The 60,948-nt window shown below is 37.7% G+C and overlaps 1 protein-coding gene across 1 annotated transcript; it reads right to left on the bottom strand.

Annotated features, from left to right (window-relative positions):
• Positions 1-3,260: 3,260 nt before the first annotated feature.
• Positions 3,261-26,611, bottom strand: LOC145775781 (carbohydrate sulfotransferase 13-like). The gene is made up of 9 exons (XM_082587149.1): positions 26,443-26,611; positions 22,798-22,908; positions 22,479-22,589; positions 20,983-21,093; positions 19,276-19,386; positions 18,437-18,547; positions 8,716-8,928; positions 6,390-6,587; positions 3,261-4,320 (listed from the first exon to the last, which is right to left on the bottom strand). The coding sequence occupies exons 1-9, from the start codon at positions 26,563-26,565 to the stop codon at positions 3,799-3,801; spliced, it is 1,611 nt and encodes a 536-aa protein (XP_082443275.1). The 5' UTR covers positions 26,566-26,611; the 3' UTR covers positions 3,261-3,798.
• Between the last annotated feature and the right edge of the window lie 34,337 nt (positions 26,612-60,948).

Genomic DNA, 60,948 nt, shown 5'->3' with positions numbered 1-60,948 from the left:
TACAGCATGGATACTTTACTCTTTCCTCGTTGAACTGGAATCTATCAGGATGAGGAGGACCTTGCAAAAGATGAGTTCATTGAACTAAGGGCAATGGAATCATTAAGAATGTCCTTCAATTCGAAAAGTATTGGCGATTTTTGGAGTGCGTTGACGCAAGCATATCTTCTTTTGGTAAAGAGTGTCATGGCTGCTATGTATAATCCCTTTGGGACTACATAGGCTATTTATGTGAGTCAGAATTTTCATCCTTGGTAACTATCAAAACAAGGAATCGAAACCGGTTGGATGCAAAGGATGACATGCGTGTTGCCCTATCAAAGACGAAGTCACAATTTCATGTTCTTGTTGAAAACTAACAGCAGCATCCTTCACATTGCTGAAATTAAATCGAAGATATTGAAAAACAATCTGCATTCGCTATTTCAAGCATAAATTTTGTTGCCAATTCACTGTAATTTTATTGCGTTATGTCCAATTCATGCTGATCAAAAAAAGTTTCTCGGACTAGGCCACAAAGAGGGTCCACGCAAACCCAATTTTTTTTAAGGGGTCCGCGTTAAAAAAAGTTTAAGAACCCCTGTTGTAGAAGAATATTTAGAAGGAAGTTGCTTTTCTGGCTCAATCAAAGCTAGAAGAAGGTGTTGTAAAATATGTTGTGAAATAAAACCTAAATTTTACAAGCCGCCTAATGCGGAACTAGTAAAAGCGACCCAGCCATTCGAAAGGTTTAGTTTGGACTTCAAAGGTCCGTTGCCGTCATCCAGTAAATATCATTATATAGCCTACTAATGATAGTAGACGAATTTTCACGTTTTCCCTTTGCGTTCCCCTGTCCGAATATTGACTCAAAAACTGTGATAACTTGTTTGAATCAATTGTTTTCGTTATTTGGTATGTCAAGTTATATTCATGTTGATAGAGGTACTGCATTTATGTCTCATGAACTGTCTTCTTATCTTAAGCGGCGTGGTATTGCAAGTAGCCGCACGTTTGTGTATAACGCCCACGGTAATGGTCAGTGCGAGCGTTATAATGGAATTGTTTGGTCTGCAATCAAGTTAGCTTTAAAGTCTCGAAAAGTGGATACTCGTCAGTGGGAATTAGTGCTTCCTGATGCTCTTCGTTCAATCCGATCACTTCTTTGTAGCCTACTGCGAGCAATCAAACCCCCCACGAACGTTTATTCAATTACAAACGTAAATCTTCATTTGGAACGTCTGTGCCTACATGGTTGAGTAGTCCAGGATCTGCTTATCTAAAACGTCATGTCCGCAACAGCAAATACGACCCGTTAGAAGACGAGGTTGATGTGGTACACAATACACCGAATTATGCCGTGGTCCGGTTGCCAAGTGGGCGGGAAACAACTGTTTCTTTACGTGACATCGCTCCGAGAATGAAAGAAGAACCTGCTCTGAATGAAACAACTTACCCCAGCGGCACGAGTGTTGGTCAAAGTATGAGTGTTGACAACGGCCCTACAGAAGAGCACCCAAATGCTTTAAACGAACCAGCAGATCAACCCTCCAATAATCCTCAGCCGCATGCTCCAAAGGAATCATTCAAGAACCACGTCGATCTACTATAGGGTTCGAAAAGGAGTAGATCGATATGGAGTTGTAGCCTACCTTATATGTAAATGCCTAGTTATATTTCTGTAATTCTGCATATGCTCTCATTTTGTTGTAGGAAAGAATGTCGTAAAATTGGGTTATTATTGCGTTACTATATTGCAAGCGTGTTTCCTTTACTGTGCTGTGGCTAGTTGATTGCTACGTGACTCTGCTTTCTCGATGAGTCTGCCACTCACACTGTAGTGCAATGGCTAGGAAGCGTTGCATGCTGTTTAGTATGAGCGCATCTTTTATTACACTGGCCAACAAAAAAAACTTTTTTCCGAGTGCCGAAGATATTTAAACGGTTTCTAGGCAATTTTAGGCCACTGAATCCGCAAATAACATCCGTTTGTTTGAATTGGCTCCAGTTTTTGAAACCAATATTGTTAAATTTTGGCTAGATGACCAAGATAAGCCATGGGCACCTCGTACTGTCTGTAAGGCATGTGTAGAAGGCCTGAGAAAGTGGACTACACGAAAGGTTCACTTAAAAATCTTAATTTTGGTTTACCAATGGTTTGGAGAGAACCAAAAAGCCATTTCAATGACTGCTACTTCTGTTTGATAGACCTACAGAAGTTCAATCGTCACAAGAAAAGCACGTGGAATTACCCAGATTTAGAATCTGCTCGACGACCTGTACCTCACTGTATGCAAGTGCCTGTGCCTAAATTTAGTGATTTATTTGACATAGCCATGGGATATAAAGAGTTTCAAGAAGAGGTAGAAAGCTTTGCAAGTGACAGCGGTGGAAATGTGTTTGAAAGTATTTCAGCTATTCCAGAGACATTCAAACAGGAGGAGCTGAGTGATCTCATCAGGGATCTCAACTTATCCAAATAAGCAGCATAAATTTTGGCATCCCGACTCAAAGACAAAAACTGTCGTGGAACCAAAGCTTCCATAATATTTTACTGTGCGAGAGAAAAAGAATTGCTTCCACATTTTGGAAATCACATCCCATCCCTATGTAAAAATAAGGTATGGACAATGGACATGCTTGTAAAAGACATACAAGGTCTCATCAAAGTTATAACATAAAGGAAATACCAATGTCAAAATTGGCATATTTTTAGCACTTTTTTGGAGTGCAACCATGGAATATCTCAAAAATTAGAGCCAATTCGTAAAAACCAAGGTCATTTTTGGATTCAGCGGCATCAAAATACCCCAAAACCATTAAAACGTTCTTGGCACCAAAATGTGTGTTGACCAGTGTTATCATTCTACTTTATGTGAAGAAAGGCGTTCTTCCCGGCTATCAGCACAAGGCTGATTACTCACTAGCACAGCGAGCTGCAGTGACGCTTCGCTAACCAGAACGGTGTAGCTTCCACGCCAGCCATTGAGACCTCCAATTAAACGTTTAAGTTATTTTGGCAGCCGATTGTAGCATCGAATATCAGCGGCGGTCGATTACTCAAGTGGCAAGAATACGGTGCGATACTGATGAGCCCAGCCTCATGGGCGAAACACGTGTCTATCGCTGTCTATTCGATGCTACAATCGGCTGCCAAAATAACTTAAACGTTTAATTGGAGGTCTCAATGGCTGGCGTGGAAGCTACACCGTTCTGGTTAGCGAAGCGTCACTGCAGCTCGCTGTGCTAGTGAGTAATCAGCCTTGTGCTGATAGCCGGGAAGAACGCCTTTCTTCACATTGACCTACCTCTGGCACCTGCTGGTTTTGTTGGCTCTTTCTTTCCACAAAGATAAGAGTTAAACTGACTGGTAAAGCGGCGGTCGATTACTCAAGTGGCAAGAATACGGTGCGATACTGATGAGCCCAGCCTCAGGGGCGAAACACGTGTCTATCGCTGTCTATTCGATGCTACAATCGGCTGCCAAAATAACTTAAACATTCTACTTTATGTTAAATCTTTAACAGTTCAAACATTAAATAATTTATGTAAATAATTTATGTTACTTTATGTTAAGCTTGTTGCAAACTTATAGAGTTAAGTTTGCAACAAGCTTATTAAAGCCTTACAAAGGTTAACTTAAACTAAACGTGTTTTAGTAGGCTACACTGAGCCTCAAAGAAAATACAATTTTGTAGCAACAAAGGTTCATGGGCGGACGTTTGACGAATCTAGAAATGATTGATGAGTTCAGTTGGATATTAATTTCAAAGCCAAAATTGACAGAATCTTTGTTGGTTAGGAAAATAAGCTTTGCTGTTATAAACATAACCATGGCGGTGCTTCATATCCAAATAAGTCAAAATCTTTTCTATAAAGTTCATACAATTGCCTTGTTTTGTCTTTTGGAATTTGTTTAAAATATTCTTCAACCATATCACTGTTTGTGACAAAGTTAGCATGCGGAAAAAAACCCTTTGCGTGTTCAGCCGATATGTTCAGTTTTCTTTTCAAATAATCCATGTCTTGATGCAAAGTATCAAACTTGACAATAAAGTCGTAATTAGCACTACAGGGCTCACAAAGATGGTAATAAAAATCCCAATGACCATCTAAACCATTGCCCTTTTTCGACAGTAGATAGTTGACAAAATCTTCAAACGAAGCAGTTGTATCATTTGCTTTGTTCCTTTCATTTATATCATGCCGTTGAGATTTGAACCTCCGATTAATTTTTCTGGACATTGGACCATAATAATACGTAAATCCTTCACTTGTGGGAATCATTTTGTCGTTGTAAGCAGATACGAGGCGGCTGAATGGGCTACGAACGGTCATTATCTGAAAAGAAAATTTGTTTTAAACGCTTAAAGTGCCTCTGACAGGAAAATAAATTTGCTAAATTTACCTAAGATACCAAAGAGATACTTTCCTGACCAGCAAATCGTAAAAAAATATCAACAGGCTGCTAAGTTACACGCTTGCAAAATTTCGTTCACTTTCGGCGAATCTGGCACTCATTTAATTGCGAAAATAAAAACGGCAACACCGCTGTGACGTCACCATGGGTGGGAAGGATACATTCTGTCTCTGATGGTGAGTTGGTAAGGTATGGCACGACTGCTTCAAAACGTCAATGTGTTGGGCTCTATTGGTGTAACTCTAAAGCATGTGCAAAATGAGAATTACCGAAATGAAAAAGTCAACTTATTATTACTATCAGGTTTAGATCAAATAGATTGAGTTTATTTTTATCAAACAGCATCTCAATTCAATTGAAATAGCAGTTTTTCTAAACTCTTGTAGGGCTAAAATTTGGATAATTTTTTATTTGTCCTAATCTGGCTATAGCCATTTGCAGTGTAACAGTAGTATCTCACAAACAGTACCCTTAATTTATGGTTGAGGTAATGCCTGGAAATTTCTGTTTATGTGACAGAGTCAGTGACAAAGACGTATGCTATCTTGCTTTCAAACAAAACAATGCACTGAGAAGAAAATAGTCAAAGTTTACTTCAAGCTTTTGAAAGTGGGATGGGCCATACAAAACTAGTCGTATATGTTCTCTTCACTTCACTGGAGATGATTTTGTTAACACCACAAACCCGATTTGGATCTTCTCAGCAATGAGTGGCGTGCTGGGAACTGTAAGAGTGTAGGTGGTGCGTTTGCCATTAGTGCGAGTCTATGTCCCAGCCCAATGAATGTGTATGTTGCCATGAAGTGCCACAGACGAAAGAACTTTTGAAGAAAGACGCATCTAGCTGTTATTAATTTGATCGATTTTGAGGCACGCTTACATCCTGCAGTTCTGAGGACTTTTTTTATGAGGAGCAGGAAGAACTGGAGAAAAAGCAATAAACCGAAAGGAGAAAACGGAGACCTATCAAAAGAGTAAGGATGCTACATTAGGCTAAAAATACCCTAAACGCTAAAGAATGCACACTAAACGAAATGATTATATTTCCTGGCAGGCAGAAGCGGTAATTAGTCGCTTACAGGCATGTATTGGAGTGGATACTACAAGGTGGTGTTCTCGGAAGCAACCATCGGATTGTGCTGCCGTCATGCATTGTTTGGCGAATCCGAAACAATTTTCAAATCCAGATGGCCGTTACACCGGATTTCAATAGCCAACTGAAGGCACATTATGGGAGAGAAAGAGAACTTTTATTTATTTATAAATACAGTAGTGGTGAATGATGATGAATTAAATATGACTGATGATTCGTACGATTTCTTCATTTTTCACTTCAAGTATATTTTAGGTTTTGTAAGAACGTATCCAGTACAGTTTTATTAAACTGCAAAAAACAATAAATCTTTGAAAAAAGCAACCGCTTGTACCAACTCAGACCAAACTGTGACCCACCAATTACATCTAGAAAGCATTTGTTTCATCCGTCGCTAATGACGCCCACCCAGGATGACGTAACACCACCAAAGTCGTCCCAGAGCAGTGAAATATGGAGTTTCGCCTGTGGTGGCGCTGCGGAACTGTCGTTTTGTATAAATTTTGCCCTAACCAGTCGAGCTACGAGGTTAAGATTAAAAAGTTCGCTAAGCATAATTCTGCGCTAGGAAATGCTTAGAAAAGTTACTATACTTGGGTCCAACCTGTCAGGGGCACTTTAAAGATAACGTATCAGACAAATAGAATATAAGGCAAGCCAAGACCAAAATGATGATATGATTAAAGAAATCAATTTTTGTTAAAGATTTATGAAAGATGTGTGTTTATTTTTGTTTTAAGAAAACCGTAGGCTATGGCCTCTGCTAAATGTTTAATGTCAATTTTGTGCTAACCATTTTGAAAGCATTCTTTACCATCTTTTATTTTACAATTGCGTGTCAGTTTAAAAAATGCTGTTAATGACTAACGCGATATTAATTGTAGGCCTATAGTTTACCTTGAAAGATTGTTTCCAATTTTCATTTCTTTCATTTTTCATTGATCTGAAAATGAGTTTGTCCATCAAAATGTCAAGCCACTTGGCTTTCGAAGTCTTCATGTCGTAAACTTTCTCCGCGGTGTAATAACCTTCCGTCACGAGAAGTGCGCGAAGCCAATTGGAGAATCCGATTTTCATAATGTAGCAAGAGGAAAACTAAAAATATCAGCAAATTAAATTGAATGAAAGAATGACTAAACATTTGCAAAACAGCCACCCCGATAGCTCAGTTGATTACTGATTAGCGCGTGACTTTGTGAACGAAGAAGCTTTGAGAACAAGCGGCGATGGCTCGTCTCTCAGGATATGCGCTTAAGCAACACATTCTAAGGACTGCTCTTCATTCAGCATCACCTAATGGATGGAATAATTTTGCAGCAGCAACACTTCAACAATCGTAAAAAAAACTTCACTCTGTCAATCAAGGTAACCGGCTCCGCGTCAAGAGCCTCCACAAGTATGCGAAACTACCAGGAATCATAGATCAAGGCTTTGTCAGTCCGAGGATAAAGATTCAAAACCAAACCGATCAACCAGTATTCGTAAAAGAAATGACACGTATTGGAAACAGCTGTGAGAACACTCCCGTGATAATTTTCTGGCTGGCTAATGAAAGTGCGCAGCCTTAGACCAGGGGTTCTTAAACTGGGGTCCGTGGACCCCAAGGGGTACGCGGACTAGTTTTAGGGGGTCCATGAAGGCCCAATGAAAATTTTAGTGTATAATTTCAAAAATGGAATACATTTTTCAAACGAAAAAAGATTAAGTTCAAACAACTATCCTATCAGCCCTATCAAACACGAAGCCACAATTACATGTTCTTGTTGAAGACAAACAGCAGCATTCCTCACATTAATTAAATAAGGGGTTCCCAACTTTTTTTAGACCGTGGCCCCCTTTGAAAATTTAATGACCCCCTTATTTTTTCAACCTTTTGAAAAAATGAAGAAATGTCATTTTAATTAAAAAACTTGTTTATACAGTAACCGGTAGTTAGAATGGTAAAATGATATCAATACAACACACAATAAACATGATAGGCCTAGTACATTAATTAGTAATTATACATATGCAGTTAATGTGATGGTTGAGCTTGTTTTTGCTCTGACAATGTCTTAATTGCTGGTTTGGTGGTGGAAAGAGCAAGCCGCATGTCATATTGAATATCCAAGACACTGCGCTGCTTTGTCTTCAGAAGTAACATTGTTGAATACTCACATTCACAACGATTTAAAAATGATAAATTAAAAAAATCATTATTTTTCAAATTTTTCCATGAACCCCTTGAAAAAGGCTCATGGCCCACAGGTGAAATAAATCAAAGATATTGAAAAACAATCTGCATTCGCTATTTCTTAAATTTAACCCCACCCCTGAAATAAATCAAAGATATTGAAAAACAATCTGCATTCGCTATTTCTTAAATTTAATAAAACATAAATTTTGTTACCAATTCATTTTAATTTTATTGCGTTATGTCCAATACATGCTGATCAAAAAAGTTTCTCGGACTAGGCCACAAAGGGGGTCTACGCAAACCAAACTTTTTTTCAAGAGGTCCTCGTTAAAAAAGTTTAAGAACCCCTGACTTAGACTGACTGAGAAAATAGTCCGCCACAAGAACACTACAGTATTAATTCTTGTAAGTCATTTTTTATCATAGGGTTTTCTATCCAGGCTATCATAGAAACTTGAAAGGCTCAACCAGGGATATATCAAGGGAGGATGGGAAGCAATCCACAAATAATCGGCTCATGTTTTCATCCTAACGTTTTCGAATGCGTCCTTTTTTGTTCTGAAAGCGAATCACCCAAACTTGACTGTTCTAGGCCTACTCCAGAATTTAAACCTTCTATGCAAGTCGATGGTCCAAGCAAATGGAAGCAAAGTGCGCCGCAAATGACAGCATTACAAAAGCAAGTTTATCAAAATTTTAAATTGCAGCAGGTAGCAGCGGTTGAGGTCAGGTCTCCTGGAATCCGTAAATTTATTGGAGTTTTCAGAATTGAATGCTTTTTTTTTCTAGTACCCCTTCCGGTCGAAGGCGGTTCCGCGGCTCTGCAAAAGATGGATCCGAAAGCGTTCTTAGAATTCAGGGGATTAATAGAAAAAATGTTTTGTTTTAATTAAATACAATTATGCTTATGATATGTGGATACTTCGCAGCCAAATGAAATCTTGTTAAGATAATTAACTTTTCAACATTTGAGTTGTTTGTGCGATAAAACAAGAATTAACAATCGAAAGTAGCCATGGATTGAGTGCAGTTTGACTAGTTATGTACCTTATATTTTTGTGAATACATGCTCCGTAAGTTCACATAAGTGTTTTGAACATCGCATCTACTTTCACTGCGCTTCTTGTGTTGTTGGCAAACAAACTTCAAGTGATTTTTCCTCTCATACTGAATAGACTCTACCAACATGTCCACGTCTTGTGTGGTAAAGGTCTTGTTATTTTCTTTGACACATTTTTGCAATTGGCTTGTTGTTGTAGGCTGCAAAGATCATAAACATTTACAATGCCTTAGCCTAGTTTGAGTGTATAGCTGAGGCTTAACATCTTTTAATAGCCGTTAAAATTTAAACATACGGGTTATCGGAGGGTTAATTTTAGGATCACTCCTCATAAAGTTTTTAAACTCAAGCAACAATTAGATTGTAGAAACTATGGTATTTATGTAGCAAATTGTAACATATGTAAGGAACAATACCTCGGCCAAACTGTGAATAAATTTTCTGTTCGTTGGCCAAGCCATCGTAGTATCTGGAATAAATTTGACCTCTCTAAAAATAATGACAGTGCAGCTTTACTTAAGCATTTTGCCAATTTCCATGACCTGAGCAGTAAACCGCCTCTGTCCAACTGTTTCAATGTTACTTTTCTTGAACAACCTATAGTTTAGACCGGCTTGACGCTTGTGAGGACAAGTGGCTTCACAAGATCAAAGCCACCATCAATATTCAACCCATGATTTTACCTGCAGTGAAATAATTTGTCTATTTTCTACCAATTAATTATTTATTTACTTTTGACCTAGTGTTGACTCCACTACTATTCATTCCCGTGGCATTCACGCCTTTATTATATTCTTCGTCATAGTGTGTACATTTCAATTTCTTCGCACGAACCGTAACTTGTTTCATTCATACGAGACTGAAGATGTGAGGGCTACGGCCTCTCATGAAATCGATTTCCAATAAAATATTGAGACTGTTGACCGATCCTTTGGCATAGGCGTAGCCAGGGGGGCGAAAAGGGCCATGCCCCCCCAAAATTTTCAAACTTTGGATTCCGAAGTTGAGCCCTTTGTTGAAAATATAATAAAATTTGTAGAAATTTATAACGTTTTCCAAGACATCTGGCTATTAACACCCCCAAGGACTTGTTGTAGACAAACAGAAAGACACCAATAAATTTTGCAAATCGTAAATCGCGCCAAATTTACGCGATTTACTTTCTTTTAACGAATTTGTGGAAGCAATTTCAGAATGGCTTACTCTGTTGGGTTTTTGTGTAGTTATTGAGTTTTCGTGTAGCTGAGTTTTTAGTGTTCTCTAATTTTAGCCGCAGTTTTTGTCCGTTTGTGTGTAAGAGCTACCTTTAATAAGTTAATCACTGTTTATCTGCTAACAAATTTCATACAAATATTACCCTAAAAGTGTTTCCAGAAAGCGCTATAATCCATTATTTGAGTGTAATTTTGCAAAATTTTTCCGGGGGAGCATGCCCCCGGATCCCCCTAGTATACGCGTGCCTTCGGCACGCTCTAACCCCCACCACTTTCATTGCTTCCCTTACTCAACCCACCAGGATACGTCACTGCACATCAGGTGGTGATGGCTTAAATCAAACACCTTGTCGTCCTCTTCAATTCGTCAAATATTTGGCCCCCCCCCAAACATTTTTTCTGGCTACGCCACTGTCCTTTGGTACTTATAGACAGTGCAAACAGACCAACTAGGGGTAATTTTTATTTCAACTTTAGCTATCATTTTAGGATACAACAGTATATTCTAAGACCTCCGGCATGATTTTTTATATTTTTGTTCAAAACCTCCCCTCTTCTCTGAAAACTACCTTTCGCGTAAAATTGCCTTGTATTACATAGACACCATTTTTGTTTATGGTATTTAAAGTTGAAATATTGTTTGCTACTGTACTTCTTCTTCTTCAATTGCCTTGCCTGAACCAGGCATCGACGACCTCAGATAAATAATATAATTAGGCTAAATATTCCTATAATATGTTGCATAGATGATTGTTTCTGTCTTGTCGATTGTTTCAGATGAGTTTGTCTGCCAGATGCCCGCTTTCCAAAACTTTTACCAGTTAAAGAGAGATGCTCCAGTACTTGCTTTCTTATTACATGGCCGAGAAATTTATATTGTCTGGCTTTCACACTTGTTAACAGAGATCTGGTTTGGTTCAGTTGGTGTAAAACTTTTTTATTTGTCTTCTTTGCAAGCCATGAATTAGCCTACGTTGCATTCTACGGAAGCACCACATTTCAAAAGCATTAATTTTTTCAACCATTTTTGTTGAGACATTCCAGGTTTCAGAGTAGTAATGAAAAACAGCATAAATTTAGCGTTTTAGAACTCTAGACCTTGTCTTAAAGGAGATGTTTTATTGCAAAGGATTGGTTTCATTTGTTGGAAGCTTGCTTTTGCTTGGGCTGTTCTTATGTTGAGCTCTGTTTCGTGTCTTGCATCCCATTCAGCATAGTACCGAGGTATTTGAATTACAAATTAAAAATGTTGCAAGACAACCGTAAACAGTTTTTAGTTTTGTTTTTCTCGTGAAACACTGTATAAAGATCATTTTGATGTGTGCGCATGACTACGCGCATGCCTAAAGCTTATACAGAAAAAAAAACAAAAACAAAAAATAAAACAACAGGTATTCTGTATTGAGTAAATAGAAAGTAGCCTACCATACTAAATTAATCCAAGGGCATTGCACAGCTTTTGCCACACAACAATGACTCCGTCAGGTACAAACGCATAACTTTAAACCTTAAACCTTTTTATTTGATAAGAAAGATATATAGCCTAGGCCTAGTTAATAACGAAAAAGTTAAAATGCGTGCAGATGTATTCATATCCACTTAAAATCTATTTTGAAGCTTTTTGCTATTTTGTGCAATGAAGTGCATGGATATTTCTGTATTATGTGCGTGCAAACAGCCGACATGGAAAATCTACTCCAAGTCAAAGAACATGTTCTTGTTTATAGCGGTCGGAATTTTTATAGATATATTTACCTGGAAGTTTTTTTAAAAAGATGTTGTAGGCCTATGTTGTAACATAAAATTACTTTTTAGACACTGTGAAAAGTTTAATGACAAGGTCTGATGTAGGTCATACCCATAGGAGTAGGCCTAATGCAGTGGTTCTCAATCTTGTTTTTCTTTCGTGGCCCATTTTTCTCTGCATAAAAATTCTATGGCCCATTAAGTTTTTATGTAAGTAAAAACTACAAAATAGGTTTATAAACAAAAAGCAGCACAAGCACAACATACTTCAAAAAAGATTACCGTTATATATTTATGCTTGCTCCTGAACATTATTAGCCAACATGTCCATTTTTGGAAGGGTTGAAGATAGCGCACAACGCATACCACCTTCCACTTCAAGTTGGAATGTTGTTGGAATCTCCCTGTTGAATCCAAGCGCTGATGCTTCACACTATCTTCTTTTGGTCATCATTATCGCACATCTTTATCCTTGTAATTTGGATGAAAAATTTCCAGGTAAAATTACAATTTTGATGGCTTCTTCTTCTTTCGTATGAGAGGTTGTTTTTGGACTACATTTCATTGGGGTCAAATGTCCGGGCATTCTTTGATCAGCCACTTGATTGTAGAGTCCTCCAGCGTTGACAGGCCAACTGCCCTTGGAGGAGTAAACGTCGGGCAGTGGTATAGGATGTGATCTGCTGTCTGTTCCTCTGCACCACAGTTGCATGCCGCAGATGTTGATAGGCCCCATTTGTGCATCAAGTAAGCGAAGCGCCCAACACCCGTGCGGAGGCGATTCAACCGTACCCAGGCAGGTCGGCTAAGCTCCTTTCCTGGTGGCATGGGTCCCGCGTCGGGAACAAAGTTGTGGAGTCTGGAGGTGTTGTCTGGCCACTCCTCTTGCCAGGTATTGGCAATCCAGGATGAGGCACTGGTGTTGTGCTCCAGCAAAGATTGTGCTTGAGCGACAAAGGGGCTTCTCGATTTGAGGCGTTTCTTTATTACCGATCTGGTGATGTAGCTGTGGAGCGCGTGGTGTGGCTCCAGTGACCGGCGAGCCAGGGAGAGTGTGGCAGCTTTGCGGCGAAGCTCAGCAGGGGCGATGCCTGAAAGAACTGGTAAAAATTCAGTAGGTGTAGGTTTCAGGCATCCCGATACAATACGTAAGGTGTCGTTGATGGGTTTGTCGAGCAAGTGAGTATGAGCACTACGACACCATACAGGGGCGCAGTACTCCGCGGTGGAATGGACAAGAGCCAGGGTAGTGGTGCGCAGAGTTGTTGCTGTCGCACCCCAGCTCGTACCTGCCAGTCGACGAATAAGGGCAACGTGTGATGTTACTTTCTTGCGAAGTGATTCCAAGTGGTGTCGGTACGTGAGAGTCCTGTCCAAACTAACACCAAGATAGACTGGAGTGTGGTTAAAGGGCAGAATGTTTCCATCGATGTTGATGGTCAGCTCACGCTTTGCTTCCTTATTGTTTAGATGGAAAGCAGTCGACACCAGTCAATGGAAAGCATTTGTTTGATGACCTCAACGAATGATGACTAGGAACTTTATAATATAATACACATTGTCCTTATTCTTCTCTGTTATCAAAAATTGATGTAAATCCATACTGAATGTAATTTTCATCAACTTAAAGCCTCAAGGATTGTCAATTCCTTCCCAAAATAATCTACAAAATAAAATGTTGCACGTACTAAAAAGCGAATCTGCAAAAATTCAAGTAGGCTACCGTTTTTAAAGATAGCTTAATTGTAACCACAAACTAGTCTCTTACATCAAAAAGTGTTGTAAAAACTGAGTTGATAACTTTGCGTTGCAATAATAAGAATGATGATTGCCACTTTGTAGCTGAAAACAGCAGCATCATTAATTGTTACTAAACAAACACACAAGTGGAAAATTAATTATAGGCTACTATCAAAAATGAAAAAAAATGTTTCAATAAATCTCTCAATTTTTTTAAATAAGTCTGTGGAAAACCTCACCTGTGGCCCACCAGTGAGCCATGGCCTACTGGTTGAGAACCGCTGGCCTAATGCATGTAAATTAGTGATGGTTGCAACTGTTGCTAGAAAAGTTAGTGATGGCAAACGCCTACTTGTAATTATAAAACAAGTCAAATGTGCATCTATATACATAAAGGGTCAAGCTATAGTCAATACTTAATATCCATAGCTGGCTGAGCTTTGGATATTGTGAGGGAATTTGAAAAAAATACTTTATGAAAGTTTAATTGTGTAATGTCCTTTTGATAGAGCTTTCTCTCCAATTATCTCTTGCTGACTACCATTCATTAGATCTACAACAATTTTACACTCAGTCTCAATATTGCAGTTGAAGCATCTTGAACAGCAGTTGTCAGCCTGAGGTTTTCAATTGGCAGCATAGACAGTTACCAAGAGCACGTCGATCTCCGTGATTAAATTGAAACCAGCAGATAAAATTGACTGTGTAAGATGAAAAGAGTTGAGCCGAGAATCTCGGAGTGTGAGCTTAAATCGTAAATGCAAAGTAACTCTTTGCAGATAGAAAATAAAGACATTTTATCAGTAAAATCACTTATCATTATAAAACAAACTAAATGCAACTGACTTTTGAAAAATAATTTTAGGAGATAAGTTTTGGTCAATTTAAAGCGGCTTAAATATAATGAGATTCACACAAACTGTTTGTACTTATGCTGAAAATTGAATAAGGCTGTTCACCAGGCATTAAATTAAATGATACGAGATGTTCTACTGGTGCAAATTAAGCTAAACTATCACAAGATGTATACAGTGACAATCTGCTTTTATTCCGACGTTTCGTCAATCAGACACGACTGACTTCTTCAGGGGGCTAGACCAGGTAGTGACTACCTGTCTAGCATGGCAAAACACAGGACATATTGCTGAAAACAACTAAACATGCAAAATGAAAATTCAACTTCTGGACAAAAACTTATCGCGCGCAAAGTTTGAAATAAGTTAGAAAAAAGGGGGACTTAATTGCGATCAACAAGAAACTTAAATAACAACAAGATAGGAGAGTGAACGGCATGAGTCATGAATCGAGTTTTGTACGCACTACTGCACAGTTTTACAATCAGCATGAAACCAATTTAAAAAAACGTCAAATCAGCACTTACAATAGTTTTTTGTAGATAGCGGGAAAAGAGATGCCATCATTGCGATTCATTACATGAGGCTTTTGATTGATGAACCAACTTTCAGAAAACATTCGCTTTTTATAATCACTTTCAACTTGTAAATTTTTGCCATCTTTAAAAGACCCCTTGAATCAAAGCGAAATCTCAGGTTTAGTGTACCAAGTTTCTTGTGATGATTGCAATTTAATTTATGTTGGCCAAACAAAACGAGATCTCAAATCTCGCATTAATGAACACAAAAGAGCTTTCAAATATCAACGCCCTGAACATTCCGCTCCTTGCATGCATGCCATAACTTCAGATCATAAAATAACTTGGAGCAATTCTAAAATTCTAAAAGTTGAAAGTGATTATAAAAAGCGAATGTTTTCTGAAAGTTGGTTCATCAATCAAAAGCCTCATGTAATGAATCGCAATGATGGCATCTCTTTTCCCGCTATCTACAAAAAACTATTGTAAGTGCTGATTTGACGTTTTTTTAAATTGGTTTCATGCTGATTGTAAAACTGTGCAGTAGTGCGTACAAAACTCGATTCATGACTCATGCCGTTCACTCTCCTATCTTGTTGTTATTTAAGTTTCTTGTTGATCGCAATTAAGTCCCCCTTTTTTCTAACTTATTTCAAACTTTGCGCGCGATAAGTTTTTGTCCAGAAGTTGAATTTTCATTTTGCATGTTTAGTTGTTTTCAGCAATATGTCCTGTGTTTTGCCATGCTAGACAGGTAGTCACTACCTGGTCTAGCCCCCTGAAGAAGTCAGTCGTGTCTGATTGACGAAACGTCGGAATAAAAGCAGATTGTCACTGTATACATCTTGTGATAGTTTAGCTTAATTTGCACCAGTAGAACATGTTTGTACTTATGTCACGCTTTTGCACATGCGGGTAGTCATGCACATAAAGTGAAATGATCACTTTACCGTGTTTTAGGATGAAGCCAACGATGTAGTCAAGATCAGAAAAAAAACTGTTTGCGGCTGTCTTGCAAAATTTTAAAAGTGTTTTGGTATAGTAGCAAACAATATTTGCACTTTAAATGCCACAAACAAAAATTGACGCCTATACAATAAGGCAATTTTAAGCAAAATTTGGCTTTCAGGGTAAAGGAAGGGGGTTTGGACCAAAATTTCAATTTTTTTACCAAGGGTCTGGAAGACTCTTAGGGTTGAATGTAGAAACTAAACTTAAGCTGTCCTTAGCCATAAGAACTACTTAAGTACTAATCATGTCTTAAAACTGTATGCAGAAACTAAACTTTTGACTAAGCAATAGGCCTACTTAAGTTCTTATCAAAATGTTCAAAAGTTAAGACTGCTACTGACCAGTCTTAAGTTGTGATTATTTCTGGCAATGCCTAAAGTTATGGTACACGTTAGGCTGATACGAGGTGATGGGGGGATTGCTTTTATACTGGTAGAGTTGCCCCGTTCGCTTTTGGTTGATTTTCTTTGGAATTTTTATGGTTTTGAGAAAACTACAGGAAATTTCCTAACTACCCACGGCGACCTCATGGGATTGCACCAAAGCACAGTTTGCAGAGCAGTCCACAGGATTTCAAAGTGTATTGCTAAACGAAAATCTAATTTTATGAAGTTTCCTACCAACTTGGCGAAAGTCAAGCAAGCTTTTTTTGCTATTGCTGGGTTTCCTTTAGTTGTGGGTACAATCGATTGCACGCACATACCCATAAAGTCACCAGGTGGAGACACCGCCGAAGTTTTCAGAAACCGCAAAGGTTACTTTTCTGTAAATGTGCAGGCAATCTGCACAGCAGATCGCATTTTTACGAATGTTGTTGCGCGATGGCCTGGGTCAACTCATGACTCCTGAATTTTTGAAAACAGCCTCATACGGGACAGACTCGAAACCAATGAAATAAACGGTCTCTTGTTAGGAGACAGTGGGTATGCATGTAAGCGTTACATAATGACGCCAGTGCTGAACCCAGCTAACGATAGGGAACGAAGATACAACAGGAGTCACATTAACACACGTGTTCGAATCGAACAGTCATTTGGTGTCCTGAAGCAACGCTTCAGGTGTCTTCGCATTCCACTGCGGACACAATTCAGCAACTCCTTGGTAATAATAATAGCAGTATTCTGTCTGCACAATTATGCAGTTAAACGTGGACAACCACTTCCAGAAGATGTTGTTGAACAAGATGACCACAATCAAGGACCAGAAGTAGATGATGCTGCTCCTTTATCTTCCTCAGCAACAAGCTTACAAGGACGTGCGGTTCGCTTGCAGTTAATAAACCAATACTTCCAATAAACCAATACTTTCAGTTAATAGACCCTTTGGCAAGAGTTTATGCGACTATGCATGCTTGAAAAAACTCAGATTCATGGTAATAAAAAACTGGTATCAGGGAATTGAAGTGGTTGATTATCATCGTTACCTTTAGAGGTTACAATGATGGTTCAGCAAAGTTGACCACATTTAATAATGAGGCATGTAAATTCACTGCAGGGGGTAACTACAATTTGCAAAAATGCACAAGTATTGTAGACTTCAGTTATGTAAATACAAGAGGAAAATACTTCACCGCAGTAAATTTTAGCGCGCTAATCAAATTGGGGGGGGGCCTTGAAAGCGCGCAAATCAAAGTGGGGGGGCCCCGAGCAACTGCCCAATTTGCCCATTCTTTTATCCACCTCTGCAAACGGCTGTCGCTCCCAGTGACCAGTATGTAATTTGCAGTAGGCCTACTATGTCAAGACTGGATCGCTTTATACATTATTTTTAATTCTTGTTATTAGAAAGGGTTATTACAGCATACAAATGACCAGAATTAGAAGTTTCGTATGCGCAGGTGCTGCTTTGCAAGTCTAGTGTCGGTGATGTATCAGCGACGACGTAAGAAATTCTTACGCCATGCGTCACGTACGTAGACTTAAGTCATTGACTGAAAACTTAAACAGAACTTAACTAAGAAGAGATTAAGAATACTTTCTGCAACAGGAAATCGACCAGGACTTAAACAATGCTTAGCTAAGTTCTTCTTAGCGTTAAGCAGTTCTTTAGTTAGGTTTAGTTTCTACATTCAACCCTTAGTCTTAGAATATACTGTTGTATCCTAAAATCAGGGCTAAAATTGAATTAAAAAAAGGCCGAATAACCCCATCCCCTAGTTCTTTTTATCACAACTGTCAACCTTATTCTTGTGTATAATTAGTTAGCTTTTTATTGCCGCTTGTAGCCTATCAAATTTTAAAAGATGCATTTGATTGAATATCTTCTTCTTTTATTGTCGCACTTAATTCCAAGCATTGACTACCTCTTGTATGAAAAGTTTCCAAGATTCTCTGTTGTTTGCTTTGTGTATTAGGTGTATGTTGGTGTTAGTTTTGTCGGTTTGTTGGTTTAAGTAGGTTAATCTTTGTCGGCCTTGGGCACGCTTCCCTTCAATTTTGCCTGTGAGAGAGAGATGATTGATTGAATATAATTGATGAAAAAGTTTTGAGAAGAAACAGATTGCAGGGTACTCCTATTAAAGTTCTTTCGAAAGTTTTTTTTTTTTCAAAATCACCATCCCTAAGCCCGCTAATCCTCAAAAAACCTAAACCTTTAATTTTAAGTTCCAATTCAACAAAATCTCACTTCAATGAAATCTCTTGTGTTGTTTGGAGTCTCCTTTCGCTGATGTTTCATGGCAGGTTCTGTCTTGATCAAGCCTGCAATCGACTCTTTAACTTTCAGCGTAGCAGCCGGCTAAAAATAAACTTGATGTAAGTATGTGAAAAATTGTAGTAGCCTATAGTATTAGTAGACCTAATGTAGACTGAGCTTCGAGGAAAATCCAAATTTTCAATAATATTCTTGTTACATTGAAACTTTTGAAGTTCGTAAACATTGTCACTGCTACACAGTTTTGAATTTGAAAGAGTAAACAAATTGTAAACTGAGCAGGCTACAATTACTATGTTCGATTCACATATCTTGGAGACGAAAAGTCATCACACGTGAGTTTAACTTTATCTTCTTGTCAATCTATTTATTTAAAAACAATACGATGGTGCCTGTACAAAAGACAGGGTGAAAATAATATCAGAAATTGAGGATAGCTTGGAAATAATCATCATTCATTAGTGAAAACATGTGCTTTGAAAATAACCTTTACCATGTTGTACAATGTACATTGTCACCTGACAATGAGTTGAGCAATAGTTCACCAAAACGACTGATTGTGGACAGTTGATCGAAAGGAAAGCCCATTTGCAATTTAGCAGAAAGGAGTGTTAGGAGAGAATAAGTAATTTGGAGTTTGGTAGACTAGAAAATTGGAATTTTTAGAAAATTACAAGCACGGTTTTAGGCAAAAGTAGATTGCAGGTTATTACTATCAATATTCTTTCAAAATTTTTTTTTCAAAATTACCATCCCTAATCCTCCAAAAGTGTATATTTCTAATTTAAAATTCCAATCCCACAAAATCTCACTTCAATAAAATCTCTGGTGTTGTTTGCCGTCTCATTTTTCACATTTTTTGTGGCAGGTGCTGTCTTCATCAAGCCTGCAATCGATTCTTTAACTTTCAGCTTTGCAGACGGCTGAAAATAAACTTGATGAAAGTATGTGAAACATTGTAGAATGTAGCTAGTAGGCCTATCCTATGGTAGACCTAATGTAGCTTAAGTTTTAAAGAAAATCCAAATTTCAGTAACATTCTTGTTAGATTGAGACTTTTGAAGTTGACAAACATTGCCACTGCTACACGATTTTGAAAGTGCAAACAAATTGTAAACTGAGCAGGCTACAGTTACTACGTTCGATTCAAATATCTTGGAGACAGAAAGTCATCACATATGTGGTAGCAGAATTGGTCAAACGCAATGATAATTTTATTTTCTGGTCAATCTATTGATTGAAAAACAACACTGCGATGGTGACTGTATAAAAAACAGGAGGAAAATAATGTCAGAAACTGAAGATAGCTGACATACGATCATCATTAATCATTGAGGCTAAATCTGCAGGGTTAATTTGTTTATCATGACTGAATATGCTCGTTGGTGAAACGTGGTAGCAGAATTGGTCAAACGTGATGCTATTTTTATCTTCTTGTCAATCTATCTATTGAAAAACAACAATACGATGGTGCCTGCACAAAAAACAGGATAGCTTGGAAATGATCAACATTCATCAGTGAGACTAAATCTGCAGGGTTAATTTGTTTATCATGTCTGAGTGCTCGATCACAAGGGTTAATGTGCATGTTTACCATGGTTGAAAGTGAGGTGCAAGTTGTCATGTACTGCTAATATAATATTAAAGCTTTGGTAGAGAGTTTGCTTTGTTGAACCATAGAGAAATAAAACATAGTAACATTAGCGGGTTTAGCATACTTTATTTCACACAAAATATAACATAATTAAAATAAAATAAACTCAAACGTTTTCGACACGTACGTGTGTCCTCATCAGGAATTAAATCTGCAATACATAAAATAAAAAATCGTAAGATAAATTTGACTATGCCTGTAGTCTACACCTCATGTGATCTGTTTCCCACCGCATAATTTACTCGCAATCATTCTCGTATCATTTGTTCAGTTTGTGCTTTCAGTCCAGAGTGTCGTTACAGTTACAGTGCATAGTCAAATTTATCTTACGATTTTTCATTTTATGTATTGCAGATTTAATTCCTGATGAGGACACACGTACGTGTCGAAAACGTTTGAGTTTATTTTATTTTAATTATGTTATATTTTGTGTGAAATAAAGTATGCTAAACCCGCTAAAGCTACTATGTTTTATTTCTCTAATGTAATATTGATTTCCAACTATCCGAAAAAAAAAAACATGTTCTTTGAAAAAACCTTTACCATGTTGTACATCGCCATTTGACACATCTGACAATTGGTCGAGCAATAGTTCACCAAAACGACTAATTATGGACAATTGATCGAAAGGAAAGCCCATTTGCAATTTAGCAGAAAGGGGGGTTACGAGAGAATAAATAATTTGGAGTTTGGTAGACTTGAAGATTGGAATTTTGAGGAAATTACCAATACGGTTTTAGGAAAAAGCAGATTGCAGGTTATTACAAGTAAAATTCTTTTGAAAGTTTTTATTTCAACATCTCCATCCCTAATCCTCAAAAATTCTAAACTTCTAGTTTCAAATTCCAATCCCACAAAATCTCACTTCAATAAAATCTCTGGTGTTGTTTGTGGTCTCCTTTCGCTGATGCTTCGCAGTAGGCTCTGTCTTAATTAAGCTTGCAATCGATTCTTTAACTTTCAGCGCAGCAGCCGGCTACAATAAAACTTGATGTATGTGAAACATTGCAGTAGCCTATGGTGGACCTAATGTAGCTCAAGTTTAACAAAAATTTCAAATTTCAATAACATTTATGTTCAATTGAGACTTTTGAAGTTCACAAACATTGCTACACGATTTTGAAAGTGCAAATAAATTGTAAACTGAGCAGGCTACAATTACCACGATCAATTCACATATCTTGGAGACAGTCATCACAGATGCAGAATTGGTCAAACGTAATGCTAATTTTATCTTCTTGTCAATCTATTTATTGAAAAACAACACTGCGATGGTGACTGTACAAAAGACAGAAAGAAAACAATGTCAGAAACTGAGGATAGCTGACATACGATCATCATTAATCAGTGAGGCTAAATCTGCAGGGTTACTTTGCTTATCATAACTGAAAATGCTCGTTTACGTAAGTTAATGTGCATGTTTACCATGGTTGAAGGTGAGATGCAAGTTGTCATGTAGCCTACTGCTAACAGAATATTGATTTTCAACTTTTCTAAATAAAGATGATCTTTGAAAGAAACCTTTACCATGTTGTACAATGTACATTGTCACCTGACAATTGGTCGAGCAATAATTCACCAAAACCACAGACTGTTGACAATTGATCGAAAGTAAAGGTCATTTGTAATTTAGCAGAAAAGAGGGTTACGAAAGAATAAGTAATTTGGAGTAGCCTACCACAATAAATATGCATAGTATTGAGGCAGGCTACATTTTAGTCCTAAGTTAGGTAGGCTAAACCATTTATTGTATATTTCTGTTTTGGTATTTCGTTGATCCTCTAATTACGCAATCTTTTATTGCGAAACATTCTACTACTATAGAAGTTTCTGCACACGTACGAGTTCTAGCCGATATTGAGACTGTGAAAGTGTAAATTATTGCCAGTGGTAAAGTACCTGATGCACGTTGTTGTGTATTTATTTTGAAATCGACGAAGCCGTTTGCTGTTTAGGAAGTTTATTTCGTGTTGAGAAGTGGTTAACAATTCGTCAGTTCAAGCATTTCATTTATCATATCACAAGTGGAACTATTCGACCATTTATCTGACTGGTTAACTTTTGATGTCCCAATAAACTACGTCATCAACCTTTCCAAAGTCTCTATACGTGTAAGAGATACAAACAATTATGACATTTTGGGAGTTCGTTCTGGAATAACTGAAGATAGATTGGATTTGCCACCTTTAATTTCAAATCCCACAAAATCTCATTTCAATAAAATCTCTTGAATTGTTTGCCGTCTCTTTACGTGTAAGAGATACAAACAATTATGACATTTTGGGGGTTCGTTCGGGAATAACTGAAGATAGGTTGGATTTACCACCTTTAATTTCAAATTCAAATCCCACAAAATCTCACTTCAATAAAATCTCTTGTATTGTTTGCCGTCTCATTTTGCTCATGTTTCGTGGCAGGTTCTGTCTTAATCAAGCCTGCAATCAATTCTTTAACTTTCAGCTTTACAGCCGGCTGAAAATAAACTTTATGTAAGTACGTGAAACATTGTAGCTAGTAGGCCTACTATCCTATGGTAGACCTAATGTAGCCTAAGTTTTAAAGAAAATCCAAATTTCAATAACATTCTTGTTAGATTAAGACTTTTGAAATTTTCTTCAAAATCGCCATCCCTAATCCTCATAAATTATAAATCTATTATTTCAATCCCACAAAATCTCACCTCAACAAAATCTCTCGTGTTGTCGGTCGTGTCGTCTCGGTGATGTTTCGTGGCAGGTTCTGTCTTGTTCAAGTTTGTAATCGATTCTTTAACACTCAGCTTTGCAGCCTGCTGCAAGTAAGCTAAATGTAAGTATGTAAAACAATGTATTGTAGCATGATAAAACAGATGTAGCCTAAGCTCTTTTGGAAATTTCAATAACATATCTGATAGATTTGAACTTTTGAAGTTCACAAACACAAAAGTTTCGCAAAATATTGAACAAGTTATTGAAAGTTTACTAAGTTGTTGTTGTCAATAAAACGATTACAAGAAACAAGCAGCACAATGTAGGGATACATAGGCCCAGTAGCGTGACGTCTAAGAGTGACGGGGGGCACATGACCCCTTTGATGTTACAATATTTTTTATAACTTTTTGGTGAAAATTTTTTGTTTTGTATAATATGGTTGGTTTGAAATTTTATTGAATTATGAAGTATCAGGAGTGTAGGGGCATGGGGGTGACCAGCCATTTGAATTGAACAATTTATGCACTTCAAACGTTTTTGTTGTGAAAAGTCGAATGCAAAATAAAAAGTAGTAATGGCAATCCAAAAATACCTCATAAAGTTGGTGATTTTTAGAACATTGTTACCAACCAAGTATCAGCAAACCCATTTACCACATCATTACCGTCTTTCGGTTACAATCAGAGTTCATCCTCGGTAGCACAAACGCGTCAACGGCATTCTTTGAGGATATCTGAGCTTTTCAATCGTTTTTTTTTTGCCATGATGGCTTTCTTTCATGAGTTATTATCTATTTTTCTTCATCATTCATCAGCGCAAATTATTGCACTTAATCACCTTGTTTACATCGAGGTTGAAAAAACATAAATTTTGTTCTGATTAACAGCAATTACCTATAGCCAAACAATTTTCTGTGACAGAATTCTTGTAAAAAAATGTCTAGCAAGCATCAAAGTTTCTTAATTTTGTGCCTACTTGCTTAGTTGGGCTGCATGAAGCAAAACTAGGCTAACATCGATACAAGCAAACGCCCGCTCGAATAGGGTAACTAGTCTATTTTTCGCTGGTGGCTAATCTGATTTTTAGTAGACTACAGTTTTCAATTTTCACATATATTGGGTACACTTACATTGCTTTAACTTAATTACAACTTGGCTTTTCAATAAGATTTTGGTGAGTTAGTTATTGCTTTTATGTTAAAAAATTTTTAACACAAAATTTCATTTCAGTTTGACGGAAAAATCTTTGTTTTCTATTTCGAAATCGTAGCAATTTGGTTTTGTTATGTGCTTGAAAAACATATGAAATATAGATGCAGAAGAACGTTACACCGCAGAAAGAGTCATGAAGCGTAAATTGAGCGAGCTTGCACACAAAGTGCATGATCGAGATAATATATGAGCTATCGCGTGAGAGTGCTTTAAGTAAAATATGATATAGCCTATTTAAAAATTTTGTTTCACTTTTCTTACATAATTCCTTTGCATTGATTTGTTTTCCCAGTTAAACTTTTCCAACAAAATAAAGTCCTTTGCCCTATTTATTTCAAACACCTCCAGTTTAATGCGATTTTATCATGTTTCAGCAAAAGCAATCAAATTTTGTTTTCTACAAACTTCACGTAGGCTATCGTAAAATTGTAGATCAGTGCCGTCCAAATTAGTTTTGTCCTTGGTTATCCGTTGATTTGTTTGTGAGCCAATGACGATGCTGGCTCAAATTACTGACGCTATATTTGTAATCGTTAAAAAATATATTTTATAGTGTAATGCTGATTAACATATGACATGAACGTTGAAAATATATTAAAAAGGATGTAAGACTGTAAGATATTTGCAAAAGTTAATAGACCTATCACCATTGAACTATTTTGTTCTGACGCAGAGCAAAGGTAGGTTGCATCATCAGAACAAGTATTGTGATGTAATCTTATTCTAACTCTCAGGAAAACTATTTTTGTAGGTTACTCAGGAAAGACCAACCAAACATCGCGTGTGATAGGTTATTTGTGGACAGTGAATTGCATTCTCAGCCCATACATTGCTCAACTAAACCAAAAAGTCGATTAGATTCACTGAACAGTTCAGCAGCTTTGATCATGAGTAGGGCAACCAAAAGTCAAAATTTTTCTGCCATGTTCAAAGTTTATAAAACGTCCATAAACTAAATTTTAGGCTGACACGAAGAGAGGTTTCAAAGTTATTAAGTAAAAAAAAGTCAAATTTCATGGTTAGGTCAAAAATTTCTTTTAACGTAGTTTTTCTTCTCTTTATTGATATTTTATTAAAACTACACAGATTTTGATTTTTTGTTGCAATTTCTGTTGCTATTCTGACGTAATGATCCATTTGTTGCAAATTCTGAGGTAATAATCTTGTTTCACCAACGTGGTCTTTGTTCTTGGTTAAGTGAATGCTCAAACCATTATACATATAGTATTGATTTTTAGCTTCCTGATGTTCTCAAATTTGTCTTTAGCTAGCCTATGATTATGCCTAAGGTTAAACAATCAAATTCTTCTAAAGTTCGTAGTACACTGCTTGATTACGTTTCTGAGTATACCTCAACACCTAAAGGTGAATGACAGAAGAAAGGAACTTCAAAGGCGATAATGTGAAACATTACTTGATGTTGAAGTATAATACTGCAGAACCCTCTCAGTAAATTCGGGATATTTAAAGACACTCCATATTTATGTTTTGCAGTTTTTCGAGTTACTTTAGTTACCTGTTCGTTAGCTGTGGTGTCGTTGAGTCTTCCACATTTTTCTTTTATTTCATTAGAAAAAAGAATATATCCTTACATAACGGTTTGATTTGTAATATGCTTTGTATTTCGCATTTGGGTTGCAAACGCAGAAAGTTATTTGTCAAAATTAGATCAAAATTTGTAAATTATAAAGTCAAAATTTCAAGTTTTTAGGTCAAAAAATTGGTTGCCCTAATCATGAGTATAATTACAAGACTACATTTTCTAACCTTTCATAATCCCAGATTTGTTAGTGCCGCGGAATAACAGGTGCTTACCATGGTTTTGTTCATACCAAATAATACTATGCAATTTGTTTTCAACCTCTCTTCAACATTGAAAATTTCTGAGTAGCTTGCGCCACTGATTTAAAAATGTGTTTTTTTCCCAAGATTTATATTGCAAACATAAGCCTACTGACGAGTGGAATGCTCAGTAGCCCATCTTCGTGACTATATTGTAGGAACTAGCCTATTTTGAGAAAAATTCATCTTTCCAAACCCGTTTGCAGAATTCACGAAAATCAAGAAACCCAGACATATGAAATCTCGCATATGTCTTCATTTTTGTTGGATATGAGTCTTTTCGTGTTGTGCTTTGTGCGTATCGTGTTATTGGTTTATTACAAATCCGTTTATTGGATAAAATTTGGAATGCAATAGATAGACCAAAAATTATCTGTGGTTAAATTTTCATGTCAAGCTGGAGTGCCCTCCCCCCCCCCCCAATCAAATAAGTCACGCTACGCCACTGTATAGGCCTAACGGTTAACTATAAAAAAAATCTTAAATTCTTATGTCTCTTCTTCGGCTTAAACATTTTCTTAAAAGTTTACACGAAGTTGAAAAATTTTGTGAATGTAAACTTGTAAAGATAGTTAAATTTACTTGATGCAGGTGAATCCATTCCTTGTTTGTTAAGAAAGTATTAAACCATAAACAGGCAACTCCGACTGCGATTCCAATCAAGAATTTCAATTTCGTTTTTGCAGGTGAGGAAAAGGCAAACATTGTCTATGCAAAATTGTAAACCAAGGTACTGTACTTGAAAAAAGCAAATTCTATGATTTTGCATAATTATTTAAGTCTAAACAGTAGCGATGTCGCATCATTGCTATGTGACGTCACAAAACATGGCTAAGGATATACGAGGCCACTACAACACACAATTGGATTGTTAAATCTGGGGGCTGAAGGTGATGTCATAGTGTCATCGCCTTCAATCGAACGGGCATTGCACGTTAGGATTTATAACAATGAATTAGAACCTGTAGCAGCTTTAAAATATCAGTATGTTGCTAAGGAACGGTCACCTGTTGAAAGTTGAAATTAACCGCCAAGTAGGCTACTCGTTCAGTTATACAAAATTTATATATATTTTAATCACGTATCAAGCGGGCCGATCACAAACTTGTAGGGGCCTAAGAGAAAAAATACAATTGAATTGTTCGCTGCACTGATACCACATCAACCTTGAAAATTGCAAGGGGTCAGCCATGATAACATTATGATATTTATAAAAGTGGGTACATCATCAGCAAAAAATGTCTATAAAAACAATACTCAAGCTACTTATAGCCTAGACTCGCTGAATCACAACATAAATTGTTAACGTGTAAAAAGTAACATATCATTCACTAATCCTTGTGAACAAATCAATATCGGGACAAGGCTAATACCAGACCTCTAAGCTCCTCTATTTTTCCGGCGACCAAGCATGGCCTACCTAAGCTTCTTCCCCGTGGCCAAATTCTGCCGCCTTTGCAGCCCCCCAAAAAAACGTTAAAAATTTGTGCTTTTAAATATCTGTTAATTGATATCGTGTTTTAGCGTTCACTCAGGTAAGAACAAGGCTCTGAACATATTTGCAGTTGTATTGAAACACACTGCATTCCAAGTAGATGTAGAGCTAGTCTTCGAGTTCTTATAGATCAACGTTCAGACTTTTTGCAAAACTTTTATCAGCATTAATTTTCATCAGCGTTAGCGACTTTGCCTTGTTTGTAAAAAAAGGTTGCGAATGTGAGTGAAGAAAAAAACGTTTCACGTACGAACGCGAGTGGAAAAAAAAGTTTCTAAGAGGCTATAGTGAAGAAATGGCTTGTGGAAGCTGGTGACAAAACATGGCACGGTAGTTTAGAAGGCCGTTTAACGATTATGGCCGGCGGGAGCTAAGAGGCCTGTGATACGCATAATCTCAAGCATACAATTAGGCTAATAGCCCGACTTAACCCTATCTTAGTACTAGCTGTTTTCGTACGCAGAAAGCACGTCAGCACGGGCTATCTTAGCCCCGTGCTAATTAATCGCTAATAACGGGAGCTATGAAAATCATAGAACCAAAATATTTTACAAGGTAATAGCCATGTGTATTGTGCGTATAGAAATTAAATTTTTACTCAACAAATTTATAGAAATAAAGTGTTTGACTTTGAGATTAAAAACTGTCAGAAAGTCGGCTTTTATTCTAATTTCCCGAAAATAGCTTCAAAATTGAAATTTTTGAATTATAACTAAACTAAACAAAAAATCTCTTGAGCTCATAAATATAGGCTAAGGCATTTTTGAACGTTTCTACATTTCAAAGTAATTGCACTACCATTTATATTGCACTAACATTAATATATATATAACTAGCATTGCACAAAAATGTCTAGCCACCTGAGACGAAATGCTTATTGTGAAGGGCAGGAAAGTAGAAAAATGATCAGTGTTGATGTAGAAAATTCGCAAAGAATAAAAACTAAAACTCAAGAAATTTCACATTTTTAGCATATTTCCTTCTGTGAAACATTTCACTAATAGAGTGAGGCGTCCTCATAAAACCCCGTGTCCCTACAGATAGGGTTAAAGTAGTATTAATCAGAACACTAAAAAAAAAACATTGATAAATGTCGCGAGAAGCTCATTAATTAACAGTTTCCCAGACAGCAAAGTTTCCCACTTTTACATTGAATCAATTTCTGTAGACGTTGAATCAACGTAAATGGCTAATTAACTAGCAAGCTTGAGAATTTTCTGTCTCAGCTCTTTGGGACAATATCGTGAAGAATAGTTGTTAAAAGAGATATTGCTAAAAATACGACAGTGGGCTTTAGAACCATGAAATCTGAAATTACTAGAAATACGTTACAAAGTGATGAAATGCAGTATCAGCAAAAACGTGAAAAATGATGTAGCAAAAAAGGACAAATGACAAGCAATCACCAGGTACTTTTAGTTTGCCTCGATTCATATCGTTAAGATATGAGCCATACCGCAAATAAAATACTGTAGGCCTACCAGGGCGGGATTTAAAGAAAGGTCCTACGCTTTTCCCTTTTGAGGCCCAAACTCTACCCTAACAGTCATTGATGCGAGTTTTTCAACCAACCACTGACGCCATAATGAATTATAGTAATGGAGAAATATGCACGCAAGTTGTTATAGCATGTTATTTTACGTTGTAATTAAGTACGTTGTTCCTTGTTTCAATTACCTCGTTGGTATGTTTCGTCCTCGGCTGTTCTCTATTTTGTGTTGCTTGTTGTGAGCGACATGCCTTTATTTTTAGTGTGGTATAAGTTAGAATGGTTGCATTTTAAGCTGGTTGAAGCCTTACTAAAAAATTCAGCTTTAGTTTCATGACAATTTGTTTCAAAGACTATAGTTTCATGATTTCAGTTTGTTTCAAATGCATCAAGACAGGACATTAGGCAATAATCTGTCGAAAGAATGAGAACAGCTCTGGCCAGCATGCAAACGACACGGCGGCAGCTTTGATTGATGTTCATTGTCCAACGACCAGTACCGGAACGCCATCTCTAGGTAATGTCTGTCCAGGAAAAACTGTGAACAATGACTTCAAACAATTAAAATTTTTTATAAACATTGCTGTTCATAAACTGTTCGCTCTGATTGATACCGGAAGTTCTAAGAGTTTTATCAATGAACGATCAGTTAAAGACTTGAATCCCAAACTTTTTCCGGCAAGGTTCGAAGTGGCGATGGCTCTAATGGCTCTATTCTTGATCGTACGTGTAACGACGTGGAACTTTATATTCTAAAGGACCTCTGCTCTGATGAAAGCGACCTGATTATTTCACATAATATGTCAGGGACATGTGCTGTCGTCGCCGCCCAAATAGAGTGTTCGTCATTATTCTCAAGTATAAAAGATAATGGCAATTGGCAAACCTGTAGCAACTAAACCTCGATTTCGAAGGTACAGTCACAATCGTCGTCGTGTGAGCCTCTGGGGCCGAGGGCCTATTCTTTTACCAACCCAGATTCACAATGTTCCCGGACTAAGCTGGAATGTTACAAGAGAGCAGCCAGTTATTTGTTTCATCATCCAAGACACGCAGATCTTCCACTCAATTAGGTGGCTTAGAGGTGGTGCAATCGTTGATGATGTGGTCTGCGGTCTATTCCTCAGCACCACATTCACAAGTAGAGAAAAAAAAACATTTTTGCAATTTTTCCAAGAAGCCATCCCCATTGGTGTATGTTGAGCGGAAAAGCCCGACGCCCGTATGGAGACAGTTGAGGCGCACCCACGCCTCTCTTTGTAGGTAAGGCCGATGGGACGGGTGTCGGTATCGGGGATGAACAAATGGAGTCTGGTGGAGCTAGTGCTTGACTTCTATTGAGCGTAATCAAAGCGACTCAGCACATGTAGAGGCTGAACTTAGATTTTAAGGGTCCCTTACCACCACATTCACAAACTGTATATTTGTTGTGTGTTATTTACGAATATGAATTATTTTATGGATAATATGAAAGGCGATACAATGCAATCTCAAACCATTCGACCTGTCTGTAAGCAAAAAATGAGAAAGTGTCCTTCCGAACGCCTTACACGCACTTAGATCGCTACTTTGTACATCAACAAACTCCACTCCGCATGAGCGATTCTTCAACTTTTTTAAATGGTCACCATAAGAAAAGTACCTTCCTGATTGATTAAACACTCCTGGCCCAATCTTACTGAGAAAGTTGAACAGGTCTAGCAAACATGACGAACAAGTTACAAAAGTATTCATAACCGAAGCCAACCTGTTGTACGCTCGGATCAGATACAGCAAAGGCTGAGAGTTTAACGTGTCTTTAAAAGAATATCCTGCTAATAATACCTTTCACAATTCACAGGGACGTTGTGGATTCTCCTCAATCATCGGATACAGAGGAAAGAGCAGTCACACCGACTGATACGTCGTCCTGCGGGAGGTTTCACCGGGAAATAATTTCGATCACATCGAAGAAGTTAATCGCGATCTAGCGATCGATTCACAGTCAACAACGACTATAGCGACAAGACCAAATCAAGCTTTTCCAATGAAAATCCTAGAAGATTGTCAAAGTACTCCAGAAGGGTTCTTCCCGTTAGGTAAGGAAATACCTTGTTTCAATGATTACCTCGTTGGTGTGTTTCATCTTCAGGTTGTTTTCTATTTTGTGTTGTTTGTTGTTGTGAGGGACATGCCTCTATTTTTAGTATTGTTTAAGTTGGATTTGTGGCACATTAAGTTGGTTAAAACCTTACTAATAAATTCAGCTTTAGTTTCATGACACGAATGTTAACCCTTTTGAAGGTTGGGTGGGGGGGCTGTCAATTCAACTTTTTTGTATCAACCGTTGTATCTCTAAAACCACTGAGGCTGCGACTACGAGATTTTTTGACTTTTCCTAAATTTTATTCACCTCTATTAAGCTGAAATTTTGAGGCAATAAAGGTTATAAATTGAGAGATATAAGGCATTTCTCAGCACATCCTCTGAAATATTTTATATTCTATTTATATGTTATTTTGCATTATTATATTATTTTGCATGAAAAATATAGATTCAAATTAAAATTATGTCAAAAAATTTTAATCACAACATTGCGATGCATGTTCTTCATTACTCTACCAAAAAATAATGTGTAAACTCACGCAATCGCAAAATAATCCAAAATTCATAAGTCACCTCAACATTTCAACGTCTATAAGCAGTTCTAAAGTTCACATAGTTTTAATTTTCGGATATGCTCAGCGTAAATAATTTTACAAAGTGAATCCCAAATTTTGAAACCGTGCCTTAAAAAATAACAGAGATATCACTCCTAAAGCATAAGAAGAATCGACAGCCCCCTCCCCCCCAAACTGCGCTAGAAGCATTAGCCAGAAGATTTTCAGAGTTCACGATGACGTCACTTTTATCAAAACTTGGTGATTCATCGAAAGGTTGATTGCGAATTCCACTTAATGTCCTTTGATTTCTTCTAGGAAGTATTGTTGGTGAAGGAATTAAACTCAAACGGACACAGGCATACTCAATTGACGGATGCAAAGGTCTTACTTTCCATTCTTGATATGGTTGGATGGTTTTCTGACCAATGGCGTTCACAAACGACGGTGTCTTTGGAATCGGAAATATTATCTCTTAGGATAGCGGCAAGCTATGTATCACCTTCCGGTTGGTAACCAGTAGTCTAAATAAACAATGCAACTTTATTTTCTTCACTGTAATTTCCAATGCAATGAAAGACACAGTATTTCTTAATCATATTTCCAAGAGTAGTAACATATCACAAACAATGCTTCACACAGTAAAACAAATCTAATATAAACGTATCACAACGTCAATATGCCTAAAAATTTTGGCACCCACGATGTTAACCTCTTTGAATTTTTATTTTCTGCAATATTCATTATTCACGCCAGGTTTGCCAGGTGCCCTAAAATTCGGACAAAAAAACATAAATTGGCGTAATTTCATACGCTGTGTCCGACGACGAGCAAATCATTCAGACATTTATTTGTGCCAATGTTTAAGTTTCCGTGACATCAATAAAATGCTGGACCACAAATAGCATAGTTTTTTATTAACTGTCCTAAAATGTCCGAATTTTAGACTGATACTATCCGAAATCTTCTAGGATTACCTGGCAACCCTGACTTACGGTGGATCCTCCCTCCATTACAAGTAAGATTATACCAGGGTGGTGAAAGGATAGACCCCTCCACCACAGAAGCTCAAATGTCCAGCAATTCCAGTAAGCTACGCTGTTTTGAATCAAATCATCCATGAAAGTGACAACAATTACTGTAGCATATTACAACCGGAAAAGCAGCTTACCATGCAATAGAACTGGGCTTGGAAAAATTTTTGCCTGATGACTTCAATCGTTTTTTTACATACATTTCAGAATTATGGATTAAGGGAGAGCCATGAAAAGTGTAATTTTCTTTAAATCAATATGAAATAATAATAAAAAAGACAAGAAAAAAGCAAAAGAAAATTATTACAAAAAATAATAGGCCTACCAGTATTTAAAATTCTCCAACTAGTATAGCCTAGTAGTTTTAGCAGTTTCAGACATTCAGCTGGTGATCTTATTCATGCTGGGCTAAACTTAGTCGGGCAGTTCAATACGTTCGGAGATTCTCCATTTTTTTTATTTCGTTTCGTATGCATATAACGAAATGAAATTGTTTGGATTTCAAAACGATTAAAAATTCATATTTCGAAATGCCAAAAAAATATCAAAATAGGCTATTTCTTCTTCAAATCTCGCTGTATCTCATTCTTATGCTGATATGGGACACTGTTAAATCACTTCCCTGCCAAGTTCAGAGCTCTCTAACTTAGACACGGTAGTATTCGTTGAATGAAGCCAATGAAGTGAACAGAAATAATTCCTGACTTCCCTCAACAAGGGTTGCCAGACCCAAATTTAAAAAAGCCAAATGTACACCAAAAACTGCCAACACTGTGAACAAAATGCCAAATGTTATGTTAAGCAAATCAATCAATAAAAAAATCTGTCATTATCAGATAATGTTGTTAAATGCTTTTTTTCGATGCAAAATACCATGTAGCCTAAGTAGAAGAAGCAATCCACCTAACATAACTCATAAGGGTGAGTATTGTACATTTGCACTCGCTACAAAATTAAGCATTGTGATGTGCAAACCATATTGGTTGTTAGGTCGCATTTGTAGGCCTTGTTTTTTATGTGTCACCAGCTAAATTCGAATTCCTTAAGAGGCAACATGTGCTGTCTTACCTCGAGGTGTGATGGTTGCATCATAATTGCATCTGAGTTCGTTACTACGTTTCTTTGTTCATTAAGTTTTAAGAAGTGCATGTAAGCACACTTGGACAACTAGAATTTTTGTAGCCTTTTGAAATTAGATTAGAATTATATTTAGAGTAATTTAAGCTTTTACAAATTAGACGAGGATTAGAATTAGAGCTACCCAAGTTTTCACAAATTAGAGTAGAATGTGAACTAGATTAGAATTATTTGGACGCAGTTGTCACATATAGTATTTTTAGTTGGATAAAAAAGCCAATGTGGCAAGCCGTAGCAACGCAACATGCCGTCCTTGGATTTTTGCTCAAAATGCCTCCCTCCCGTGACACCGTTGTAAAAGCTGAATTCTACATAACAGAAGAATTCAAGCAGTAGGCCTATTTGTTTAATTTTATTGAAAGTTCAAAATAAAACCACTTCTTACTCAGACAGCTGAAGGATTCTTTCTCTTTGTCTCTTTCTTTAACTACTCTAATCGCTGGCTTGAATGGCCCTTCTTTATTATGAAACCTTTCGGGCCCTAATTTGATCATCTCAACTCTCATGTTATGAGTAGGGGAGATGTGGGACTTGTGGATCACCAGGACCTTTGGACCATGACACTTTTCTCAAAAACCAAAGAGGAGTGAAAATTAAAACTTAGCTTAAAATGTTTACCTTTTTAATTGGAAACCCTGTACTTCTCCAGATCAGGTTTACCAGCAGTGCTTAAAGTGTCATGGCACAAAATTTGTTTAGAAAATGTGTTTAGTTAGTAAACTGTAAAAGTAAATATTTCGTATACATTTCAAACTTAACTGGTCCAAAAACGTAGCAAGTATTTTACATATGTCTGTTTTCTAGTATTTGCTGATAGAATGTGCTTTACGAGTTAGACGGAAAGTTGAATTAAAGAGCAAGTTCTTCTGACTTGTTTTGGTTTCGTAAAAAGTGGCGGATTGGGGGACCGTTGGACCATTTAATCAGGCTACCTTTGGACCATGGTGATTGCCAAGGCAGAAGATATTGCCAGTGCCAAGGCAGAATACTTATTGTTGGTCTTACCACAATACCAACACCATTGTCCACAGCAATGCCTTTGGCGTGACTTTTCAAGTTCGACATAGACTTGGAAGAGTATGGATAAGATTTTTTGTAATGTCCCAATTTGTAGTCTTGTCAATAAAGTTGTGTTTCGTTTTTGTTCACAGTTATAGCATTGATTGAGCCTGTTCAGTGAAATGTAAATGTAGTGGTCCAAAGGCCCCACTAGGACGGTCCAAAGGTCCCTACCCCTGGGGACATGTTACCTGTGTTCACAGGGTTACCTGTGACCCCTGTTACTGTGTTCACATATTGTTGAAGTCTGTGCGGTTATTCATGTGTCGTCGGCCTATGTGGCCTAATCATCACAGTAAGATTAATATTCTACTGCAACCTTTACTGATGGGCTATGTGAATTTAGTGCCCATGGCTTAGTGTAGGCTAATGACAACTTCGTCTTCGCATTCCCCGATGCTTGGATCAAGTATGGGACTCATCTATGTGAATTTAATAGCTTACTATTTTACTGTTTATTTGTTCAGTTTCGATCTACAACGGTTGAATTGAATTCTTGGGTTTTTCTGTGTGCGGTTTCTGTGAGCCACAAAATGAAAATAGTCGGTAAAAAAATAAGAATTAATTAGGCTATAATTCGTCATCTGTAATTCCGCATTAGGCCTAATTTGTCAGTTTTGTGTGGTTTGTTGTTGCTATGTTGTAATTATATTACATCAAATATAGTTATTATTCTGTAAAACCTCTACAGCCTGTTTCACCCTAAAAGAGGGATCATCAAAAGGTCCTGGCAAATATGCAAAAGCAATCAATCGGTAATACCTGAAAAGATATTAAATATTATAACCTTAATTTACTTTTCAAAAAAAGCATCAGAATTAGAAAGCGCTACCTCCATCGGTTACGGTACTAGAAAAGCCTCAACTAAAACGTCCAAATCGAAACCAACTGACGTCAACAAAGAAGCAAAATGCAAGAAATCAAATAAAATTTATTTTATTTTGAACTATTTGAGTTTAAATTTGTTGCGATGACGACATTTACCGACCAGTTCAGAACGTTTGTTCAGAAGTTGGTCAGAATCGGCCTTTAGAATGGCCAGTTTTCCAGAAAGACAGAGGCCACAATTATTGCTACCACCTCCAATGTAAGGCCGAGCATAGCTGTGGATGGACCATGATATTTTAGCATCAACACCCTTGTTCTTAAGGTCCCAAGCCGCCTTAGGTAGCTCGGTGCTATTTCATTTAGAGTTAGACCTATGGAGGAAGGAACATTTGTGCATGGAGAAACGTTTTTTAAAAGTCATTTCACAACAACCAATGTAAATATTTAGAACCTTGAGCTGTCATCAATGGTGGCTTTGTAAATAACGGCTTTCTGCAAGCATTGCCCATTTAAAGGACAATCTGGTTTCACCTTGGGAAGTTTCATCTTGCATTTGCAACCCAGATTGCCCATTCAACAACTTCCCAAGTTGTTTAAATTGTAGCGATTCTATCATTTTTGCGGATGACACAAATCTTCTGATGTCGAGTAAGAGTGTGGATACATTGCATGATTCAGCCAATATAGACATGCAAGAAGTTGTCAAATGGCTTAGGCCTATCACTCAATGTAAACAAAACAAAATAACTTACATGGTATTTGATACTAACAGTTTACGTGTGACTAAGTGTAGGCAAAGCTTATGCATAAATGATCAACCAATTGAGAGAGTGCAAAATATCTGTTTCCTGGGCCTGATTCTGAATGAAAATCTTTCATGAAAACCACTCAACTTTTGCAGTAAAAGCTTCGAAGAATTTTTGGCATATTTACTAAAATTAGACCAGTGTTGTACGTTGACGCTGAGGCTAGCGCCGTCAATTTATTTTTTAGTTGACGGAAGTGATAGCGCCGTCAACTATGTTGTCGATTTTAAGCGTCAAGCGCTATTCGTCATTTTTTGTTATCTCGTTTCACAATGAGATTTTCACAATGTATTCTGGCCAGCGCGACTCAACCGAATTACTAGCTTACTCGTTGCTTGGAATGGCTACCTGGAATACAAGCGGAAGAAGTTTGCCAAATGGTGATCACTCGTATCGTGAGCAGTAGCCATCGAAAACGAGGGATCAAAGAAAGCGAAAAAACAATGAATGTCATCGCGGAGGTTGAAGATACTTTATTTCAAGAGCTCTATTCCCTTGAAAAGAGGGATTTTGTTGCAGTGGACCTCGTTAAAAGATTTAGGCTATACATGCTAAACCATCACAGCACGCTTGGAACAGTGATACTTTTCCGAGTAAACGTTTTCAAGGCTTGTTTTTGAAATACAACACCAATACCACCCAGCGCTGCAGTGGAATACATGTTTTCATTTGGAAAGGACATTAGGCTATGCTTCCCAAACACAGCAGATTGTCAGACAAACGTTTTGAAATGCTTGTGTTTCTACAAGGAAATAACTAATAGGCTATATGAGCAGCTATTTACAATACAGTCTCAAAACATAACACCTGCTCTTTATTCATAGCTATTGTTAGCCTAAACTTGGTTGAAATACTTCCGTTCTGTGAGACCCTGGCTAAAATAACGCTAGAAATTAACGCTGACGCCGTCAAGTTATTTCATTGACGCGTACAACACTGGGTTAGACCTTGTCTTAATTTGTCAAATTTGATTTGCCATAGGCCTATCATTCTTTAAACGAAAGCAACCTGAGGTATTGCATTACGACTTGGAAATATGGCAACGAAGGACTTATTTAAAGACTTAAAAAAATCTGTGACAAATTTCATCGTATTTTCCTTTCCAACAATGATAGTTGTAGCAAAATACCGGTGTAACGGTCCAGGAGTTACTGCGGTCTGAAAGTTGCCGTAACTTCTGGACCGCATATACGCGGTCTGAAAGTTACTGCCAGTCCAGAAGTTACTAAAACAGGGTTGTCAGATTTGACGCTTGCAGAAGATTTGTAGGCCTATAAATGATTTCAAAATTGGAAACATGTTGACCTTGAATACTTATCCACCATTGCATCTTAACAGCATGGTTTATCGCAGAAACGTAATTGGGAATGAAGCGAAAATAAGATGAAAGTTAAAAGATGAGTTTTGTACCAGAAATTGTTGTTGTATTGGAATGAAATTTTAATTTGTAACCTAACAATTTACCTAGGCTATCCTTTTAACCTGATTTGTTTGTATTATACCATTTGAAGTTGTGTCCGTGCCTTAGGTGCGTTGGCAAATAAATTTGCATGGGGAGGTGATTGACTAGATGACTACTTAGCCTATATAGTCTTTTGCTGTCATACTGATTGTGCTATGATGCAACCTACGATTCATAATGTAGTGTTATGAGTGTTTTATTAACTCGTTGTAGGCTATATGGCGCTGTTGAAACAAATAATTTAATTGATCATCGCTCCAAACATTTCAAAGTTTGAATCGTGGCTATACGTGAATCGGTGGCGTTTAATAAGCAACAGGCCTTAATGTATCGTGCAAAGTTTGCATTTGAAGGCTGACTTGTTAGCCGCTGGTCTTGAGTTGTAGTTGACGAACATAGTCTTTGACCAATGGCGGATTTAGGGCAAAATTTTAGGGGGCGCCAAAGAAGTATGGAACAACCTCGCCGCAAATGGCTTTGGAAAATTTTTTGCGTTTTTATCAATAAAATTGCCTATCTAAGTCAGGATAGGCTACCAGTCATTCTCACATCACAAATCAACACCACAAGTGACGATCAGTTGTAAAGTTGAGGCAATGCCATAATGCCGCTCGTGGTAATTAAAAGCAATAACGAACGTGAAATGATAATTTAGGAACTTTCCACGAAAATTTTAGGCTATACAACAGTGATTGCTCCAAGTGAATGAAAAGTGGTAACTACCAAAATCCATTTCAATAAATCACCAACCTAGAGTGCCTGAAGCTCACTCGTGCATAGCCCAAAAAAATGCATTATAAAAAACATTCAAACAGTGAGGCCTAAGTGTACTTAGTACAAGTGAGTGGTACTCAGTTAAGATATTGCGAATACAAAAATAATTCAAATATTAACAAAGCGCTTGCAGCAATAAGAGTCTACTATTTCTATTTTGTAGACTAAGCGAAATCGGGCCTATTGTTAAGCGAAATCGGGCCTATGCACTTGAGCAAAAGAACAATACGATTAAACTACTCATGCTGATAATGTTGCAAAAACGTCTCAATACGTAATTGTAATTTGTAACAACGTATAAAAATGACATTAGATTTCCTCAAACAAGTAATTCGATCACAAACATGTTTTGAATAAATACGTAATAAATTTAGCAGAGATGTGTTCAAGACCAGATCCAGCTTTACTGTCCAAAAGGTTGATGTATGGCATTCCATCCTATCTCTCTGCCTAAACTGCCATAAAATCTGAATTGCTACTATGCATTATATTATTTAAACTTGAGTTAAAAAAAGTTTCTTTATTAGTTATTAGTATTTTATATAATCTCCATTGTCTCTTGTACCGTTATCAGCGGTTATTAGCGGTTAGTAGGTCTACTTGCCTAGACTAAACATCACGCATTGTTTTACGTTAGTAAAATGGAAATTTACAAGTTAAAGTATAGCCTTAAAAGGAAATTTGCATGCAGACATAAAAAAATAAATTGGAATTTTAGTGGGCGCCGCGGCGCCCCGGCGTCATAGGTAAATCTGCCCCTGTCTTTGACTATATTTTATGTATTTCATAAAAGCTAAAACCAAAGTTTTGTAGTGAATGAAATACTGAGCCTATTTTTGGTCTGGTAACTACCGTTTTAAAGAAATATAAATTAACTTAGGCTACATGTAGGCCAACAGGTAGTCAAAACGTCATCGACCTTCAGTCAGTGATGTACGCGCATACAAAAAATATTGACGCCGTCAGCGCAAACGCAAACGTTCGAAAAACCATACGCCGTAGGCCTATGCGTCATCCAACGTAACTTGTAAAAAAAGTTGTCAGCGTCAGCGCATACACTAGCGTAAACTAATTTTGTTTGCTAGGTGCCAAACATTCACACGGTATAAACCACTCGAAACAAACAAGTTTTATTTTGAATTTCCACGAAGAAACACAAGCATCTGAAACTGTTCATCTGACATTTTGCTGTGTTTTGGTTCCAATATGTCTTTGCCCATTGCAAACATTCTTTCAACTGCAGCGCTGGAAGGTATTGGCGTGTTGTAACAAAAAAGATACATTAAAAAGTATGCGTTGACGCTATGTGCTAAAAAACCGCGAAAACTTTACGGCGTAGCCTCAAGCGCAAACTATCCAAAAAAATGTGGCCGCAAGCGTTAGCGTAAACAAAAACTCTACGCCGCAAGTATGCGGCATAGAATTTGCGTCGTATACGTACATCTCTGCCTTCAGTGAGTAGGCTATCACAGTCTCACTCGTCTTTCACGAAAGTGTTGAACACTTTGAGATTCCAATGAATTTCCGTTGGACTCCCATCGAAAACACGTGGCACGAAACTTAAAGTCAAGAATAATGGTTTCGTGGTGAGAATATTTATCCTTGGGATTCATCTTTCGCACACTTGCAGAGGGTTCTACTGACCAAGTGAAGTTTAAACTTTTTTTAAAATTTTCAGTCCATTTAGCCCACAAGTTTTCCTAAACGAATTTCGAAAAAGCACACCCACTTACAATAGCAGTAACTTTTGGACTGCTTCTGCGGCGTTGCAGTCTGGAAGTTCCTGTCAGTCCAAAAGTTACCAGGAGTGAACGGCGTTTTGGCAATCGATAGAAAAGCGAAAATTGTTTTAACTAAGTATAATAAATTCATTGCTCTCAAACTAATGCAAGCTTTTCAGTTAACATTACAAAATACTTATAATTATTAATCTGACCTTTTGAGAGGTTAAAAATTTAATTATTTTTTAAAACAAAATTAAATAAAATTTAAATAAAATAGTTGGCAACCTTTGTAACTTTTGACCTTCAGTAACTCTTGGGCTGCTACACCGGTAGGCTACCGGTATCCATTAAACGATTGTTTAAACCGGATATTGGTCTATTTATGTTTAAATTTCACAATAATTTACTACCGGATTGCTTCTCCGACCTCTTTAAATATGTCAAAGAGATTCACAGCCTGTCTAAAAGAAATTATGATAATGACTCTCTATACTAGGCCTACCATATTTTCATCACCTAAAAAGAGGACATGTTTCGCCAGCAAGTAGAATTTTACGCTTGAAAAATCTTTTACATAAATTCACTGAACGTTTAACGTATTTTTTCTTATTTCTAGTGCTTCCTTAAGACAACAAATGATTTTATATTTTTAAAAGTCAGCAAAAAGTGAAAAAAAAAACTAATTTTCAGACAGTTTCAGTCAGACAGCAATGATCGCAAAAATCTGCAAAATGTGACAAATCAGGCACGACCTCCAGTCCAGGCCAAGAATTAACTTTTTTCAACAAAGAATGGTCAGCCTTAACGAAATTGTTAAATTATTTGCAAGAAATATGATTAAAACAGTAGGCTGTATTGTGTGGAGGCCTTGCACCACTGATACAGACCAGCTCACTGAGGTTGACAGAGTTAAGTTTCTACTTGTAGAAATGGAGGGGTCTGTGAATTCGTTCACTCATGAGTTGCTCCTGAACGAACAGCGTTGGAGTGTGGAGTGGAGCACTTTTAGACATTCGTTTCGATATGTTTCAAGTAACAAACGAGCTAAACTCAGTTGGCAATCAACAACGTCTACAAGCGTTATATCAATATAAAACGTATGTAGGTAAAAGAATATTTTTTGTGAAAGTGTGAGCATGGCCTTTAAAATGTCGTTTAATATTTTACAATAAACCAGGCAATGAGCGGTCAACAACAGTTCCATAAAATGCGCCATTTCTTGTAGAATTTATAAATCAGCATGTTACATTGGTATACAAAATGTTTAAAAAACAAATAGTCTAGACTCTAGACTACAAGCCGTCGCTGAAACGTCATCAAGCAATATAATCCCTTTGAATATATAAGCATAAAAACCCAAACTGTCAAAAAAGAGGACATTTTTTTAGTGTCCTCGGAGGACAATTCATTTTTCTTGAAAAAAAGGACAAATCCTCTTAAAAGAGGACGTATGGTAGCCCTACTCTATACATTTCATACTTTTCAAAAACGCTTACTCAACATTCAATAGAATTCACAGGTGCAAAAACATGGAACGAATTTCCTTCTTCAATCAGAAAGATTGATACAAAGTCATTTTTTGTCCACAAACTGAAACAACATTCAAGCAAAACAGATACGCAATGGAAAGATCACGTAGAAAGGCTGTTTTCCAGTTTTGTGAAGACTTTAGTTGAAGTCCAAAATAATTTACAAAAGAATAGGCCTACCTAACAAAAATGCCGACAGCTTGTGCCGTACTTTTATGTTTATTGATATTAAAAGCAAACGCAACACTTCATAACCAACACGACACTGTCACAAAAGGGGATGAAAGCTTCATCAACTCCATCAAGGCATCATTATCTTGTCTACCAGCTCATCTATTCCAACACCCACCAGGACAAAAAACAGTAACTTAAACTGAATCTAGAACCTCAATCGCCGTAGGCTACTGTGTGGTCACAACGGTAAACCATAATCTCTTCGTGGGAAATTTGTAACATAAATTTCCCGGATCCGTTCGTCTGTATGCAATGACCGAAAGAAACACTCTTCTGAAAACGTCTATTCAAGAATTGTATTTCTGTAAAAATAGCCTCAAGGCTGTCGAAGAATGGAGGCAACACCGTACCCACTAAAACTTGTCACTACAATACAAATTACTGAGATAAAGACGGAAATTTCGTCTAGTTGGTATAAGCACAAACAAAACCGTTTCAATGTGCGACCAACTTTTCAAGCAACAATTTTAAGAATGAGAGAATAGATTGCAATATTCCAAACGCACGTAACCATCTTCTGTGACGTAATAATGATAAGCATTATAAAGCTATTCAAGCACCTGTTGAATTTGGCTTACACCATATCTTGTAATTCAAGATTTAACTATTATGTAATGTTTCACAGGTGTGACAAAGGTGATGCAATCTTTGCTTATTTCTAGCAACAGTCCATGACGTAAGACGTCAGGTTCAGTAAATAACGGTTCTATGTGACGTTTGATTTGAAAATTGTCCTTAACACTGTGTGATGTGCAGTCTGACCAAAGAAAGAGCTCAACACCTTGCTCTCCTGGGCCACATCGAAACGGAATTTTTCCTGAGAATGAGTTTCTCTTATGTCTGGTTTTCTTTCCTCATCCTATTATTATGATGACTGTTCATCCACAACACTTTTCATTAGGCTGTCATTTATTACCACAAGTGTGCCTCTCTTTGTTTTATTTTTGGGTTTTGTAGCCGTGCTAACTATAAACATAATACAACTATAAACAATATAAACATATAAACTTAACTATAAACAAATAGTTAGCATAGCTACATAATCCACTATTTGACTACATGATCTACTATTTGGGCACGTTTTAAGCCTTTTAAGGTTTTGCCACCTAGGCACCTTTTCCCTTTCATTGATGTGCTGGTAGGCCTATATCGACTATTGTAGTTAGTAGGCTAGTATCTTTTTCGTCCAGAACACTTTAATGACGAAAAATAAAAGAAATGAATGACTTTTGTTTAAGTCTGCACTGAAGTGATGCCAACACCATTGCTATGTGACGTCACAAAAACATGGTTAAGGATTCATCAATCAAACAATGGTTTTGTAATAGATTGAGTTTCGCTTTTAGCAGGATGATCGTTGCTTGCTTCACAATACAGATTTTAACGACCTGTTTTAGTCTGTTGCTGCGTTAACCTGACCTGTTTAGCCTAATGCTTGCCTGATTGATTACAATGGTTTATTTGCCAGAAACAGTACATGTTCAAAATATGCAAATTATATATACACTGCAAAAATGGCATGAGTTCCTATATTGACAGGGAGACAACCAGTAGCGTTGACAGAGGGGTCCAGGAGATACTTTTGGACTTGGGCTCAGGAAGATAATAGCCTATAGGGGCGCGAAACCTTTTCAAGGGGCCCGCAAACTTGAAGAAACTACCTCATAATCTTTGGATATAGTGCGTTTTTATAGTAGTGTCTTCATTTATGGGCCTGAGGACCTCATTGGTACTGGGCCCGAATAATCTCCTCAACGGGCTTGGAAACAACGAAACGGTTATGCGGTCTACTAGTCCAGTGCTACTCAAACTTTTTAATGCAGCGTACCCGCAGAGGTCCTAGCCTATTGTTATTTGGCGTACAGAATAGCCTACACATTTTAAAAAGAAAAACAAACAAGTCTGAAGTAGGAATCGTGCAGTCGGAGCTGTGTTGGCGTATCCGGGAGTCGTTAAAAAAAGGTCGACTCCAACTTGATACAAAACCATGAACAATAAAATTTTTGTTTGCAATCATTTTTCAAAGCATTGTATCTTGATATTCGTATTGCGCTCTAAAACCTTACCAAAAAAATGCATCTATCTATAACCAATGGCAAATTCATATTATCATTCAAAACAGCTAAAATCATATCTGTATTTAAAAAAGGAAAAGCAGAAAACTACAGTAGCCTAATTATAGACCTATCAGTTTATTACCATCAATTTCAAAAGTATTTGAGAAAATAATGTACAATAGAGTATACAAGACAAAATCACTCAACAAGTCATGCAGCACTACATCTTGATAATACTTCCAATGGAATTGATTTGATTTGATTGGTTTATTTTGTTGTGCAATATCACAACAGCAAAATCATTAAATGATGCAGCACGCTTAACGAACACAATTGAAACAAAGAAAAATAACAAATGTACACTGCATCGTTAAAGTAAGTAAATCACAACGGGAAGCTGCGAAGTGACCATGACGGTCTTCGAGTCAAGCAGCCACCCTCAGCCAAGTTGATGATAAACATTTAGTAGCCTAAACATTACACTAAAATATCTACACTAGCAACAAAGAGTCAAGACAGAAACAAACTTGCATCCATGATATGCAAAATTACAAGTTCCAATATTAGGGAAAAATATGAACACTATAATATAAACGACGACCTTTTAGAGTACATGCATAAAAGTGAGATAAAGTCCAATTTGAAATTCTTTTGTTGCATTTTTCCAGTTAGAAATTCTTATGTTGCATATCGCGCGATTTCGGGTATTTAACCCTCTTCAGTACAACTTTTATCAACAGCATAGTACAGTGAAATTTACACCAGTTCACTTTAAAAAATGACTAAAAATGTTATTTGGTTGCTAAGAAACAAATTAGTCTACGAGCAGTAATAATGACAATTTTTATGCAAATTATGAAGGTAATTAGGTCATAGGCTAAAGTCAAGTCAAGTCAAGTCAGTCAAGTCAAGTCAAGTCAAGTCAATTTATTTTGTTTTAACAGCGCCATATATTAACAAACAATCAGAGTAAAATGTAGTTGTCAAAACAATGCATTGTACAACTGTTGGTTAGATTATGGCGCAATCAGGATGGTAGCGAAAGACCATAAGCAGTCATCTAGTCAGCCACCACCCCATCACAGTAAATGTAACTACACATTCATACACAATAGTGTGCAGAGGCAGGCACACTACTTCATTGAATAAAAAGGTTCGCCACTGAGATTGAAAAACAACTGCTGTTGGTTTGAATCTGCATCCTCAAACTGAGTAAGCCGAGGATGAAGATTCAAACCAGCGACCAAGAATTAACCAACGACCAATAAGTGATTGTGTGCTATAATAGGCTACAGCACTTGCGAAAGTTTTCTTGAAATAACGGGGAAAAACGTGAATACCACCACCGAATTGCAACAATTTTTATGTAAAGCATACAAAAACAGGGCAATTTGATACTAACTATAGAGAACAAAGATTAATAAGTACGATATGATGATATACTGTAAAGGTAAGTTATCCTTTGTATTGAGCACTTAAGGTACGCATGTATATTCATGTAACAGTTGGTTTTTGACATTTTTTTTAAAGCATTGGAACGGTAAATCTTTTATATCGTGTGAAATTTCACTCCACACTTGCACACACAAGAAATGGAGTGTTTTTTTGCCAAAGTTTGTTTCAAACCTGGGAAGAAAAATTCTGGTTTTAGCCTTATGTCTTGTATCATGTTGATGTATGTCGTCTAGTTTAACAAAGTAGCCAGAGAAACATGCTGGCAAAAAATTATTTTCGTACTTGAACATGAACTGTGCATATGCCAGCTTTGCAAGGTCACACACTTTTAATACCTTTTAATACACTTATAATACCTTTTAATAAAGTGACAAACTATAGTTGCAACAATAAAAAGTACGAGAATATTAAGCATTCGGCGAAGTATTTAAATGTAAACAACAAACAATGGGGTCAGTCAAGCTGACATACCCCAAAGTCTGGGACCAGTCAAGCCAGCCTCCTGTTACAATTACATGATCCGAACTAGCGGATGGCTAGTTCGGATCATGTATTAGGTGTTGTATTAGGTGTATTAGATCAAATTAGGTGTATTAGGTGTATTAGATCCAATATTAGGTGTTGATAGTCAACGATTAAAAGCTTAAAGTGTAGGCTATCGGTCCACATTAGTAAATTACATTGCAATCAACTTTAATATTCTGCAATTAGATAGTTTTGTAAAGTTTTTTAAATGAGTCAAAAGATTTTTTTTTAATATCTAGTGGGATTGAGTTCCATATTTTTACTCCACTATGACTTTACTTGATGCTTCGTTGAAGTTTTGTAGTAGCATACAGAGGAACAAAGTAATTATCAGTTTTGATTGAACATCTAGTTGAGCGATTATGAACGTTTAATGTTTTTTTAAAGTAATTCGAAAAAGTAGCCTACAGGGTAAAGAATTATGGTTATATTTAAACATTAATTTAGCAATTTCTAGTTTGTAAATGTATTTTATTTTAGAACTTTAACCTGCTTGAAGTATGGTGCAACGTGTTCTGACCACAACCCTCCAGTAACTATTTTCATGCTTTGTTTTGCAACGTTTGTAGTTTCTCGATATATGCTTTGTATGTAGAGCCCCAAATGGCTATTCCATTCGTAATATGTGGGTGTATGAGCGAATAATATAACTGCAGTCTAGCATTGAAAGGAAGAAAGTGTTTAAGTTTCGACAAAATACCAACAGATCTACAGTAGCAAGTTTAGATCTACGAGCATCAATGTGAGGTTCGAATGAGAGCTGTTTATCAATTATTATTCCAAAATACTTAGCGTGGTAGACGGTTTCTAGCTCAACAGCCCTATAGAAAACATGGAATTCATCAAATTTGTTGTAGCCTTTTTTAGGAGAAATTACTAATAGATTGGATTTAGAGGCATTAATGGTCAATTTGTTGGTATTAATCCAACCTTCTACAGCAGCTAATTCAGCATTAAGTTTGGTTTGCAGCTTTAACTATGAGACATGTATCGTCCGCAAACAACTTTGGCATTGTGGACATGCTGTTTGGTAGGTCATTTGTGTAAATTAAAAATAAGAGTGGACCTAGAGTTAAACCTTGAGGAACACCATACTGGATAGATTGCTGTGTGGAAGTATCTTGATCAATCGCAAAATATTGTTTACGGCCATTCACGTAAGACGAGAGAAGATCGTTTGCAACTCCACGAACACGATAGTGGTCAAGCGTCCGCAAGAGCCGTTTATGGCATACAGTAGGCTATCAAATGCTTTTTTTAAGTCGAGGAAGGCAAGTCCTGTGAAATCATTGTTCTTTATTTGTTCGTAGGTAGTGCTTATTATGTCAAGGGCAGCATGTGTAGTTGAGTGGTTAAAATGAAATCCATATTGTGTGGGTAGGAGTGAAGAATTTTTATTAAGAAAGCTGGAAATCCTTTTGTAGATTAGTTTTTCTATTATTTTTGAAAAACACGATAATAGCGAAAAAGGTCATTAGTTGGTAATTTCTTGTTTACTGCCACACTTATAGATAGGTATCACCTTGGCAATCTTTAGTTTTTCCGGAAATATTCCATATATAAATGAATAATTAATCAATGCTGCAAGTGGAGGGGCAACAATACTAGAAACAGGTCGAAGAAAATACGGGTAAATGTTATCACAACCAAAAGCTTTGTTTATATTTAAAGCATGTAGCTCATTGATAACTTCGTTAATATGGGCTGGTTCCAGATAGATCGAGGTAGGGACACAGAACAGAGATAACCGTTCTCGACCCCAGGTTCAACACTTTCAGCTTACTTTTTACCAATATTACGAAAAAAGTTGTTAAAATTATTGGCAACAAGCTTTGGCTGGGATATTTGCACTTCGTCAACATTAATACTATCGATAACTTGTGTTGACTTGTTTTTGTTGGGTAACAGTGAATTTATGATTTTCCAAGTTTGTCTGGCATCGCTCTTGTTTGTGCCAAGTTCGCGTTCAAAATACTGTTTTTAGCTAAAAATTTCAGTTTAGTTAATTTGTTAGAATATTTCTTATATATAAGCTTACTTGCTTCGTTGCAAGAAAAGAAACTACACTAGGTATATTTTTGGACCTGTCCGAAGCATTTGGTACTATCGATCACCACATTCTGCTAAACAAACTACTATTTTAGTATCAAGGTAATAGCCCATGACTGGTTCAGAAGTTACCTACAAAACAAATTTCAACAGAGAATAAAACGGTTCGCATTCGCTCATTACGAAAGGAAGCAGAAACCACAGACACGAGAAGAGAATAAAAAGTAGAACGTATACCTTGTACGTCACAATTTGGATGAATGCTAAAATGTAATAACTCGTAATCTAATGTTGTTTCACTATTCTGTAATGTTTAAATCCATTTTCATTATACCTACAAAATTATACGAACACCTTCTGATAACTGCAAAAAATATAATTCGAACAACATTTATGTGGAAAGAGTTTAATGGAGTCAGATTGGCAAGTCAGCTAGAATATTAATCAAGCAGCCAGATGGACGAAAGCAAGTACCTCCACGTGGTCGTCCCCGCAAGTACCTACTTTGGGAAACTAAACTTGTTACAACTGTCGCTATAAAAGTCATCATGCGGAAGAACAATCATCAGAATGGTACCCCCAGACCAAGCACAGCGCCCTTGTCAGGGCGAACAGCTCCAGCTGTTGTAGGTCAAGGAGTGACCATTCTGCAACTAAATGTTGAAGGCATCACCAACGCTAAACTAGACATCATCACACAGCTTGCCCACAACAACGATGCAGCGGTGATCCTTATTCCTCATCCAGGAAACCCATTGCTTGACACCGGAGAAGCTTAAGATTCCACACTTTGATCTTGCTGCCTGCACCCTCAGCAATAAGCATGGAATAGCAACGTTCGTTAAAAAAGACCTTCACTGGATACTAGAGGCAACTTCCACAGCAGACGGTGATCTTGAATAGATGACCTGGCTATTCTTTATTCTCACCGCAAATGGGAAACAGTGCAGAACACCTTGACTAAGGATATGGACATTCTATCTTCCTATCTGCACCAATGGCGCCTCAAGTTGAGTGAAGCGAAGACGGTGACTTCTGTCTTCCACCTATGTAATAGAGATTCAAACAGGAAAATTAACATCCAAAATAACGGCCGAACACTTCCTTTCGAAGCCACACCCACATACCTTGGAGTTCGACTTGATCAGCCCCTTCCATACCGCAAACACTTACGCGGAAAAGTGACAGCTCGTACTGCTCTCATGAAACGTCTTGCTGGTACAAGGTGGGGTGCTAGCCCCTCAGTGCTGAGAACAAGTGGTTTAGCCTTAGTCTACACCCCTGCTGAATACTGTGCTGCTACTTGGTGCAGAAGTGCCCATACTGACCTTGTCGATGTACCAATCAACAACTGCCTGCGAACTGTCACAGGTTGCCTCCGCCCAACTCCAACTGACTATTTGCCTGTCCTTGCAAACATTGAGCCAGCTGCACTACGGCGCCAACGTGCTGTTCTTTCCCTGAGCCGTAAAGCCCTAAACCCTGGCCATCCGCTACACACAACCACGCTGAGATATCCACCAAAGCAGCGGCTAAAATCAAGAAAGCCATTTGTACGCGCTGCACAAGACCTTCTGGCAGCCTCTGGTGGAAGCCCTAGCAAACAGTGGTGCCACGCGGCGTGGTGTGAACAATGGTCAAGCAGCACGTCCCCACTTCGCCAAGTATTCAGATCCCCGTCCGAAAACCAGCTGGGCCATGACCTCTCTAGACTTGCCTCATCAAGGCGTAACCGTTTGCTCACTGGTGTTGGACGCTATGGTGCAGACATGTTGCGCTGGGGCTTGGCAGAGAGTGCTGCTTGTGAGTGTGGCGAAATGCAGACGGCGGCCCACATTATCAAGGATTGCCGGTTATATAGACCACCTCATGGTATGGAAGGCCTAATTTCCATCGATGACGACACCAGGCAGTGGCTAACCAACGGATGCCCTGACATATAACGACAATACGAGAGAAGAAGAAGAAGCAGCCAGATAAGTTAACTAAACATATAAAAACTCTAATATAAATGTTTACTACACCAGCACGTTAATGAATGGGAAAGTGGCAAACCTTGAAATGTATGAACAGCAGATCATGTAGTGCGGGTAGATGCTTTACCGATCTGTCGATTAGCACAATTATACTCAAACAGCACCAAAACCGTCTGATGCTATCCTCACCAAGACAGGCAAACTACGTCATTGTCACATTATGTAAACCACTACTGCGGACGAAAAAGCCTTCATATCATAGACGTAACCAGGTCGGTTTTTCGTAACCAAATATTTCGAAATCTTTTCTGTAAAGTTCATACAATTGTTTTACTTTGTTTTGTGGAACTTGTTTGAAATATTCTTCAACCATATCATTTTGTGTAGCAAAGTTATCATGCGGAAAAAATGCCTTTGCGTGCTCAGCCGATATGTTCAGTTTTCTTTTCAAATAATCGATGTCTTGATGCAGAGTTTCAAACTTGACAATAAAGTCGTAATTAGAAATGCAGGGCTGACAAATCCGGTGATAGAAATTCCAATGACCATCAAAAGCATTCCCCCTTTTCGACACTAGATAGTTGACAAAATCTTCAAACGAAGCAGTTGTATCATTTGGTTTGTTCCTTTCATTTATATCATGTCGTTGAGATTTGAACTGCTGATTAATTTTTTTGGAAAGTGGTCCATATATATAAGTAAATCCTTCACTTGTAGAAATCATTTTGTCGTTGTAAGCGGATACGAGGCGGCTGAATGGGTTACGAACGGTTACTACCTAAAACAAGCAAGGTTGTTAAAAAAACATGTTTGAAATGAGAAACCACACAGGAAACAACAGGAAAGCGCATGAACAGAATGACCAGACGTAATTAAATATTTTAATGTAGGCTATTTTGTTTGCGCAATGATCAGAATTGAAGTTGGATGCCACTACACCTTGCAGGTTTACATTTTTTTCCATATAAAATGGAATTGTTAGCTGACTTGTCATTAGTGCGTCCGCTTCGGGACCCGTCCACACACCCAAACACTTAGCAAGCACACCATACTTACATGAATCATACCTACCAATTAAGCGAGGGACTTACTCTGACCAAAGGGACCAAGCGCGGTAGATGGTAATCTGTGGGATGAAAAAGGATTATTGGCTGCCTCAAGCTTATCTACCTGTCTGAATTTTTCTCTTGCTGATGTTGGAGCAGACTAGGAAGTGGCGGGTCAAGCTGGAGAACTAGCACGTTTTGATAAAGAGAAAAATTAATTTTAGATTATTTTGTGTGCGTGTGTGTTTTTTTTGTTGTTGCTCGTTTGATGAAGGGCACTGGCGTGTGAAAAAAAGAGCCACTGCAGTTTAACATCTCATTTGTCGAAGATCCCAGAGAGGGGCAGCCAGAGGGAGGGTAGCTTTTGCTGACCTTAGTCTTTTTTGGATGGGTCGCTGCAATCCTGTCATCCCAGGGTGAGTTGGACAAGGGAGAGGAACGGTTTAAGATTTTCCCGCTGCAATCACTCTTCCGGCATCGGGCCGTTTCAGATGAGTAGGAGGAACGGGTTAAAGATGAGTTGTTACACCTTTGGTTGTCTAAACGTTTTCACAGATGTTCTCCTGTACGATCGTACTACTAAGCTAGTGAGACCCACCTCTGCAATTAGTCATCCATACTATCAAGGCTGCCTGAGGGGGATGATTGAGGGGGAAGTCTCGACTGGTTCTTTTTTCTGACCATAGAAGGAGGTTTAAGAAAAAGAGAAATGTCAGATGACAAAAGAATGTTATTTTTTGTTTTTTGTCTTTCGTTTTTGTCTTGATCACCCACAGGGCTTGGATAGTGGACCATATTGTGCTTTATGTGTATGTGTTGCCAATATCCAGATGTATCTTCTTGTGGATGATGGCATGCTTGGCAACATTCATCATGATCAATAATAGTGTTGCCAAATGGTAGGTTCGCCTTCTTTTGTCCGCCGGGGAATTGATTGTAGACGATCATGTCCTTTGTTATTTCAAACTTTTCATTAGTTACGGTAAGTTAGAATATTGCTGTTTCAGGTGCTCCTATATTCCTCGCGCAAAAGAGCACTCTTTGAGGACGTGAGTAACGTTATCATACGCTTTTCAGCAAAATTTGCAGTTTGTGCATGATTCTACTGGATTTTATTAGTCTATTAAAGTCACCCCATTTGTATCCTCCATGAGTATCCGATAGGAAATGGAGGATAGGTAAGGTGGAAGGAAGGTTTTAATTTCCTTGCTTTTAAGAAGAATCTCGTTTCAAGGAATCGTTTGTTAATGTTAGTCAACCTTGTCAATCTTCTTTTCGTTTTGGGTTTTCAAGTTGAGGTAAATGTTTTATAGGTGGTGTTTTCCCAATCGTGTTTCATGCCTTTCAGTTTGCAAAAGAACTTGAAAATGTCCGTACACATTTTATTTGGATTTGAGAGATGCGGAACACTGTTAAAGAGGATTGATGCGCCTCATCTTGCAACTCAGATTGAACATGGCCCATTTGTGCCAAATTTCGGTGGCATCTTCTATGAAAAGAAGATGACGAATTCTGTCGATGCAGCTTGTTTAGAATTTTGATTGGATGTCCACCATGTTTATGCAGAAGGAAGTGTTCTGCTTCTCTAAATTTGTTCGAATGATGAGGGATATCAGAAGAAGTTGAAGAGGATTTTGTTGAGGTCTTTGATGTGTTGGCATCAGCACTCTACTCAGATGCAAGGTGATAGGAACCAAGAGAGTGTTGATGATGGATATCTTTTCATAGAGGGAGAGTCTTCGTGGTTTGTGGATGCTTGCAGTTGTCTGAATTTTTCTGATAGCCGTCTGCCAGTTCATTTTATCTAGTTCTGTTTTGTTTGTTTCTAGCCAAATGCCCAAGAACTTAACGGTGTTCAAGATCGCAGCACCTGGAAAGAGCTGCTAAGCTTGATGGGCCAAATTAAGTTTGGACGCCAGGATCTGGTTCTTTTCCTGGTTCACTTTCTGGCCGGACATGGTCTGGTAAAAGGCTAGTTCTATATTATTTTTTTTTAGAAATGGAATGTCCCTTGTTATGAATGTGGTGTAGTCCGCATATTGTTGTATATTGATTGTAAGTTTGGAAAAGCGAAAACCGTTTGATAAGTTGGCTTTGCTCTATGCGACAGGTAAGCACATCAACACAGATTATGAAATAGAGCATGCTGAGGGGGGAATCCCTGTAAAATGCCGCTTTTGAAGTTTATTCATTTGGTTAAGGTTCCATTTATTTTTATCTTGCTTTTTGTTTTATCCTAAACCAAAGACAGGTAATTTACAGGTAGTAACCGAAAACATCGAGGATTGCTTGAGGAAAAAAGCCGGCGCTGTCTTTTTAGATCTTACAGCTGCCTACGACACCGTATGGTACCGCAACCTCACGGCGAAGCAGACTGAGACGCCTGAAAAATGACGTTCCCAGGGATCAGTCCTGGCTTCACCGCTCCACCTCTCTTTAACGTCTACACCCACGACCTGCCAAGCACTTTTTTCCGCAAAATACGCATACGCGGACGTCCTGGCAATTCTCCACTCCACAAAGTCGTGGGAAAGCCTTGAAGACACCCTAAGCCAGAATGTCATGACAACAGAAAATCACTGTCCTTCTATCACGAACCAAAATACTGTACCTCAGGGTGACTAGACAGATCGCTCACGTACTGCCACCATTTGGTGTCACAGTGCAAGAAACTCTCATAGCGCTCTGTGCTGCTCAACCACTTGGCAGGCGCCAGCTGAGGAGAGAGGGCTGACACTTTGCATATAGAAGCCCTTGTCTATTCCTTAGCACAGTACTGTGCACCTGTTTGGTGCCGCAGTCCTCACTGCCACAACATCGACACTGCCATCAACAGCTCTCTGCGTACAGTAACCGGGTGCCTGCGTCCCATACCATTGGACAATTTTCCCATTCTTGCTGGCATCCAACCCACTGAGCTTCGTTGCGAAGAAGCCATTCTGTCTCTCGGTCAACGGGCATTGGATCCCAACCAACCTCATTCCAACATCTTTGCTTCCCCAAGAGAGCACCCCCGTCAATTGAAATCGAGGCACAGATTTGTGCCAGTCGCTCAACTTCTGATCAACGAAGCTGATGGACAAAACATCTCTGTGGCTAACTGAGCGAATCATAAATGGAACTCTCAATGGAAGTCAAACACCACCAGACTCCATTCGTTTATCCCCGATGCTGACACCCGTACCACCGGCCTGACATTACAAAGACAGGCGTGGCTGCTCCTCAACCGTCTCCATATTGGCGTCGGGCTTTTCTGCTCAACTATTCACCAATGGGGAATGGTTTCTTTTTCTACTTGTGAATGCGGAATAGACCGCAGACCACATCATCAACGATTGCACCATCTTTAAGCCACCTAATGGAGTTGAAAGTCTGCGTGTCTTGGATGATGAAACAAAAGACTGGCTGCTCTCTAGTAACCTTCCAGCTCAGTCCGGGAACATCGTGAATCTGGGTGTTAAAAGGATAAACCCTCGGCCCCAGAAGCTCATACGACGATGGCGACGAGATAGTTTATCATCATTGGTTTCACGCCGAGTTTCTTAAGGATTTCATAGAGAAAAGAGTGACATACTCTATCGAAGGCTTTTTTGAGGTTAGTTATCATGTTATGAGGTCAGTTATCACTTTTTTGAGGTCAGTTATCTTGTATATTCATTGTGATATACTCTATTCTGCGGTTTGGCGATCCATATTTCTGATGTGATCATGAGTGTGAGTTTGTTAAGAGAATTTTACTCAAAATCTTGTGGACTGTATTAAGGAGAGAGATTGGTCTCCAGTGTTTGAGCTTTTCTTTTTTACCTTTTTTGAAGATTAGCTTCACTTTAGCGTCTCTCTTGGATGGAGTCATTTTTTGGAGTCATAATAGATTGGAGTCGTAATGTCACAATTTATTCTAGTTCTTGCACGTAAAGAGACTTTGGAAAGGCTGGTGACGTAGTTATTGGGATATACAAACGTTAAACAGTCATATAAATGGTCGAATAATTTTACTTATGAGATGGTAAAAGAAAATTCTTAAACTGACGAATGGTTCACCACTTTCAGAACATATAGAAATCAAATTCTTAACAGCAAACGACTTCGTTGAATTCAAAATAAATATAGCCTACACTACTACTTGTAACAGCTACTTTACAATTGACAATAACTTCCACTTTTACAATCTATTCAGTATTGGCTGGAACTCTAAAACCGTCTTCAATACACTTTTCATTCCACTTCTACTCCCCATAATACACAACTCTCAACAGAGCTCTAACTGCAACTCTAATAATAAAAATCAAATCACGCGGCTATTTATAACAGGTGTGTTTGGACCAGAAGCTTCCAAAAACTAGGGAAAAATTACATCACAAGAATTCATTGTTTTGGTCATGTCTTTTTTAGTCAACAACAAGAAGTTTCTACAATGTCACATTGTGTAACTAAAGGTTACTATCGGTCAGTAACCGTCGAAACACCACAACAGAATTACACTACAAAATGGTTCACCCATTCTAACACAAAAATGTAGCTTGCCACCCGAGCTACGCATATTGATTGTGACAGTGATCATGAGTGTGGGTCTGTTAGAAAGGATTTTACTCAAAATCTTGTAGTCTGTCTTGAGAAGAGAGATCGGTCTCCAGTTTTTTGAGCTTTTCTATTTGTCACAATCAATGTGCGAGGTCTCGCAACGGGCTGCTTTGTATCTTGATCGAGCGTGCTGTTTTGACTGTAAAATTCTTATGCTATAGGTTATCATCGGTTATTGACCTGAAGTAACCTTTGATTGCGAAGTCTGTATTATTATGTAACGTGTTTCCAGAGCATTCGGGATATTCATTCAGAACAAACCTGGACTGTTCTTTTGTTTTTCATAATTGCCAAATGACGTTTGTCATGATGTCATAAGGATGTTTACCAGTAGATCTGTGATTGCAAAATCTTTATTATGTAACGTGTTTTCTAGAACCTTCTACTCGTACGTGACAATCTAGAAACTTCTTAAACTTGCTTGTTTACGTTTGGTGCAACGTGACAGGACAATGAGTCTTTATGATATAATATTACATAACCTTCTCGAAGTTACAGGACCGAGCAACCTTCTATAAATAGTGGTGTGAATTATGAGTTGATTATGAGAGTTGTGTTATGAGTTGTGGATTGGTAATAGGTGCAGAGACTATTGGTGATTGAGATTTGAAGTACTGTAAATGAATACAAGTATATGAGAATTGGTGCTGATATAAATTGTGTTCGAAATTAGAGTTATTTGAGAAGCCGTTCGTTAAAGTCCTTCAAGAACTTTCATTATCATTTCACCAGTAGAACTTATTCGACATTTAATTGACTGCTTTTTGGTTATACCCATTAAACTACGTCATTGAATCTTTCCAAGTCTTTTTCCTGGTAAAAGATAGAAAGAAACTGTGATACTATTTAACCATTTTTTGAAGATTAGTTTCACTTTTGTTGCTCTCATGGACGGAGTCATTTTTTTCAAATAACAATTTGTAAGCCTTTTCAAAATTTCTTCCAGAAAGTGCCAGCACTTTTGGTAAAATAATGTGGCTAGCTAGACCATCGAATCCGGGTACGGAACCTTTGTTGAAAGAGTCAATGGCTATTTTTACTGCTTTATAGTTATCAGCTGTTCTGCTTGTATAGCTGTGTTTTCAGCAATTGTGGCCTATACCAGAATTTAAAAATATCTGTTCTTGAGAGTTGATGTCATCTACCACACCCCATAGGGATTGATAGAAGCTGTGTACTTCATTGAGTGTGCCATCTTTCCTAGTGAGAATTGTGTTGTTTACATTGTGTATCTCAGTGATAGAGCTGCTTCAACAATTTTTTTCTGCTGTTTTGAAGAAGGTTTTGACGGATTCTTCATTGCTTACTGGAGTTGTTGTGATCTGGTTTGAGATCCGGTTGATTGGTAAGAGTAGAAGTTTTTGATCTTTTCCAAGAATTCCGGTCAATTAAGGTCCCTCCAGGATGGGGTTTGGTGGGCGTCGAGAGTGTAGAGAAATAGTGTCGAAAAGTATTCATGTTTTATGTTATGATGATTTTCATGTGCATGTTCATTTATGTATATTCTGTCTATTCTGGTCTTACTGTGGCGGTTTTTAAAACTGAACATATTTTTACAAATGTGTGATTCGAATTTGCTAGAGTTTTTCAAAAAACCTTTTTAAACTGTTTTTACGTTTAAAACAAACTGTGTTTGCCTAATTTTTTTTTCAACAACAATATAAGTTTTACCTTGAATGATTGTTTCCAATTTTCTTTTCGTTTGCTTTCATTTTTCATTGATTGGAAGGTGAGTTGGTTATTCTGAATTCTAACCCACTTTAATTTCGGAGCGTTTTTGTCGTAGATTTCCTCCGCCGTGTAATAACCTTCCGCCACGAGAATTGCACGAAGCCAGCTAGAGTAACCGCTTTTCATAACGTAGCAAGAGGAAAGCTAAAGAAAAAGATTTGTTTAATTGCTTCACATTTGAATAAAGAAGTTTTTAGTGCAGAAGTTCCCAAACTGTGTGCCGCGGGTCCGCGGGAGGCTTGCAAGTAATAATAATAATAATCGTGTTTTTATTTGCGCCCATTGCGATAACATACAGTACACTGCGATCAAAGATGCCATAAACAGACAGACAGGAAGTAGCGAAGTGACATATAGTCTTCGAGTAAGCTGCTCCCCTTATTTTAGCTTGCCATTAAATGTCTTTGCCTAGACACAGCCGCGTGCTCTGGAGCGGTGTCGAACCCACGTCCTTTCGAACGTTGCGCAGACGTTCTCACCACTCGGTTACGCAGCCGACGAGACAACGCAGCCGACAAGTGCGTAGCGAAATCCTAGTAATGTGAATGTTGCAACCAGTAAGCGCAACGAAATTCGGAATGTAGGCTACCACAGCCCATTGACTTACTTTGTCATTGCTTTTTTAAACATTGCTTTTCACTAACTTTTTGATCGAAGCTGTCGTATTGAAAAACTATACATGATAAAAGTTACTTAACACTTACTTTCGTTTTATCAATGTATGCCATTAAATTTATCTACTTATAAGCTACTGCAATGATAAATAAGTGCCTAATTTTGCGCACAAATATACTTGATCAATGTAGAAAAAGCTGCTTCGCACTTGCAGTGTGCCTATGCTGCAGGGAGCGGTCAATGCTTAATTGGAACAGTTGCTTTTAGGCTGCCAATTTCAAGCTGGTCACATGCAGAACATGATGTTTTTTACTTTGCAGTTAAATGATGGAAGTGTTTCGATTGGTCAAGAGCTTTACGCAGTTTAATTGTTGGCAAGTTATTGTAGCCATACTGCAATAAGAAATAAAATGCGCTCTTTTTTAAACTAACTTAACACTTCGCAGGTTTGCATTTACGGTTGCAACATTCAGTGTGCTGCTGCACACAGTTTGGGAACTGATCTAGGCCTACAGCTCTAAGATGCTTTTAGACATCAATTCGAACTTTACTTGTTTACAAAGAAAAAGTTTATTCATGCGATTGTGTTGTTGAATATTTCAAACAGATTTAGTTGCGCTGGTAGTAATGCGCAATGAGGGATGATCATAAATGATATTAATAGAAACTTTCACTAATTTCGCTGTAACTTATTTTCACTACAATGCAAACAAGATCATCATTGCGAGTGCCTAGCCAATGGAGAGTGCAGATTGCTGGCCCACAAAAAGTTGACACAAACGTTGATATGAGCTAATAGTGAATGGCATCTCAGTAAACAATAGTCGCTTTGCTGACAAACAATGTGTTCATAGCGACATCCCCCGACAGTCCACAACCACTATTTAACAAAACTTCATACATTAACGTAAAATATGATATCTAAGTTGACGACAAAAAAAATGCATGGCTATCTCCAAACACAGTCCTGAACCCCACTTCGGACTTTACCAGGAAGACAGCACAACTGAACAAGTGTCTTCTTTGCCAATCTCCCAGAATGTCCTTTGATCGATTATTGCATTAACAACAAATTACTGCCAACATTAGTTTGATAAAGCACACAGTATCGATTTCGGCTCGTGCAAATATACAACGAGGCCTATACACCCTGCAGTGAGAAGCCCTTTGACTGCCAAGCTTTTTTCGATGCATTTTCCAGAATTTGGCTTAATAAAAGCTTTGATTTTGAGCCGCTGTTTAAGTTGTAATCACGTTAAATTAATATTATTCATTTTAGACCTGTTCATATAAGTTCATTATTATTGATTATAACTTAAAGTTGTTTGTGGTGCAAAATAACTACGGGCCAAATTTCAAAAGAATTCAACATCATCGTGCGGACAAAAAATGTTGCAGCGCGGGCCTGAAGTTTGACACTTGAGAACTAAATATAATGCTTGTAACGATAATTCGTCTTCGCATGCAGTTGAATATACAGTAGCTATGTTGAATTAACGATTTTAACATATTGTTCTTTTGTATGAACTTTTTAAAATTACCTTATACTTTTGTGAATACATGTTCCGTAAGTTCACATGAATGTCAACTTCGCCTTTACTTTCTTTGTCTTTGTCGTTCTGTTGGCAAACAAACTTCAAATGATTCTTCCGTTCATACTGGATAGACTCCACAAATATGTCCAAGTTTTGCGTTGTAAAACTTTCCTTTCTTATTTCAATACCTGTTTGGCAATTATCCGATGTTCTTGCAGGCTGTAACGATTGTACACACACGTTTAATAATTAATATAATTTTGTGGTATTCAAACCGACACTACTCCTGTGTGTGAGGAATTTGGTAATAGTTAATGAGAAACCAACAAAGGCAAATGTTGCGTAATCCTTCAAGCATGCCATGAACTGTCTTGCTATAGCAAAGCCATATGATCTCGATAGGAGACAAACCGATGCTCTTCTATATGTTGTGCAGGTGTTCTCACAATACCATTCGGTCACCTAGATACTCAACCATATATGGTGATACAACGCGATCACTACTTCGCTTCAGAACCACTGAAGTTGAAGAAATCATGAGGTGCAACAAGATCGTTTATGTGTGATTATATTGTAGATGCTTTACTAGCGTTTTTAAAACTAAAACTGTGAAACTAGAACGTCCGTCGCAGCTGGAAGCAGCTGACTCGATGACTATAGTTTTTGGTTGCTTCCTGTCTGTTGTGGAATCTAGATTGTTTTGGCGCTGTTTTATTTATATCGTTTATAATTGTACCGTACTACTCTCGCAACAGACAAAATAAAAGTTTTTTCTCTCTCCCGTTGTGTCGCTATCGACATATCTTCAAGCAAAAATATTTTTTTTTTTTATTCTTGTAGATTTGTTTTCTTTGGCAAGTGTGGTGAATTTGCAACAAAATGTCCACAAGCAAAGGTTGAGTGGCTTGAAATTAATAAAATAACTGCAAAAACATATTTCCAGTTTCGATTCTTACAAACACTAAAGCAATGTATCAAAATTAACAAGCATCAGTTTTTTCTTCAAATAATCTAATCACAGTGGTTCGTAAAAGCGCAGGTCTGAGTTATAGTCAGAGCGTAGCTTTCTGTTGAATGTAGGGCTTGGTGAAGCACCCAACTTGCAAGAAAAGGGGAATTAAAAAAAAGTTTTCATTACTGTATTTTCTCAAGGGTTACTGTGTCTTTAAATCTTAACAACTGGCAAAACAGTGCATATAATGTGCTTTATAGGCTACATCGTACATTTGATTGGCTAGAAGTTAGTGTTGTGGTATGAGACGAGATGATTACCCCCAACTGACTGATAAGAAAGTATAGGGGAATGGA

This window comes from Aplidium turbinatum, chromosome 8 (assembly GCF_918807975.1).
Source record: "Aplidium turbinatum chromosome 8, kaAplTurb1.1, whole genome shotgun sequence".
NCBI lineage: Eukaryota > Metazoa > Chordata > Ascidiacea > Aplousobranchia > Polyclinidae > Aplidium > Aplidium turbinatum.
The sequence above is the reverse complement of the archived record's forward strand: the minus strand, read 5'-3'. Positions and strand labels throughout refer to the sequence as shown.

Excerpts from the sequence above, each read along its gene's own strand:
- LOC145775781 (XM_082587149.1), bottom strand. The coding sequence starts at position 26,565 with ATGTTTGCCTTTTCCTCACCTGCAAAAACGAAATTGAAATTCTTGATT. Across the intron at positions 8,929-18,436 it reads ACACAAGAGATTTCATTGAA|CCTACAACAACAAGCCAATT; the intron begins GTGAGATTTTGT and ends TGATCTTTGCAG. Across the intron at positions 4,321-6,389 it reads ATTGGAAACAATCTTTCAAG|ATAATGACCGTTCGTAGCCC; the intron begins GTAAACTATAGG and ends TTTTCTTTTCAG.